The sequence below is a fragment of the Rhinolophus hipposideros genome (assembly GCF_964194185.1).
Source record: "Rhinolophus hipposideros genome assembly, chromosome: 12".
Taxonomy (NCBI): Eukaryota; Metazoa; Chordata; class Mammalia; order Chiroptera; family Rhinolophidae; genus Rhinolophus; species Rhinolophus hipposideros.
The window spans coordinates 8907368-8968315 of record NC_138058.1 but is presented as its reverse complement, the minus strand read 5'-3'; the positions used below and the strand labels follow the sequence as shown (position 1 = coordinate 8968315).

The 60948-nt window shown below is 40.1% G+C and overlaps 2 protein-coding genes across 3 annotated transcripts; both read left to right on the top strand.

Annotated features, from left to right (window-relative positions):
- The first annotated feature begins 200 nt into the window (after positions 1-200).
- IL1RL2 (interleukin 1 receptor like 2) lies at positions 201-45155 on the top strand. Of its 2 annotated transcripts, XM_081067858.1 has the most exons (11): positions 204-354; positions 1095-1163; positions 1982-2216; positions 4338-4533; positions 16377-16536; positions 17448-17522; positions 23788-23917; positions 24679-24815; positions 26168-26311; positions 34561-34722; positions 43493-45155. In XM_081067858.1, exons 2-11 carry the CDS (start codon positions 1106-1108, stop codon positions 43837-43839), a joined length of 1644 nt encoding a protein of 547 aa, XP_080923984.1. In that variant the 5' UTR covers positions 204-354; positions 1095-1105; the 3' UTR covers positions 43840-45155. The 2 variants fall into 2 exon arrangements, with proteins under 2 accessions (XP_080923985.1, XP_080923984.1); XM_081067859.1 differs by lacking the exon at positions 1095-1163 and having other exon boundaries at positions 201-354.
- Positions 45156-56154: 10999 nt separating this feature from the next.
- LOC308505749 (signal recognition particle subunit SRP68-like) lies at positions 56155-59297 on the top strand (the record flags this gene model as incomplete). The annotated part of the gene is given in 5 exon segments (XM_081068428.1): positions 56155-56402; positions 57500-57573; positions 57576-57814; positions 57818-59130; positions 59132-59297. Coding segments are annotated over 5 exon segments (2040 nt in total).
- Between the last annotated feature and the right edge of the window lie 1651 nt (positions 59298-60948).

Below are 60948 nucleotides of genomic sequence, written 5' to 3'. Positions count from 1 at the left end.
GACTGTTCCTATGGGGTTTAGAAAGGAATGAGTAATTCAGTTATAGGGACAATTCAGAATGGATTTAAGCAAGCATTATGGGGTGAGGAAAGATCTATTAGCTGCCAGAAAATTTGGCAGCAAGCCTTCCGACCCACTTCCCATGATGCCAGGTTCCTTCCTACACACCCCCTTAGACAAAGCAGGACTGCCCCGCCCACAGTGGCAAAGGTCGGCCCGATGTGGAACCGCCGGACGGGATTCAGTCCCTGGGTGTCAGGCCCCACTCTTCACAGCTGCAGGCTCCCGTCCTGTCCCACAGGTAGAAAGGAGGCTGGGAGTCCGCGGCCGAGCCAAGCGCACTGGGCGCCCACGGTAGGTGTGCAGGGAGAGGTGCAAGGATGTGCGCGACCCGGAGGCCGGAGGTCGGAAGTCCTGGGCGCTCGGCCCACCCGCTGGGCGGGCTTGGGGGGCAGACGCCGTCTCTGGGAGAAGGTGTGCAGCGCGCATCTACCTGCCCATCCAGCGGCGCCCCGCCTGGCTCCCTCGTGGCCCGCGGGCCTCTGTCAGGTAGACCTGAGCGGGCTTCTCCGCAGTGAGCTGGTGTTTGGGGGGTCTGTGTACACCGCCGGCCACGCGGATCCCGAGAACGAGGACGCACAGTGGGCGCCGCACGGTGGGGACGCAGAGCCCGGGCTGGGGCGCGCTGGGGGGCGTGCCTCCCAGGGGCGCGGGGCTGACACTACCTCGCTGCCAGACGGCAGAAGGGGGTGCCGCGTTTCCGGAGGAGGAACCCACGCCGCTCCTGCAGCCCCCCCGCCCCCCCCGCGTGCCTCCCCCGCGTGCCTCCCCCGCGTGCCTCCCCCACGTGCCTCCCAGCCCTCCCACAGGCTCCCCTACACCCTGGACCCCGGAGGTCGGGCGCTTAGAGTAGGAAGGGAGCAGGGGAGGGAGCGTTCTTCTGGGGCAGGTCCGGGGAAATGTGGGGCCCAGAGTGGAGGGCTTCCCGCAAAGACGGGGAGGTCGGTGGCCTGGCCTGAGATCTCTTGACGTGCAGAGGTCGCGGGAGCCCACGCTGCTCCTTCCCCTCCCACCCTGGGCTCTCTTCCTTGTAGCCGGATGCGGGATGGTGTCCTTGCTGTTGTGCGGCGTGTCCATCGCGCTTCCACTTTTTATCAGAGCAGGTACGTTCGGTTTGTCCTCGGGTCTCAGAGCTGCCCTCACCCTCGCACCTCCCCGCCACTGCGCACCTCGCGGGATCGCGTGGGACCCAAGCCTTCCTCATTACACCTTCCCACGCACGGGACCAGGCAGAATTCCGCTGAACGGGAGTTTCACTTCCAAGAGTCTGATGCTCAGCCCCAAATGTCACCTTTAAGCTTTGAGGTGACTTGGGGGAGGGGCGGTTATGAGACAAATTTGCAGATCAGGACTTGAGTTAAAAATGCTCCGATGGATGAAATGCTGTCTATTTTATACGACAAAGGGTCATTTTACGACCCAGGGTAAAAACAAAGACATCATCAACAGAACAAATTTCTTCCAAGAAAAACTAAGCAATTTGGTAAGACACAAACTTTAAAGAGCACGTATTTGTTAACAGTCCTTTTGGAGACGAGATGCTTACACCTTTTATTCAAGACAGAGTGACATAACTGGATGGCAGAACAAAAAGAAAACAGGGCAAGAAGGGCTCGGAAGAGGGACGTTTTCTCTGACGGAAGAGGATGATAGAATGAAGGCTTTAGAGTGGAAGGGGAATAGGAATTATACCAGATGGAGAAGATGACTTGTGAGTAGGAAACTGAGTCAATACTGTCCTTATGGACACGTTCAAATGACTTTGAATTATGCTTTCAAATCAACAGACTATTTTTAGGAAACACCTACACTGGGAAAACTAAAATAAAATTGGCTAGAAAATGGAGACATTTATTAAGACTTTTTTTATTATTATTTTTTGACATCTTTCATGATTATTTTTTTCCCTTTCTGTCCCTAGATGAATGTCAGAACGTTAGTGTGCAAAACGAGGCTCCTTTAGAAAGCCAGCCTTTTGCTTTTAATTGCACGTACCCTCCGCTCACATCGGGGAAAGCGTATGTAACATGGTATAAACATCCGAGCAAAATTCCAGTCTCCAAATATATACGGTCTCGAATTCACCAGGACCAAAACTGGATCTTGTTTCTCCCCCTGACACGGGAGGACTCCGGAATCTATCAATGTGTTATAAAGTAAGTTCCTCATTTAAAATAGAACTAACACTCTCTTTCTCTCGCTCATGTATACATTATAACTATATGTGTATAATCCTTTTAAGAAAATTCTTAACAAACTCTTAATAAACAGAAAACTCAATGAAAAGAATACAATATAGTTTTATAATTGTTACAACGTGGTTTCCAATAAAAATATTTAAAAACAGAACAGATTTGTAAATCAGTTGTTGGAACATTAAATGAATCTTTTCCCACTGAAATGATGCCACAAGCCAAACAAGCTTCCAAAACCTGTTTATTATACAATCTCCAACTCTAATTTGTAACTAATACTAAAAACAGGAGAGCTGTTTTTATATTATAGCTGCCTTTTTTTTCTTGGAATGTCAAAAGTTTTTGTGACGGGGGGTGGGGGGGGGGTGGGTACATCTAGATAGGAATAAGCCTCCTTTGAAGCACCTTTTTGTAAGGCATCTGTTATAGAAATTTAACAGTGAGTAAGCATCAAGTATGGTCCAGACCCCGTGCTAAGCCCTGTGCTAGAAAGTAATATCAATGAGTGAATGACACAGGTATGGTGGGAGACAACTGAGCCTGATGGGGACAGTAGTGAACTGGAAAACATGTGCCCCACCAGAGATGGCAGTCTATTCAGCTCAAGTCCATTTTCCAATTTTTGGAGGGAACCTGGAAATGAGAGAGAGAGAGTGAGAGAGAGCGAGAGAGCGAGAGAGAGAGATTTGTGGACCAGATTTTGATTCAAGGCCTCAATGTTGTTACCCTCCTGTACTCACATGCATGATCTTAACAAAGTATTTGACCTCTCTGAGCCTTGGTTTTCTTATCTGTAAAATGGAAGTCATGCCGGCTTGATAGGGTTGGAGTGAAAATTAGCTGAGAACACATGTGAAGTAGGTACTCTTGAAATGAAGATGCATTCTCCCTCTCTTGTTTTTTCCCCTTGGTATTTGCTGGCCCCTATCTGGGTCAGAGGATGACCTGTGTCCCACTCTGATTCATGCCAGATCCTCATTTCCATGTCAGATCTACCCAAGGGACAAAATTACTTAGTGGTACACAAGGAGAAGTGGCCCTTAGCCCATTTACCTGGCCCCTTTCCACCATTTCACTCACTATGTAGATGAGGCTGTTGGCATCTTAGGGAGGTCTGCTCTCCTGTTTTTAGTATTAGTTACAAATTAGAGTTGGAGATTGTATGTGACACAAATTTATCTGGACATCTAGGCTGCAATTAAAATATTTAAATCTGAGACTTGTGAAAAGGGGGGAAATCCTTCATAGAAAGTGACATAGATATCATCTGTCAAGGAAGAAAATAAACGTGAATTTTCACAAATTTTTAACATACAGATATAATACATATTTAGTAAAATATATTTTTACTTTGAAATAATTTCAAACTCACATAAAATTTGCAAGAATAGTATAAAGAACTCTCATCTACCCTTTATCTAGATTCCCCATTATTTAATGTATTGCCACACTTACCTTATTATTCTCTCTCCATATATATGTATATTACACACAATATTTTTTTCTCAATCTTTTTTTCCAAATCATTTGAGATGTATGCATTATGTCCCTTTACCCTTTAGTATTTCAGTGTATATTTCCTATCAATAAGAGTATTCTCTTTCTAGTAGAGGATCCAATCCAAGATCATGCATTGCCTTTGGTGGTCGTGTATGTTTAATTTCTTTTCATCCAGAAGAGCTTCTCAGTCTGGTTTTTGTGACATTGACATTTTGAAGGCGTATAGGCAATTATTTTGTATCCATTAATTTGTGTTTGTCAAATATTTCTTCATGAACCTCCTTGGCTGCAATACTCCGCAAGTGGTTTGTGTCCTCTTCAGACGGCACTCAGAGGCACGTGGTGTCAGCTTGCCCCTCATTGGCGACATTCAATTTGATCACTTGGTTAAGGTGTCACCCAGTGTGCCCCTATATAAATACTTTTTTCTTTTGCTGTTAAAGATTTGTGAGATTTATCATCTTGTTTGAGGCAAAGGGATTGCTTAGTACCTTCAAGATGATGTGAACATATTTGAAAAGAAGCAAAATCATTTGATTTGTGATTGAGTTTATGAGGTTTCAATCTGTTATTTTCTTCCAGTAACACAAACACGTGTCACCAAATACAAGTAAATCTAACTGTGTTTGAAAAACACAGTTGTGATACTTCCAGAAATAGTCAAATGAATTTATCAGATGAGTACAGACAAATATTACACATTGGAAAAGATGACAGTCTCATGTGTCATCTGAACTTTCCCAAGAGCTGTGATTTGGATTCCGTAAAGTGGTATAAGGTAAAAAAAATTAATTTTCCTATTAATATTTTTTCTCCTTTTCTTTAAAACCCACTTGTCTTTTCAGTTGAAGTCATATTTTTTAAGGCAGATTGATAAAGAGGTTTGTATACCTAAGAGGGATCTGTTAGCCAATTGCTATTGATAATCTTACCATGCTAATTATTTACTTTTAAATTTATGGTAATTATAGCTTTGCAACATTTTATTATTTGTATCTACCCTTCCTTCCCCCCACCCCCCGTCATCCTTATTTTTCAAACTATCTATCGTTATTTTTTTCTAACAGATTTAATTAATTACTTTGTTTAAACGGGTACTATATGCACATGAGTCAATAATCACAAAGTATAAAAAGTCGCTCCCTGGAAAGTCTCCCTCCCACTCCTGATCCATATTTGCTCTGAGCCCATCACACTTTCCTTTATACGTGGCTGCCATAATTAGTTCCCTGCTTTTTTTGCATTATTCTTTACAATGCTTCATGAGCAAATGACACTGTTCGTTTTAGCCGCCCCCCCCCCATTTTTGTGAACAGGGCATCCTATACTCAGCTTTCTGCACCCTGTGTGTTTTCACCTTCAAACATTTTCTTTTCTTTTTTTTAAAAAAATATTGCATTTATTGGGGTGACATTGGTTAATAAAATTATATAGGTTTCAAGTGTACAATTCTATAATCATCTGAATATTGCATTCTGTGTTGACCACCCAAAGTCAAATCTCCTTTTTCACCATATGTATGACCTCCTTGAGGTCACCACCATACTATTGTCTGTATCTATAACTTTTTGTTTGTCTTGTCTGTTTGTTGCCAAAGCAATCACTTCTTTTTGTTTTACTACCTGAAATTCCATTATTAAAATTCAATTTGGGTCAAATTCATAGTCTCAAAGGCTGGGGGGAAGGGGGTATGGGAAGTTACCAATCAACAGGCATAAAGTTTCAGTTAAACAAGATGAATAAACATAGAGATTCTCTGTACAACATTGTACTTATATTCAACAATACTCTATTGTACACTTTTTGTACAAAAACTTGTCAAGAAAGTAGATCTCACTCTCTCTCTGTCTCTCTCTGTCTCTGTCTCTCTCTCTCTGTCTCTCTGTCTCTCTGTCTCTCTGTCTCTCTCTCTCTCTCTCTCTCTCTCTCTCTCTCTCTTTTCAAGCAAGTAGATCTCATGTTAAGTGTAATTACCAGAATAAAACAAAATACATTCTATTTGGGATTACAGTTCACGTAAAAGATACAAAAATTATATGAGGGAATTAAAATAGTGTTTGGGAATTATTATGAATTAGTCTAACCTTATATCCAGCTGAGATCTATAGCAATGAAAGAGTGGAAGCTTAGGTTAGGGTGGGGTGAGGGTTTAGGATACAGGTAATTCTATGAGATGGAAAAGGGCCTAGCCTGGGGGTGAGAGGTGGGTGGGGAGGGTGTGCTACAAGAGAACATGAAGAGAGAAGTGCATCACAGAAAAATGGCCTTTAAAAAATTTGTGCCCAAGGAAGTCATATAGAGGGGAGGAAAACACACCCTTTTTTTTCTTTTCTCTTTTTTAAAATTATTATTTTACATCAATTTCAGGTATACAGCTAGTGGTTAGACATTTATATAATTTAAGAAGTGATCCCCCTGACTAGTCTAGTACCCACCTGGCACTATCTATAGTTATTACTATGTTATTGACTATGTTCCCTGCGCTTTACTTTACATCCCCATGACTAATTTGTAACTACCAATTTGTACTTCTTAATCCCTTCACCTTTTCCACCCAATAATTCTAGTACCCATCTGACACCATACATAGTTATTGTTTTACAATCTTATTGGCTATATTCCTTGTGTTATTCCTTGCATTTCCACAACTACTGTGTAACAACCAATTTGTACTTCTTAATTTCTTCCCCTTTTTCACCCAATCCCCCAAACCCCTTCCATCTAGCAACCATCAAAATGTTGTCTGTATTTATGAGTTTGTTTCTATTTTGTTCATTTTGTTCTTTGGATTCCACATATGAGTGAAATCACATTGCATCTGTCTTTCACTGTCTGACACCCCACTGAGCACAATAGCCCCCAGGTCCATCCATGTCACTGCAGATGGCAAGAACCCATTCCCTTCCATGACCAAGCAATATTCCATTGTATGTATCTACCACCTCCTCTTCATCTGTTCTTGATGGACACCCAGGCTGCCTCCACATCTGGGCCATTGTAAACCATGCTGCAATGAACATATGGATGCACACATCCCCTCGAAGTAGCATTTTGGGTTTCTTTGGATAAATACCGAGAAGTGGAATTACTGGGTCTCATTATAGACTTTGTTTTAAAGTCTATTTTGTCTGTGTAAGTATTGTTACCATTAATTTTTTTCCCCATTTCTGTTTTCATGAAATAACTTTTTCCATCTCTTTACTTTCTGTCTGTGTGTGTCTTTGAATCTGAAGTGAGTTTCTTGTAAGCAGCATATGTAAGGGTCTTGTTTCCTTATCCGTTCAGCCACCCTATCTTTTGATGGGAGCATTTAATCCATTTACATTGAAAGTAATTGTTGATAGGTATGTAATTATGGCCATTTTATTATTAATATTTTTGATATTTTTTTCCATCTTAAAGAAGTCTCTAAAATTTCTTGTAAAACTGATTTCCTGGTGATGAAGTCCTTTATGTTTTTCTTGTCTGGGAAGCTCTTTATCTGTCCTTAGATTCTAAATGATAGACTTGCTGGGAAGAGTAATCTGTGTTGTAGGTCCTTGCTTTTCATCACATTGAATATTTCCTGCCAATCCCTTCTGGCCTGCAAAGTTCCTGTTTAGAAATCAGCTGACAATGTTATGGGCGCTCCCTTACAAGTAACTAGCTGCCTTTCTCTTTCTGCTTTTAGGATTCTCAATTTGTTTTTAACCTTTGCCATTTTAATTATGATGTGTCTTGGTTTGGGCCTGTTTGGGTTCATCTTGTTTTGGGACTCTGAATTTTTTCTGCTTGTATGTCTATTTCCCTTGCCGGTTTAGGAAAGTTTTCAGTCATTATTTCTTCAAATAAGGTCTTAATCCCTTGCTTTCTCTCTTTTCCTTCTGGTAACCCCTGTGATGTGAATGTTGTTATGCCTGCTTGATGTTGTCCCAGAGTTCTCTTAAACTATCCTCACTTTTTTATATTCTTTTTCTTTTTGCTGTTCCTATTGGGTGTTTTCTGCTACCGTGTCTTCCAAATCACTGATTTGATGCTCTGCTTCATCTAGTCTGCTGGTGACTCATTCCAGTGCATTCTTCATTTCAGTTATTGTATTTATTTCTTACTGGTTCTTTCTTATGTTTTTTTTTTGTCTTTTTTTTATGCTTGCTATCTCTCTGTTGAAATTCTCATTAAGTTCTTTGAGCATATGTACAATCATTAATTTCAACTCTGTATCTGGTAGATTGCTAGCCTCCATTTTATTTAGTTATTTTTCTGGAGTTTTCTCCTGTTTTTTTTTTCATTTGAAACATGTTTGTTTCCTCATTTTGGCTGCTTCTGTGTTTATTTCTATGTATTAGGTAGATCTGCTATGTCTCCCATTCTTCACTTGGTGGCCTTATGTAGTAGGTGCTCCGTGGGGCCCAGTGGCACAGTCTCCTTGGTCACTTGCTCTGGGTGCTCCAGGAGTGTCCCTTGTGTGGATTGTGTGTGCCCTCCTGTTATAGTTGAGCCTTGATTGCTATTGGCATGTCAGTGGGTGGGATTGACCCTCAGGCTAATTGGCTGTGGGGTTTGGCCACATCCACATCTTATGAGCTGCTGTGCAGGGGGCTTACCCCACTGGATGGGATTTGCCCCAGGGGGCTCTGGTGTCTGTTGAAACTACCCTTTGTGTGTGCCACTTATGGGGCTAATTGGGCAGTGTTGTTCTGTGGTCTGAGGCCCACCTCCAAGTATGTTGATTCCGGGGCCTCTTTGGAGGGGTTCTGGTGCAGGCCCGCATCAGCCACTTCCTGTGACTGGTCGGGGACTACCTGGTCAGAGCTACAAAGTGATCCGCAGTTGGTCTGCACTTGGAGGTATGTGGAGAGGCCATGCTGTGAACCTAGGATGTCTGCCACCAGTACCAGGTCTGGGGTAGCTCTGTCTGCAAAACCCAGGGCACCCTGAGACCTGCTACCACCTGCCCAAAACATTTTCTTTTCTTGACTGTACTGGCAGATGATAATATGTAAGATGTAATCCTTGGCATGGAGGAACACAGGCCACCTGCTTAGGATTGGCGTTAACTTTCCCCAAATGTGCTTGTTAGCACTTGCCAGTACCACCATCTGAGTCAGGAGTTTGCTTTCTGGGAAGGTTTTCATCTACTGACTCAATTTCTTTAATGGTGATAGGATTATACAACTTTCTTGTTTCTTCTTGAATGAGTTTGGCAAGTTTTTGTTTTCAAGGAAATTGCCCATTTCATTAAATGTACCAAATATTGTGGCATGAAATTAGTTTATCATTTTTTCTCTTTTAATGTCTGCTTCTGCAGTAAGATTCAGGTTTTCAATTCCTATTACAATTACAATACCTCTCTCTCTCTCTCTCTCTCTCTCTCTCTCTCTCTCTCTCTCCCCCCATATCTGCACATACATACTCTGACTGTATTAGTCTCATAAGAGATTTGTCAGATCTACTACTCCTTTCAAAGAACCACTTTTTAGCTTTGTTGATCTTATCTACTATGTTTCACATTAATTTAATTTGTTTCCATTTTCCTCTCTGACAAGAAATGTGGCAATGAATGTCCTTATTCCTGTCTTTTAATGTACACTTGCCAGTGTTTGAGTGATGACTAGACTTAGAATTGCTGGAGTGTAGGGTGTGCATATGACTAAAGATTCAACTTTATGATGTTTCCAAATTACTCTAAAAATTTTATATTATTTTATACTGTCACCAGAAGTATTCTGGATTCCCTAAAATCCCGTGTAGCACTTTGTATTGAAGGACTTAAAATCTTGTCATTTTGACTCATCATTTGACTCATCATTTTGATGAAAATAAAATGTTGCCATACTGTTATTTTAGTTTCCTTTTCCTTAATGGTTAGTAAGACTGGCCAGTTTTTTCCTATGTTTATTGGCCATTTCTGAATCTACTTCTGAACTGCTTACTCGTGTCTTTGCGGTATTTATTTTTTTTATTTTTGTTACCATTTTCTTGCTTAGGTGATTTCACATATTTATATTTTTGGTACCAGTGTTTGAAATGCATTAACATTTTTGTCATTGAAGTATAGCCTATATATACAAAATGCATGAATCATAAGTGGAGAAGCTTGATGGATTATCAGAGAGTGAACACACCTTTTAATTACTCCTTCCACCAAGGCCACGAACTAAAACATTGCCAGAATCTCAGGATGTCCACTTCTGCCATCTTCCAAAATCAGTGTTTCCCTAGTTCCCAAGATAACCACTCTCCTGACTTATAATATCATAGATTAGTTTTGCCAGTGTGTGAACCTGATTGAAATTGAGTCGTGTTGCATGTAGTATTTTGGGCCTTGCTTCCTTCCCTCAATAGTAAACTTGTGAGAATCATCTATGCTGTTGCAGGTCACTCTCATTCATACATTTTTATTGCTGAATAGTGTCGTATTATCATTACCAAAGATTTGAACTGTTTCCAATTTTTGGCTATTAGGAATAAAGCTGCTATGGACATTCTTGTATGTGTATTTTGGTTCACATATACATGCATTTCAGTGGGATATTTATGGAAGAATGAACTGGTTAGGTCATAGAGAATATGGTTAAAGTGCATAGAAAATGCAAAAGTGTTTTCCAAAGTGGCTGTGCCAGTTTGCAGCCCCAGCAGCAGAGCATAAGAGTTATTTTTGCTTCAGATGTCTGACAACACAGGGTATTATCAATCTTTTTAGTTTGGATAGCTGGATAATCATATCCCATTTTGGCTTCAATGAACATTTCTCCTTTACATTTGCTTGTCATTGGATATGTATGTAGTATATGTGTATGTGTATGTATATATGTATATATATTTGATGTTCCTCTTAAAGTATCTTATCTGCTTTGCTATTTATTTGTCCTGTCCAGGGACTTCTAATTTTTTTCTGTAAAGACCCAAGTACTAACTAAATACTTTAGGCATGTGGGTCAAATGGTCTCTGTTGCAACTACTCAACACTGTTGGGTAGTGAAAACAGGTATAGACAATGCAGAAGTGAAATATTAGGTTGGTGCAAGAGTAATTGCAGTTTAAAAGGTTAAAAATAATTGGGGCGGCCGGATGCTCAGTTGGTTAGAGCTCAAGCTCTGAACGAAAGGGTTGCTGGTTCAATCCCCACATCTGCCAGTGAGCTGCGCCCTCCACAACTAGGTTGAAGGACAACTACTTGGAGCTGATGGGCCCTGGAGAAACACATTGTCCCCTAATACTCCCCAATAAAATTTATTAAAAATAAATAAATAAAAAATTGCAAAAAAATTCAATTACTTTTGCACCAAGCTAATAAATGTGTGTGGTTGTGTTCCAATAACATTTTTTAAATAAAAAAACAGGCAATGAGCCAGGTCCAGCCCAGTGTACATGGTAGTTTCTAGTCTTGTCTGTTTTTTATTGATTTGTAGTAGTTCTTTGCATATCTGGTATGAGTAATTGATAGTTATATGTATGTGTTGCACATACCGTGTTTTCCTGAAAATAAGACCAGGCCGGACCATGAGCTCTAATGCATCTTTTGGAGCAAAAATTAATATAAAACCAGGTCTTATATTATATTATGTTATATCAGACCAGATATTATATATTATATTATATTATAGACCCGGTATTATATTATATTATATTATATTATATTATATTATATTATATTATATTATATTATATTATACTATACTATACTATACTATACTATACTGTGTTACATTATATTATGTTATATTATATTCCCGGTATTATATTATATTATATTATATTATATTATATTATATTATGTTACATTACATTATACCCGGTCTTATATTATATTAAAATAAGACCGGGTCTTATATTAATTTTTGCTCCAAAAGATGCAGTAGAACTGATGGTCTGGCTAGGTCTTATTTTCCGGGAAACATGGTATGTTCTTCTAGGCTGTGGTTTATCTTTTCATTTTGTAATGTGGTGTGAGACTTCTTAGTTTTATTATAGTCTAATTTATTAATTTTTCCTTTGTGATTTGTACTTTCTGTGACCTGTTTCTTACAACCAGGTCAGAAGGTATTTTCCTAGGTAATCTATAATTTTCATTGTTTTTCTTTTTCCATTGATTTTTAAGTGTGTGATGACAGGTGAGGTCAAATTTTATTTTTTTCTGCATGGGTTTATATATAGTTCACCTATTCTTTCTTCATTGCTTTGCATGCCACCTCTGGTTTAAATAAAACGTTATTGGTCTATGGATCCGTTTCTGAACTCTATGCTGTTCCATTGTTTGATTTGTTCATCATTGTATTGATTTTTATGGTGTTAGGTAAGTCTTGTCAGTTTTGTATCAGTCCTGTAGCTTTTTCTTCTTAAGTGTTGCCTTGGCTATCCTAATTCCACTACTCTTACACATATTTTGTAATCAGCTTATAAATTTTCACAGTAATACTGCTGGAACCTCGACTGGAAATTGCATGGAATTTATATGTCAGTCTTGATATCCAGTAAAAGTACTTTTCTCACTTAGTTCTCCTTTGAGTGTTATTACCTTATTATTTGTGGCCTTCTAAAGTTTTATGTAAACTTTAGAATCAGTGTGTAAATTTCACAAAAAATACTACTTTGTATTTTAATTGTAATTGCAGTATATCTATCAATAAATTTAGCAAAGATTAATATCTTTACAATTTTGAATCTTCTAAATTATAAACATGGTATTTCCCTGCATTTTGGTTTTCTCTAATTTTTCTAATTTAAATATGGCAGTGTTTTTATGGAGTCAATTGTTTCTCATGAAATGTGAACAGAATCATCTCATGATCTTGAAAATAGCTCTTTTGCTCCTTTCAAGGTAAAAGGTATTTTTCTCTGAACACTTTTAGAATTCTCTCCTTGTCTTTGGGTTTTAATAGTTTACTCTGGTGAGTGGAATTGTTGGTTTCTTATTATATATTCTGCATGGGCTTTGTGTTGCTTTTTGATATTGTGGCTTGATGTCTTTTTTCCCCATCATTGTTATTTTCTCAGTCATTAATTCTTCCAATATAGCTTTTACCTTATTTTCTTTTTCATCTTCTTTTGGGACACCAAAAGAATATATATTTAATCTTTTAAAACAGCATAATTTTCATGTCTCTTATGCATTTTCCTTATTTTCAATTGTTTTGTGTGTATGTGCTCCAAAGGGATATTTCTTTCAGATTTGTTTTCCAGTTCACTACTTTTATCTTCAGCTTTGTCTCACATTCTATTAAACTCATTAGTTTATTCCTTAATTTTAGTTACTAGAGTTTTCAATCCTAGAATACTTATTTGTTCTTTTTCTTAATTTATAGACATGGTTGAATTTGTCCATCTTATCTTTTAATTTCTTGACCAAATTAAACATAATTATTATAGAGTCCATATCTGATAATTCTATTACTTGGTTTCCCTGTCTGTCTGCCATTTCTCTTAGGTGTAGATCGCATTGTCTTATCTCCCCATAGGATTGGTTATTTTGGCTTGAGTGCCAGACATTAAATCTGAAAACTTGTAGAGTTCGTTTGAGTCTCTTTATATTATAATATTCCTGAAGAGAGAATTTACCTTTGCTTCTGGCCGATTAAGTATACTTGATTATTTTCACTCCGTGGCCAAAAGACAATTTTAAATTGTTGTTTTAGAGGTTCAGCCAAACTCTGTGGCCATTTATGATCCCAAGTGAAGGCCTGAGAGTTCTTTGGGGCTGTTCCTCATTGGCGAGCCCTGACTCTAACTTCTGTCCCCTGAACCCATGTATCTCTCAAAAGCACTGTCTTATCAGTCTATCAGGCCATCACCTTCAGAATCATTTAGGATGGTTAGTTCTAAACACTTACTTTGCCATTAGAGAAAAACTCATCTTGATGAACCTTTCAAAGACATCTTTATAGACTTTACATCTACCACCTGTACCTTCTCTACTTGTGAAGATAATACTGGGCACTTAGGAAATGTTTAGTAAATATGTACTGAGTTGATGAATGGACTCTAAGTTCCTTCTGCTTCCCAATATTTTTCATTTTTCTTATCAACTTTAGGCCAATGAACAAAATTAGAATGGCACATATTCAATATCTGCTGTGTATCAGGACATATAAAATGCATCTTGCATATTCTACCTCATTATTCTCTTAGTAATGTTGAGACAGAGTAGTTATACACATTGAGACATAATAGTTATACACATGACAAAGTCCAGATTGTGGCTTGGAGAACTGAAAAGTGGTCCTTGAAACTGAAGAGGTTGTGGAGGAGAAGTTTCGGGTATTAAAACATCCATTCTTACAGACAGTGAAGCATCCACACTTGGAAAAGCAATGATGTCTCCCCTTTTTTTTTTTTCAATTCCAAATTACTCCTCAGTACCATGATTTCTGCCCCATTGCTGTGCTGAATCTATACTTGCTGAGGTTACTACTGGCTTACCAGCTGCCAAATCTAACATTCATATTCAACCCTGATCTTGATCTCCTTGGGGCATCCATCTCTCCTGAACATTCCCACTAGTTAAGAACTCACTCTTCTTTCTACCTGACACTCACTCACTCTTTATCTCTGTTCCCCAACCCCATTGCATTCTCATCCTCTATGCTTGGGTCTTAGATTTTAGGATTTCAATTTCAGCCATGGTTATCTTCTGTTCTTGCTTTGATTACATTCAGATGGATGGCTCATAGAACCATCCATATACAGATGGCTACCACCTCTCTTTCTGCCACTTTGATCTTTCTCTCAACCACCAGATACTTTGTCAACAGCGTAATATATATTCTACTTCAGCATTCTCATCTCTGTAGCTCACCAAAGTCACCATGTTTAGAACCACTTTAATTTTACTCCCAAATCTGATCATTCTCCTATCTAACTATACCATTACATATCCAAGGTGGGACCACAGAAGTCCTGTTCCCTCTCCATATTCCAAATTTGTCACTAAGTTCTGTGGATTGGAATTACCTAAAATTGTCTTTGTGTTCCCTTCTTGCTGTTACCACTGTACTGCCTTAGTTCATGCTTTGCTTAGCCTAGTTTATGGAAATAACTTCCTAGTTTTTGGATTGCCCCATCTTTAATCCTTTCCCACACAACAACTAGATAGATCATTCTCAAAAACAAATTTAATCATCTTATTCCCTTTCTTAAAAAGCTTCAGATGTTCTTCCCTCTTTCATGTTTTTTTATGATTGAGCTGCGGCTACTCAACAATAGAAACATAGAAAGAGAGGCCCAGAGATTGCATCTACCAAGCCCATCCAGGGCAGAGGTTTCCACAGTCCAAAGATTTAAGGTTTTTGTTTGTTGCTACTCTGGAGAAGGCAACATCACATTATCAGTGTCTGATGTCTTCATTCATCTGGCTCCTAGTAATTCCCATTCTATTTGGTAAGCAGTTGTCCAGTTATAATTTAGTTTGCCAGTTAGGGTGTTTACAAACAAATAACGCAAGACTTCTAGAAAGTTGTAGTTCATGTTGTAAGTAAGCAAATGCTTATTCTGGCATTATTGAGTTTCACCTTTCAGAATTGATTTGTTTACACGATGGCAGAGAATGAGGTCTTATGCTGAATTGTGGCTGGCTCATTAAGGGGACAGCTCAAAACTTGGGCAATCAAATCTTTATTTATAAATTTGGGGTTTGCATGTTTGTCTTCTCTGTTATAATGATTGTGAGTTTCCAGGTGTCAGGGACCGCATCTTATCCCTGCATGGCCAGGGCCTCTCACAGTGCTAGCAAAGAGCAAGTCTTAAATGTTTGAATAAATGAAATGGACTCAATTATCCAAGAAGTCATTCTATAGAGAGGAGCTTCCTGAAGAAAGAGGGAGAGGTTGAAGACAGAGTTCTGTCTGTGAGATGGAAGAAATGGCGATTAGCATGAAAATGTGAGCTTCTGACAGGACAGGTGAATGGTGAGGCTTGCCCTAAGGATGTTTCCTGAGGATGACAAGTGAGAAAGGCAGCCCTAAGATGACCCAGTCTTCAAGTCAGTTTGGTGAGGCGATGTCCTTGTTGATGCAGTGGAGGCATGGGAGACGTAAGAAGTGACATGACATCTGCTGTCCGTAAACCTGGTCAGCATATTTTGGTTATGGCTCAAGTCACCAAACAGAATGTTGAGGTGAGTTATTGTGGACCTCTGGAAAGCCCAACATTCGATAGGTACAGGTGCTATTGGGCCTGTAGCATAGTGGAAGTAGTCATTATTCACCTGGGCTTGCCATCTTGGCAAAGGGGCCTGGTGCCATTACACGCTGGTCCATTGGGAAAGATGGGCCCCTGTACGCGGAGGACCTTTCTGCCTGTTCACGTCCTCCTGTCAAACTCCTTATGGCCCAGTCTTACTCCTCCAGGAAGTTTTCCTTCCAGCTTACGTAGGCCTCTGTCCACTCAACTTTTATTAAACTTAACATTTACCCCAATCATTTTATCCTGTTAAATTTTTTTTGTCAGCTCTTCTGGATATATATATATATATATAAATATATATATATATAGTGTTCAGTTAGGTTATAAACTACCTGGTGTTTGGGACCTGATGATTTCTTGCATCCCCTCACAGTTGATAAGATGATACTAGGTAAGAATGTAACTGATACCCAACATATTTTTTGAATTGAAATGTTTTTTCCTTTTTTTGTGTGTATTTAGGACTGTAAAGAGATTAAAGGAGAGCGGTTTACTAACTGGGGAATAAAGCTTTCAGTGAACAATGTCTCAGCAGAAGACAGAGGGAACTATACGTGTCAAGCCAGACTGATACACGCAGGGAGAGAATACACGGTTTTAAATAGAATTACTGTGAATACCAGTAAGTATGCTCATACCCACTGCCTGGACTCCTCTTGGCTTTGCGTTATATGGCTCTCCGACTGAGAGAAGTGATTCTTGACCTTGATCTTCCTGAAGGTTAGCAGGCTCTCAAGCTGGTCATCACTAGAATCAGGGCAGACAGAGTGAGGCAAAAGGACATGAGCAGTTTTGTTTCCTCATCTGAAAAGACAGAATACTCAAAACTCTCAGTTTATTTATAAAAATTAAATGAGATCACATATGTAGAGTAGCTATTAGGGTGCCTGGCCAAGTGTAGGTATTCAGTAAGTGATGGATATTAGGAATATTACTCTATTTCCCTCCACCCTCACTGGTGTTACTCTTCTGTGGGCCATTCCAGCTTTGACTTCCCCTGGCTCAGGCACTGCAGAGTTGAATGTCTCTGGAATTGGTTCCAGGATGCCCAGTGCTCATGAGATTTTAGTTCTTGAACATATGACCTAGAGATTTGAAAGCAAACTCTTAGGGATAGAAGAAACCCTAAAAATAATTTAGCTCAAGCCATTAATTTTACAAAGGTCTGGGAGGTGAGTGACCTATGGAAGCTTTCAAAGTTGGTTAGTGACAGAAACAGGGCCAGAACTCAAGCCTTCGGGGCCCAGGCAAGCATTTTTCTTCTAAACTTATTCAGCAAGGATGTTGTCTTTCATTTTTACTTGTTTGTCTCTATGTTGTCTTTCACTCTATGTTGTTTTTCACTTTTACAATTCAACTATTTCTGGTTTAAAAAATATGTGTTTATGCAATGATATTTTGTCATACCATGAGTTTTGTTTTTGCTTGACTAATGTTTGCTCTGTGCCATTTTTAATGCTATTATCACATTAAAGTAATTGGGAATGTATCATGTGATTCTAACACAATTTCGTGTGGATACGATTTTTTTAGGAGAAAATGTTGGACACAGAGGAAGAATCCCTAAAATAATTTACCCAATAAACAATACAATTGAAGTACAACTTGGTAAGTAAAGTTACAGGAGCCACTGAAATCACTAAGGGGAGAAATCCATATGTCCACATACCCTAGTGAATGTTTTGAATTTCAAGGATGAAGACAAATTCTATACACATCCACTTTCCAGCTTTGGATGTACCTGAGCTCATCAGGGGAGGTATCAAAATTCAAATCCAGAGACCTGAAGCCCGAGGAAGTTGTGGTATCAATCACTATGAGTTGAAATGATTAATGTAAATCCAGTTATGCAAAGGCAATGAAAATGTGAAATAATTCCTGAAAGAGATGATATTACTATGATGTTGATCAAGCATTCTAAGTTACGTTTTCTCACACTGGAAAGTATATTAAAAGAGTAGGGAAAGTTATCATGTTATATTTCTTATTTTACATAGGCAGGGATCAGTAAACATTGCCTGAGTTTCTGATCTAAGTGGAGAAAAAGGAGCTCCAATTATTTTTTACAATTAAAGGTAATCACTGGTAAAATAAAAGCATGTTGGATACTTTCTGAAGAAAAAAAGGTAAATCAAACAAAGTTCTTGTTAAAAGACAAATGCTTGGGTTGAGTCTAATATTGAAATCTGATTACATGCTGTCTTAAAAGGTATAGATCTAAAAATTAATGATCTAGAAGATTAAATATAAAATTGAAAGCAAGATATATCTTGCAAAAATTAACACAAAGAAATCAGATTGGCAATATTAATCTTTCAATCTGATAATATATCTTTCAATGTAAAAAATTTGGTGACAAATTGAATCATTTGATAGTAATAAAAATTATAATACCTTCCAAAATAAAAAAAAATATGTATATGTGTATGTTAAATAGCAGTGCATCAGAATATATAAAGCTGAAACTCTCAGATATACAAAAAGAATGCAATAAGACAATATGATTGTTTCAATTATAGTGGGAGATTTTAGCATACTCTGGCTTTCACACATTTGCTAGTCAAATAAGGATCTAAAAGAGTCTAGTAATATAATAAGAATAACATATTGAATAAACCACACTCATAAACATCTATGAAAAACTCAGTCTCAAAAGAGGAAATTACGCAGACCATATGGTGCAATCACAATGGACTAAGTCTAGAAACTTAAGTCAAAAGAATGAGAAACCCCACAAAAATAAAATTCACTAATTGTAAATATTAAATAACAACAAATTAACCTTCTAATGATTTGTTTTGTTGGTTAGATTTGATCCAAAGCCATAGTTACAGATTATTTAGAAAATAATGGCAGTAAAAACATACCAGACTTCATAGAATGTGACCAATGCTGAACTCAAAACAAGTTTATCTTTAAATATCATTATTACTATTAATTAGTATAGAAATAGTTCAAATACATAAACTAATCATTTAACTCTATAAAAAGGTCAACTAAATAACCCCATGGAAGAAAATAACAAAGATAAAAGTGAAAAAATAAATGGTAAGTTCCAGAATTAGTTCTGGGATAGAAGTGTGCAGGGCAGAGAAGACTCAATAAAGGAGACAGGGAAACCTCCAGCAAATCTAATGCCCCAAATATAGAGAAACTCAAATATAAAAGATATAAATGAGAAAGCTTATAAAGCAACAAGTGGAAAGAGATAAGATCTGTTTAAAAGACTTCAGATCTTCTTTTAAGAAGAGGCCTTATAAACATTCAAGGAAATAATAATGCCCACAATAGAGGATATTTGTCTACCTATCACTCACCAGGTGACTACTCCAGTGGATTTCATAAACACCTAGAGAAGATAAGTATACCTGTTACTATCTCTCTTAATTAACTTTATTCCCCTTTCCATCTTTGACAATTCTAGCCAATGTGTTCAGAAAATAAAGAGACGGGAGATGTAGGCCTTAGAAGAGGAAGGTAAACATATAATTGGTTTAAATGATCTATGGATGTATACTTGGAAATTCTAAGAAAATTCTCTGAAATAGTATAATCACTAGCAATTGTTCAGTATTATATGTATTATTCCAATACAAAATAAACTTCCAAAGCTAATAGCATTTTTATATGCCTGAAATAATCACATGTTATGTAGTTGGGGAAAATGACATTCATAATTGTAATAAAATTACAAAATATTAAGGAATAAAATGATCAGGAAATGTGAAATGTCTGCCTAAATAAAGATACTGCAATATTTTAAGCCTGGACCTTAAAGAAGATGAGTTTTAGTGAATTTTCTTACCATGTTCCTAAACGGAAATGCTTGATATCAAAAATAGGTTATTTTTCCCAGAATAATACATACATTTAATATAATACCAATTATATTTCATTGAATGTCCTGAAAGTTGACAAAGCATTTCTGAAATTTATGTCAAAAATGCTGGAAAGAGTTAGCAAACAAATAATTGAATAGAAGAGATAAAGAGAGACCTTTTCTAGTATATATTAAAGTGTATTATAAAGCTACAATAAGTAAATACTGATAGTATACAAATACACAGATTAAAGTAACATAACAAAAACAATGAACAGATGCTAGGATATACAGGAATTTAGTAAAAGAGATTTGTAACACTTAAAAATGTGTAAGAAAAGAGAAATGTAGTATATAAGTTATGTTAGTATAACGTGATAAATTTGAAGAATATGTAGTTCATTCTTTACCTTATATCAGACACAAAAATACATTTGTGAGGAATTGAAGAAATACATACAAAAATAAAACACAAAAGTGACAAGAAATAAAGATTAATTTTTATCTCACTTCAGAATGACGTACATTCTAAACGTAAAATCAGTGGAAGAAATAACAAAAGATCAAAAAATTAGACTAGCATAGAAATGTAGGTGTCTTGTATAAATAAATAATGGTAAAGTTAAAATGTGAATGACAAACTAGGAGAGAATGTTTGGAACAGAGATAACAAAAAATAGGAAATATCATTTCTATATAAAAATACCAACAAATCAAGGAAAATGAATAATCCAAATGAGGCAAATACATAATTTATGGAAGAAAAAAACAACCAACAAAAAATGAAAATAAATTCATCTGCAGCAAAACAAATGTACATAAAGCACAGATATGAAATTGGTAAGGAATAATGTATATATAATACCAAATATTAGCAAGGGTAAAATAAAGGGTGTTCTGAATTATTACAGATAGTAAATATGAGAAATCTCTTTAAATCATATGTGTTGAAAACTCTCCAAAGGTCCCCCATCTCACTCAGAATAAAATGCAAAATCCTCATGTGCCCAACATGGCCGTCCATGGTCCCCTTCTCTATTTCCAGTGTGCGTGGAGTGCTCTCCCCCTATCATTGCCCTTTTCACTTGAGTGCTCTGCCTTGGACCTACTGGTCCACTTGCTATTCCTTGAACATGCATGGCACATCTACGCCCCAGTCTTTGTACGTGCTGTTCCCTCCACTTGAAATGCTCTTCTCAGATATCCCCATGGTTTGTTCCCTCACTTCCATCAGGTCTCCAATGAATGTCATCTTATCTGACTACCTCATTAAAATAGCGTATCTCACTGTCACCATCACGCTCTATCCCCTGAAAGTCCCCTATTTCTCATAAAAGTACTTATCACTATCTCATGTATTTTGAACTTCCTTGTGGTATCTCTAATTCTATATGAATCTGTTCCTTAAGAGTAGGTCTTTTTCCTGTTTTGTTTCCTCCTGAATCATCGGTGCTCAGAACCATGCCTACAACATAGAAGATGCTCAAGAAATTGTGGCTAAATAGATAAATAAATGAATGGATTGGCATAAACTTTGTAGAGGAAAATGCCAATATATATTCAGAAACTTCAAAGGTGTATAACTTTGGACTCATTAAATTCTAGATGGTAAACCACATGCACCAGAAATGGGTCCTCAGAGCATCAGATATAGAAATACCAGGTACATATATATTTTTTTAAATTGTGCTTACTCTGCTCAAAGAAGGAAAAGACATAATAAAGTTTTCAAAAGACAATTGGAAACTTTATAAAAGGGACATATCAAACTTGAAAAAGAACAAATAAAAACTTCAGATAAATACAATAACCAAAATCAAAAACTCAATGAAATGTTTAATAGCATATAAGATATATTTGGGAAAAAAATAAACTAAAATATAGGTCAGGTGAGAGCACCTAAGATTAAGCACAGAAAGACAAATAATGGGAAACATAGAAGTGAGTTAGTGAAAGAGGATACAGCGAGCTAGCATATATATAATTACAGTCCCAGAAGAAAGAGCAAAGAGAAAATGGAACAGAGGCAATATTCTTTAAGAAAGAATGCTGAGAACATTGCAACATGATGGGAGACATCAATTCAAAGATTCTGGAAACTAAAAAGCTCAGCAGGAAAAATTTTAAAACCTACATGAAGGTATACCATCGTGAAACTGTAGAAAGCCAAAACAAAGGAAAAACATATTAAAAGTTAAGGGGGAAATGCCTTCTTTGTGCAATAGTAAGAATACTTCTTGAATTTTTAACAGAAACAATGGAGGTTGTGTATTGAAAAGAAACTACTAATTGTATAATCAGTGAAGCTATGACAAACTAAAAATGACAAAATATGTCAACCACAGTGCTATCCAAAAGAACATTATTACCAAGAAAAATTCCAGGTCAATCTCATGACCTGGAATAAACACAGGTGAAGAATTCTAAGCAAATTATTAGGAAATTGATTTTAACAACATGCATAAGTGATGATACATTGTGATGACTTTGGGCTTGTATGAAACAATGCAAAGTTGTTTCACATCAGATAATTCATTGTTTTATTTTGCATTAACAAACTAAAGATGAAAAATAATCTACTTAACCTCAATAGGTAACTGAAAAGTCACTTAGAAGACAAGTATTAGGAATTCATTATTTAAAAAAAGATCGAACTCTTAAAACTAGGAATGGAAGGGAATATCCGTAATCTGATTTTTTAAAACCTACAGAAGCAACACACTGAAGACTGAGATATTGTGCATCTTTCCTTTGTTTCAAGGAAGAAGACAGTCAAAATCACAAGATTTTAGTTTTTGCAGAATTTGATACATTGACTATAATGGTATGCAAATTGGTATGCAAACATTGTATGCAAATTCAAAATTGAAAATAGTCAAGACTCTTAACAAAGAAGAACTGGATGGGAGGACTTGTGCCACCAGATTTCAAGATTTATTAAAAAGCTATAGTAATTTAAGCGGTTTAATACTAGTATGAGAACAGACAATGGAATAGAATTGAAGACCCAGAAGTAGATCCCCACAGGAAGATACTTGATCTTGACAATATTGACACTACAGAGAGGTAGGGAAACTTCAATAAATGGTACCGGACAATTGGATGTAATACAAAATTAAATGGAACTTGGCCCCTTTCTCATACTATTTATACAAATAATTTCAAGTGAACTGTAGACCAAAATATGAAAATCAAAACAATAAATTTCTAGAAAAACACCTTCATGATTTGGGGCAAGGGAAGATTTTAAAAAAAATAAGAGCATACAAAATGTTAGATTTGAAGGAAAAAATTTATAAGCAGGACTACATTAAAAATAAAAACTTCTGTTTATTAAAATACATTAAAAAAATAAAAAAACAAGCCACAGAGTGGAAAAAGATAGTTGCAATAAAGTGAACAGAGGTCTCATACCCCTGTGTACTATGAAAACTGCTCCAAAGTAAAGAGGAAAAGACAATCTAATTTCTTGAGGAAGATAGACAAAACACTTGGACAGACAGTTTACAACAGAGGGTACAAACATGGCCAATCAAAGCATAAAAAGGTGTTCGACCCAGTGCAATGAGGGGAAATGCAAATTAAATTCACAGTGTGATCCCAGGACACACACCAAGATGGCTAAAACCAAATAGACTGATGATACCATGTGTTAAGTATGTAAAGTGACAGGAACCTCCCCTGTTTTGCCTTGTAAGATTATTTTGAAGAGACGAAGACTGAAGGAGAAAAATGTGTATGAAACACTTTGTAAAAAGTAAAACTCTTTGCTATGGTTACCAAGAGTAGAAGTAGCATTTGTGTCCCTGATATTGTGGAAAACATTGGTCAGAAGCTGGCAGCACACACGTATCTCTTTACAATAGACGCCCTGCAAGGCCACTTCTCCCTTAGGATCTCTGTCCAGGGAGAGAATAAAGTAGGTTAACATTGACCTCAGGAGTGTATTCTTGGTAATCAAAAGAGAGTCAAGGCTCAAAAGCAAGGGGCATTTAATAGACAGGTCATTGTGGTAGAATTTTCATGTAATATTTGTGAATTCAATTTTTATAGGCTCCAGCCTTGTTGTAAACTGCAACATAACCGACACGACAGATAATACGAACCTACGATGTTGGAGAGTCAATGGCACTTTGGTGGATACTTACTACGAAGAATCCAAACGAATTCGAGAAGGAATCGAGTAGGTGTTCTGTTTTTCTGGCTTCTCCAAAAGCTAATGAGAATTTCTCCATTTAAGTGATTTTGGTGTTAGTGCTGCTCTTTCAGATGACTCTCACTGCCTCCTCGTCACTCCTTTTGACTTTGTCTTTCAAAGATCTTCATAGATCTTCACAGTGTGTGTGAGTAAGCTGCTGGTTCACAGAAGCATGGCATGCTCAGATGATCAGTTCCGCTATGTCCTGGTTAAAGACGAGGCCTGAAGTGAAGTATAGCCTTCAGACAACAAGATGGATTTCTGTCAGCTACTACTTAAAACTGGTCTCATTCCTACCTTTGTCATATGATAAACCACAGGCCTTCAAGGCTTAAATAGCAAAACAGACAGTAACACAGGAACTCTTAGGGGAAAACAGTGCATAATTATTAGCCGATTGAGGGTACAAACCCAATTTAAGGTGGTATAAATTGAGTGATATAAAATAAAACTTATGAAGTCAGTGGGCAAAGGAACTGGGAGGAAGAGAGGAAGGCCGTTTAGGGCTGAGGATGGTGTCTGTAAATAACAGAACCACATTTCCTTGTCACTGTCCAGAAGATAATGCAAATTTGTAACTACACAACGCACACACCTCACTGAGTCACTCAGTGAAGTATCTGTAGGGTAAAATCCTGGTCTAACGTGCTCTCTAGGAAAGAACCTTGTTCTTCAGGCTAGAGTTTATAAAATATGTTGGGTGAAATATGACTCATGTATTAATGATTAGCTCTTTTCTTTTATAGAATCCCCACTTCTTTTCCGGAATATAAGTTTTACACTGTGGACATAACCTTCTTAGAAGTGAAAATGGAAGATTATGGCCATCCTTTCACGTGTCATGCTGGTGTGTCCGCAGCATACTTTATGCTACAACCCCCAGGTAATGTCCCCATGGGTTATAGACTGCTGAGTGCTCAAAATGATGGTAAAGAAACGCATGTGAAAGACAAGTAGCATTAAATGTTTGGTGGGAGGCAGGAGAATGGTATGAAACAGAGAAACTCGATATGTAATCTAGGGAACAGCTGATGGAATGTCTGATAACATTCTTGCAGTGAGGCTATGACATTACTGTGGCATACTTTGAAAGTGCCGTATCAGAAGTTTTATGCATCAAAATTCCAGAAAACAGATGTGTTCCTTTGTGTAATAAAACCTGATCACTCAATTTTTGGCTTCAAAATGTTTGCAACATGGTGTGGCCTAGGGCAGGTTGTGATAAGCTGTTTAATGAGTATTTTAAAAGTGAAAGTGCTCTGGTAATTCAAAGAAAAAGTGGATTTTCCCTCCCCATCCTCCTTACAGTGGGGCCTGAGGGATGAGGAAGGGGGACTACGAAGGAAGTCATGCATGTGGTGGGTTCTAAGAATGGGGAGTTTCTCTCTTCCTCTCTCCTTCTTCCTTTTTCTAAACTCTCTCCTTCCTAGAGCCTCCTTCTTTGGCAGTACAGGTTTGGGTTGTGGTAAGGAAAAAAGCTGTGCCGTTCCTCTTCTCAGATACGTAGGAAGGAGCATGTTTTCTCCGAGTTCCAGAGAAACTGGTTCTGCTCCTTGGTCATCCCCTGCCCACAGCTTCTTCCATAATCACTCTGCTATGTGCTCACGAAGCTAGAGCAGGATGTAAGCACCCTTTCTGAGGCTGCGTCTCCCAGGCAGGTGCCCATCCTGGGCTTTGTTGACACAGAGAGGCTGAGGTGGGAATCTGGCTCTTGGCCAGTCTTGTAGAGCCAACAGAGGTGGCTTCCCGGGGAGGCAACTGATGGCTCTTTATTTATGACATGAGTCCTGCTGCTCAGTTTGGAGTAACTGCAAAGAGTTATAATAATATTATAATCAAGAATGTGTGGTGGTACCACATGGGCAACTTTCCTAATAATGTGCTCAGCCTTCCCATCTAGAGAATCTAGTGTTGATTCAGTGGAACCTGGCCATGGGTGTTCTAACAACGGTCCTCGTGCAGGAGGAACCAGGCTGTATCTACCTTTGGGTGCTGGGGTTCTGCAGAATTTCCCTCTCATGTACCCAAGAGCACTTTCTTCCCTAAAATTCATGCTTTAGACCAGATTATGCTACTCCCCTATCCATTATCTAACTGCAAAGAAATATTTAAGCAGTTTTCTCATGGACATCTGTACATTTCCATTTACCATTTGTATTGGAATCTGTATTAAGTGAAGTGTGTAATGGACACTCTGTATTATTATCATTTTATTTTTTTTGTTGTCATTTCTAGTGCCAGACTTTCGAGCTTACTTGATAGGAGGGCTTCTCGCCTTCACAGGTGTGGCAGTGTTTTTCACATGCATCTACAACATTTTTAAGGTTGACATTACCCTTTGGTATCGAAGTGCCTTCCATTCTACTGGGACCACGGAAGGTAAGTGTGGGGAACTGCTCAGATGTGGTATTCGCTCATCCATATAATCACTGTAAATATACTTATCGGATTTTACTAGCTTGCCTTTCATGTTGTTGGCAAATGTAGAGGAAGGAGTCTCCCTAGAATGTTCCATACTTGTGAGAAACGATTTGCCCAAGACCACCAGCATTGTTCAATCAAGTCAGGCTTGCAGGCTAGTAGTCACCGAGTGAATAAATACTTGCGAAATGTCAGGACCATATCATTTTCCGGGTCTCCCTGCAACCATTTTAGAATGGTTCTCACACCCACTGGTCTGTGCAAAAGAAGAAAATTGCTCCTGGGGCAAAGTGTTCTTCATCCATGATACACCTTCGGGGCTGCGTGGGCCGAATGTATGCTATGGAGGGCAACTGGCTGTCTGCCGGTACTGCAACACCTAGGACTTGCTGCCTGAAAAGATTTGAGCCTCCGACTCTCAAGTTTAAGGACAGACAGACCTGGGTTTGCATTTGAGTTCTCTACTTATTCCCTGTGTGATCTTGGAAAGGTATTTAATTTTCTTTTCTTTCTTAGTTACGGAATGAGAGGAAGGAAGGGAGGGAGGGAGGAAGGAAAGAAAAAAGGAAGGAAGGAAGGAAGGAAGAATGGAAGGAAAGAAGAGAGGGAAACCAATCCGAGTCTACATCACAGAGTGCAGTGGGAGCAACTGAGTTGAAATTCAGGAAAGCTCCCTGAGAAGGGATCTGGGGCATAGGATCTCCTTGTTGCCTGGAGATCAAAGCCAGCAGCCCGTGCCACTCTGCCCAGGGCTGTCAGCTTATTCTGTAGAGTCTGTGACCTGCCAGCATTACTCAGCACAGAAATGCCTCAGTGTGATCTGAAACTCTGAGGAGCAAGCATTTTCCGTTCTTGTGATTTTAACTCTGGGCTGTATACGAGGTGTGACAATTAAGTGCACAAACTTGCCACTGTGCACTTACTTTGGCAGCACTGTGCAAACAGCTCAGCAAGGCTTCATAACCTTGGCATATCAGTGTCTCACAGCTGTGTTCGTATGGATGTGTGGAAGTGTCTTCCCGAGTGGCCTTCATTACTGTTGCATGTTTTTGTGTGCAGTTGCAAGAATGGCTGAGCTTGAATTAGAGCAACGAACAAACATTACATTTCTTGTTAAACTTGGCAAAAGTGGAAGTGAAATCAGGGACATGTTAGTCCAAGTTTATGGGCATAATGCCATGAAGAAAATGGCAGTATACAAATGGATTAAATGTTTTTCTGAAGGTAAAGAATGTGTAACTGATGAAGAGAGGTCAGGGTGGCCAATAACGAGCAGAATTGACCAAAACTTTGCAAAAATTAATTGAATTGTGTGTCAAAATCATCGGCTGACTGTGAGAAGCATAGCAGACCAAGTAAACATCAATAGAGAACCATTAGAAAAATCTTAACTGAAAATCTTGGCATGAGAAAGGTATGCGCAAAAATGGTCCTGAAGGAGCTCACCAATGAACAAAAGCAAAGGAGAGTCGAAGTTTGCCAAGACCTTTTGGAGAGGCAAGACGATGTTTTGGACCATGTTATCACTGGTGATGAAACATGGGCATATCAATATGATGCTGAAACAAAGTGTCAAAGTGCACAGTGGAAGTCAGCCAATTCTCCACGACCAAAAAGTTAAAATGAAGTCCAAATCAGTCCAAATCAAAAGTCAAAATGATGTTGCTAAACTTTTTGATATCAGAGAGATTATTCATTATGGATTTGTACTAACTGGACAAACAGTTAACCAAGTTTACTATTTGAAAGTGCTAAAAAGACTGTGTGAAAAAGTTAGACGACCTGAACTTTTCGCCAACAATTCATGGCTCTTGCATCACGACAATGCACCAGCTCACACAGCACTGTCTGGGAGGGAGTTTTTAGCCAGTAAACAAATAACTGTATTGGAACACCCTCCCTACTCACCTGATCTAGCCCTAAATGACTTCTTTCTTTATCTGAAGATAAAGGAAATATTGAAAGGAAGACATTTTGATGACATTCAGGACATCAAGTGTAATATGACGACAGCTCTGATGGCCATTCCAGAAAAAGAGTTCCAAAATTGCTTTGAAGGGTGGTCTAGGCACTGGCGTCAGTACATAGCTTCCCAAGGGGAGTACTTTGAAGGTGACCATAGTGATATTCAGCAATGAGGTGTGTAGCACTTTTTCTAGGATGAATTTGTGAACTTAGTTGTCGGACCTCATTTATTGTCTCAGAATGGATGTGATTTATTAAGGCCTTGAAAAAAGTAATAAATCTTCTTTACAGTACTCTAACTAGATGAAAGAAATGAATACAAGACCAAGAGCAGTTCTGTGCAGCTCACATATATGAAGATGCATAAATGTACACCTTTCCAGTTCAGAGAATTACAATGCTAAAAGCACAAGAACAGGGGAAAAGAGTGTCAAGTGCGTTGCATGAGTCCCTGTTACACAGAAGGGTATTGTTTACACTAAGTGCCTGTTTTCCATATAAAAAACACAGTGAGAATTGTTGCTCCCATGTCTGATAAAACATATGTCCTAACTTGGATTTTATTCTACGTTAAATTTTAGAATTCAAACTTGGCAGCTCCTGAGCAACAAAGAAAGCAGCAAACAGTTTTGTTTTGTTTTGTTTTTTGTTTTACATTTTCTGATGACAAAATTCTATTGCAGAGTTCTGGTTTTGCGTGCCCAGTGCAGCCTGAAGAGGTTTGACTGCTGAGGCAGTCTGCTGGATGTGGGGTTTCTATTTGGGGCTGCAGTCCCTGCCGAGGCTCCTCTGTGCTAGCTTCCTGTCTGTGCCTGAGGCCTGGCCTGCGTCTGGTTGACATGAGACTTCAGTGTGGCTTCACTTGGCCTTTCTGACACATAGATGGAAGTGGTTCACCTGCTTTCTGCTTTGACTGACAGGGGCCTACATCGACTTGGGTGGTGTTCCTGGAACTCTGGCCCCCTCACATTTTGTCATCCCTGACTCACTGCAACTCCCAGGAGTGTGAGTGGTGAGTGCGTGGTGAAGCTGTCTGGGAGTGAGGTCAAGCTTATCAGGAAGAGAAAAAAGGAATAGTGAGTCACCCTGAGCTAGGGGAGCTGAGCAGATGCGAGGCTCAGGGAGCGCCACCCTCTGCTAAACTTGGGCTACAGCCCAAATTCAGAACCAGTGGGCTGAGGATTTGGAAATGGGATCTTACAGTCCACTCATGGTTCTTTTTTTTTTTTTCTCTAAATCCAGAAAAGTCTATGAGTACTTTGTGATTACATTCTCGATAGCTCAGTCTCTGAAAACTGTCCTGTAAAACCCTTTCGAGTGTTGGCTTTAACAGTGAGCTAGTGATGAGACTGGAGTATGAGTTGCAGTTACTGTTTTCAGATTTGCTTCCCTGAAGGATAGTTTCCAGACATTTGGGAACAAGTGGAGTAATGGATGGCAAACACAAATGAGGGCAAGGGAGAAATTGTGTTCTTACGACAAAGTAGTTATTTCATAGATTAGTCAGGCTTTCTACGTGATTAGTAGTTACGTGTGTCTCACACAGTTTTACTAAGTCAGCAACAGGCCTGTTTAAAGCACACACGTTCTGGATATTGTCTAATAAGTCACAGGAGGTGTTTTAAAAATTCTCCTGCCAGGGGTACGTGTGTGTACAAAAACATAGGGGTCAGCTTAAAGATCTACTTGGGCGATATGTATATGCCTCACCTTTTTCCAGATAAATTTGTGGAGGATGTTCATGTAGAACAGAATGATTGAAAACAAAAACAAAATAGGTACAGTGAACACAGGGAGACAAAGGAAGAATGGTAAAATAGAGCCAGGGGAGAGTTCATGACAAACGTTTTTAAAGGTGAGCTTCTTTAGAAGTAAATGCAAAAATAATTCTATTGTTCCTGAGAGCACATGGCCTTTTCTGGGACAGTTGTCCAAGAAACGTGTGTGTGTGTGTGTGTGTGTGTGTGTGTGTGTGTGTGTGTGTAGGGAGTCCTCATTTTGAAAGGATGTGGTGCAGGGAACCTTGTGGGCAACAACATTCCATGGTAAATGGAATTGATTTTATGTGGCTTTTTTTTTAGTGTCTTCTATGCATGTCATAAGGCTATAACACCAAACGTCACACAATTCAGTAAAAGCACTTGCACGAAGACCAAATTAATTGTCTGATTTTACCATGGGTCCAGTCTGATTGGGTTTAGAATTTAGCAATATTGTATCAAGCGGAAGTAGACAATTGAATAATTTTCAGGCAATCTTTCATGAACATTAATTTATGTAAATACATTTTTGTATTTTTGCCAACAGCCAACGAGGGTAAATACAAATAATTTAAAATCAAAAGAATGGTTGAATCTCTTTAGAAAATGAAAGGAATTTAGCCAGAACCTGGATAAACTGTCACCCTCCACTATATAGTAGTGAGCTGTGAGTATCTGCCAGCAGTCCCAGTTTTCTCAGAAAACTCTCTAGTAGGTCTACACTTCTGCAAGTTTCTTGATGAAATAGACAGTTGTTTTTGGTGGGGGAGGTGGTGGTGTCCAAATATTCATTATTTGTTGCTATTCATTGGCATTTCCTCAATTGCTGTTCAAGTTACTATAGTTGGGAAACAAATTACCTCAAAACTTCAGAGCAAAATAACAACCATTTATTTTGCCTGTGGAGGCTGTGGGCCAGTAATATGGACAGGCACAGTGGGGATGGCCTGTCTCAGCTCCACGAAGTCTGGGGCCTCAGCTGGAGGACTGGCAGTTGATTTTGGCTGCTGGCTGGTGGCCTCAGCAACTCTCCACAAGGGCCTTTCTAAGCAGTCTCTCCGTGTGATTACCCTGGCCTTCCTCACAGCATGGTGTCTGGCTCCCAAGGGCTAGTGTTTCAAGAACAAAGAGAGGCAGGTCAAAGCCATGGTTTAAGTAACTAAGACCCTGAATTTCTGGTATCAATTCTATCCCATTCTACCCATTCTATTTGTCAAGGCAACTATAGAGTCCTGGCCAATTTTAAGGGATTGGAAATAGATTCCACCTCTTTGTGGGGCCTGGCAAAGTTCTGAAACTCGTGGGACTGGAAATATTGCTGGGGCTATTTCTAGAAAACACAACCAGACGCAGTTGCACAAAACTAATCAGGGGGAAGCTTTGTGAAGTTTCCTGCTTACAGAAAGAGAGGCAGACTTGGATTTGAATCAAAACTGTGAACTTTTTGGGAGAGCTTGGTGAAATCATGCAACTTCCTTACCCCTAATCCGAGGATAGAAATGTGACCTTCACAGTTGACTGTGAGAGGCAGAGCCATGAAGGGCTGGTATGTAGTGACCTGAGAGGACCCTTCAAAACCAGCAGACTAAAGCAAAAAGCAAAATGGCTGCAGCTTGATCTTTTGCTATGTTGGTCAGTATTACAAATTAGTTATTTGAAAGTGATGAAAACCCACTGCATTTGAGGACAAGTCTAGAAGGTATATTTCTACTCAAAAGCTTAGTCAGAAAGAAAAACAAAAAAAGATGAGCAAAAAATTAGAAGCATTTTTATATTTTGAGTTTTTAAAAGGTGGGAGATTCTCTTGCTGTCCAAATTTCTTCTTCCTCTGAGTTTGCACGTTGCACAACAAGGAGTTCCTGTGTCTTAGGGAACCCAGAACACTACCAAGAGAGAACTCACTTGTAAAAATGATGTTTTGTTTTGTTTCCTTCCTTCCTTCCTTCCTTCCTTCCTTCCTTCCTTCCTTCCTTCCTTCCTTCCTTCCTTCCTTCCTTTCTTCCTTCCTTTCTTGTCAATGGTAAAAAAGAGAAACAGATCAAGAAAAGAAATACTAGTGGCAGGGCCTGAGACAGAGATGGCGAGGAACCTGGATGTTTGTTGTAGTTTAGAGAACAAGAAATATCGCATTCACTTGGCAGGCACCGCTATGCTGTGAATAGAGTACCAACCTAACCAACCCTTTTTCATACAAGGACAAATATAATTCTGTTTTTAAATGGGAAAAATTTAATTCTTTCCTAAAAAGTTTAAAAGCATAAGGACTTTATGAAATCCCTTCCCCGCCTCCCATTTTCTCTATCTGTATGTATAGAATCCTCTGGCTTTAGAAAGTCCAGTGTATGAGATTAAATTTTATATAAAAATACATTCACTTATGGAGTGGTGAACTAGCCTAGTGACATTTAAGGCATCCCACAAGGAGTGTTAGCTGGATTGAGTTTTTGCCAAATCTAGACACAAGTTAGTCATCTGTTTAGTTCCTGCCCTATGATTTTGATTTATTAAAAAGCCAAATCTGTTCATGATCTAGAACTTCCCTATCCCCCATATAGATGCCACATCTTTGAGCCTCTGTAAAATCAAGTTCCATTCAGACATCCAGCAGTGCTGATGGAGACCTCAGGTCCTATTTCCAGGTGCTGATGGTAGTGCAGGAGCCAATGAAAGTCCCCACCTTCACACAACTTCCTTTCATGACAGTGTGTGGGAGACTGAGAAAGTGTGCACGTGTGTGTGTATGTGCTTGTGTTACCATTTTCCACTGGACGGCCAGGAACGATGAGCAGAGACCTGAAGTTTGGCAGTGGTTGGTGTGAGAATCATAGGATGAGAAAAGGCTACGTACAAACTCTAAAGTTCTGTACACATTTTAACTACTCTTATTTAGACAAAAACTAGAAGAACACAAAACTTTGCCCTCTTTCATTAGGCTTAGAACCACTCTTATTCAAGTCTGTTCACCAAACAAATTTCCATAAAAAAGGAATAGAAGAGTCTAGCTTTCCTCTCCAGTTCCCATTAGGTTGGCTTTAAATTTTCAGAATAGCCTGGAGCTCAAAAATCACATTTCCAGTGAGATTTACACTCAAAGCTTCTACACCCCCCAAACTTGCTTGGTCATTCATATGATCCCTGAGTAGGGCATACATACCCCCACTTTCATGCTCTTCTCAAACTATTCCCCTTCATGGTTGGTTTACCCTCCACTTCCAGCCCCTCATTTTTTTCTAAACTCTCTTCACCCTTTAAAATCCAAGGGTTGTCCCATGTCCTCTGTGAATTTTTACTAAGAACTCTAGACTATGCAGAATTTTCCTTTCTTTCTGTCTCTTCTGTTCATTCAGCTATTTCTTATATAGTGCCTTATGCTGGTTTTATTTCTACATCTATGAATGGTCTTGCCAGTTAGGTCTTGTGTCTTGTTCATCTGCACCCTGGCAAGCACAGTGGCTGTGATTTGTAGTTGCTCAATAAACACTTGCTCGTTCTGACGGTGATGACATGCACTGTTGTGTTTGATGTCTCAGTATCACACAGCCAACTCCTAGGGTCCTCAGATGCTTCGCCGCTCTACAGAGCAATGTGCTGATGTAGTGATGGAATTCACTGGTGGGTTTACATTGTAAGAGACTCGGCCCATTTTGCCTGGTGCGGTAGGACAGTACTCCATTGCACAAGACCTGTTGAGGGTGACATTGATAGAGATTCTTGCTTTCAATTCTTGTTTTGTGCCCCACCACAGGAAGTAGTACGGCAGACACGGAAGAATGTCACTGATGGGCTTATTACTAGATTGGACATGGCTGAGGAAAGAATCTCTGAGCTTGAGGATATCTAAATAGAAACCTCCAAAACTGAAAAGCAAAGAGAACAAAGACTGGAAAAAAAAAAGAAAAAAAGAACAAAATAGCCAGTGGCTGTGGTACAACCACAACAAGTGTAATGGGAATACCAGAAGCAGAAGAAAGAGAGAAAGGAACAGAAATATGTGAAACAGTAATGACTGAGAATTTCTCCAGAGTAATGTCAGACACTAAACCACAAATCCAGGAAGATCAGAGAACACCAAGTGAGATAGATACCAAAAAGCACCCCACCTACACCTAGGGATATCATTTTCAAACTACAGAAAAATCCAAGATAAAGGGGGAAAATGTCCAAAAAGAAGCCAGAGGCAAAAAAACCCCTTAGCTATAGAGAAACAAAAATATGAATGACACTCAACATCTCAGAAACCATGCAAGAAAGAAGAGAGTGGAGTGAAATATTTTAAGTGTTGAAAGAATGAGAGGCAGAGTGTAGCAGTGCTTAGATCCTAGTCTGGTGCTAAGTCAACTGACTGGGCACTCTGACGTCACTGAACCCAAGCAAAAAGGACATCGTGACAGGAACTCAGATTTTCACTTTGTTAGTGTAAAAGAATTGGGTAGGGATAATTTCATTAACTTGTCATTTTTTTTTTTTGGTTGTTTCTTGCAGATGGGAAGCTGTATGACGCATATGTCTTATACCCCAAGCCACAGAGAAAAAGCCAGAGACATAATGTGGACACACTAGTGTTGAAGATTCTGCCCAAAGTGCTGGAGATGCAGTGTGGTTATAAGTTATTTATATTTGGCAGGGATGAATTTCCCGGACAAGGTAAGTTTTAAGCGAGGTATAAAAACAACAAATGAATAAACAGTAAAGGAGCCTCTCTTTCCTTCACTTTATAAATGGTGGGGGCTCTGCTTGCCTTTCCCACGGAACCACAGGGGCTTTTTCACCTTTCCCACCCACAGCCCCGAGCTGAGGGGGTTGGGACCAAGTTCTCTTCTCTCATGAGGCTGTTTCCTGCAACAGGATAACTGGGATCCTGGTTGAAATAGTGTGGCTCTCACTTTGAGTAAGGACATGGTTAACCTATTCACATGAACAGGTGGTGGGTGACATAGCCTTGGCCAAGAGACTGACAGGGGTCATTTGCCATCCCATCCTTGAGACAAATCGCTGAGGATTTTCTGTCAGCTGACTATGTAAATAAGCTCATGTTTAAAGCTGATTTTATAAACCTCAATCCCCCAACCCTTCCTGACCTAAATAAAATAGAAGTTATGTATTTGCTTCCCCCATTTAACAGGAACATAGGTTTGGGCAGGGCAGTTAACATCTCTGTTAACTGCATCATCTTATTTTTCAAATGGGGATAAGAATGCATCCCTGACTTGATTGAGAGAATTAAATAAGTTTAAACCTGAGCAGGGACCAATATGGAGCTCAGTACATATTAGACACTCAATGGAGGAACATTTCCTCCCTTGAAGGCTATACAGTAAATGGCTGGAATTGGAAATAAACATCTTTTTCATTTCTTTTTTTTTTTTAATTTATTGGGGTGACAATTGTTAATGAAATTACTTAGATTTCAGGTGTACAATTCTGTATTACATCATCTATAAATCCCATTGTGTGTTCACCACCCAGACTCAGTTCTCCTTCCATCACCATATATTTGATCCCCCTTACCCTCATCTCCCACCCCCCACCCCCCTTACCCTCTGGTAACCACTAAACTATTGTCTGTGTCTATGAGTTCTTGTTTCTCATTTGTTTCTCTTGTTCTTTTGTTGTTTTTGGTTTATATACCACATATCAGTGAAATCATAGGGTTCTCTGCTTTTTCTGTCTGACTTATTTCGCTTAGCATTGTAATCTCAAGATCCATCCATGTTGTCACAAATGTTCCTATATCATCTTTCCTTAACGCCGAATAGTATTCCATTGTGTGTATATACCACAACTTCTTTATCCATTCATCTATCGAAGGACATTTTGGTTGTTTCCATGTCTTGGCCACCGTAAACAAAGCTGCAATGAACATTGGAGCACACATGTCTTTATTTATAAATGATTTCAAATTCTTTGGGTAGATACCCAGGAGAGGGATTGCTGGGTCATATGGTAATTCTATTTGTAATTTTTTGAGGAACCTCCAGGCTGCCTTCCACAGCGGCTGCACCAGTCTGCATTCCCACCAACAGTGTATGAGGGTTCCTTTTTCTCCACAGCCTCTCCAACACTTGTTACTATTTGTCTTTTTGATGATAGCCATTCTGACTGGGGTGAGGTGATATCTCATTGTGGTTTTTATTTGCATTTCTCTGATGATTAGTGATGTTGAGCATTTTTTCCTATGTCTATTTGCCATTTGTATGTCCTCTTTGGAGAAATGTCTCTTCAGGTCCTCTGCCCATTTTTCAATTGGGTTGTTTGTTTTTCTGTTGTTGAGCTTCATGAGTTCCTTGTATATTTTGGATATTAGCCCCTTATCGGAGGCACTGTTTGCAAAAATCTTCTCCCATGCAGTCGGTTGCCTCTTTATTTTGTCGATGGTTCCTTTTGCCGTGCAGAAGCTTTTAAGTTTCATATAGTCCCATTTGTTTATTTTAGCTTTTACTTCCATTGCCTTTGGAGTCAAATTCATAAAATGCTCTTTGAACTCAAGGTCCATAAATTTAGTACTTATGTTTTCTTCTATGCAGTTTATTGTGTCAGGTCTTATGTTTAAGTCTTTGATCCATTCTGAGTTAATTTTGGTGCATGGTGACAGATAGCAGTCCAGTTTCATTCTTCTGCGTGAGGCTATCCACTTCTTCCAGCACCGTTTATTGAAGAAGCTGTCTTTCCTCCATTGTATGTTTTTACCTTCTTTGTCAAAAACTATCTGTCCATATTTATGTGATTTCATTTCTGGGTTCTCAATTCTATTCCATTGGTCTATGTGTCTGTTTTTCTGCCAATATCATGCTGTTTTGATTATTGTAGCCCTGTAGTACAAGCTAAAGTCAGGGAGTGTGATACCTCCAGCATTGTTCTTTTTTCTTAAGATTGCTTTGGCTATTTGGGGTGTTTTGTGGTTCCAAATAAATCTGGTAATTTTTTTGTTCTATTTCTTTATAAAATGCCATTGGGATTTTGATGGCGATTGCATTAAATCTGTATATTGCTTTGGGTAATATGGCCTTTTTAACTATGTTGATTCTTCCAATCCAGGAGCACGGAATGTCTTTCCATTTCTTTGTGTCTTCTTCAATTTCTTTCAAAAATGTCTTATAGTTTTCAGCATATAAATCCTTCACATCCTTGGTTAAGTTTATTCCTAGGTATTTTATTCTTTTTGCTGCAATTGCAAAGGGAATTGTTTTTTGTATTTCTTTTTCTGAGATTTCATTGTTAGTATATAGAAATGCAATGGACTTTTGTACGTTGATTTTGTAGCCAGCAACTTTACTGTATTCGTTGATTGTTTCTAACAGCTTTTTGGTGGAGTCTTTAGGGTTTTCTATATATAGCATCATGTCATCTGCAAAGGGTGATAATTTAACTTCTTCATTCCCAATTTGGATGCCTTTTATTTCTTTCTCTTGCCTGATTGCCCTGGCAGGGACTTCCAACACTATGTTGAAAAGCAGAGGTGATAGGGGACAGCCCTGTCGTGTTCCTGAACGTAGAGCAAATTAATTTTCACCATTAATTATGAAATTAGCTGAGGGCTTGTCATATATGGCCTTTATTATGTTAAGGTATTTTTCTTTTATACTTATTTTATTAAGTGTTTTAATCATAAATGGAGGTTGTATCTTGTCAAATGCTTTTTCTGCATCAATTGATATAATCCTATGATTTTTGTCCTTTATTTTGTTTATGTGATGTATCACATTGATGGATTTGCGGATGTTGAACCATCCTTGTGCCCCGGGGATGAACCCCACTTGGTCGTGATGAATAATCTTTTTAATGCATTATTGTATTCAATTTGCTAAAATTTTCTTTAGGATTTTAGCATCTGTATTCATCAGAGATACAGGTCTGTAGTTTTGTTTTTTTGTGTTGTCCTTACCAGGTTTTGGTATCAGGGTAATGTTGGCCTCATAAAATGAGTTAGGGAGTACTGTCTCTTCTTCAATTTTTTGGAAGAGTTTGAGCAGGATTGGTATTAGATCCTCTTTGAAGGTTTGGTAGAATTCACTAGTGAAGCCGTCTGGTCCCGGATTTTTGCCTTTGGGAAGGTATTGGATGACTGATTCAATTTCTTTACCGGTGATCGGTCTGTTTAGATTTTCCAGTTCTTCATGGTTCAGCCTTGGAAGGCTATATGTTTCTAATAACTTCTCCATTTCTTCTAGGTTAACGAATTTGGTGGCATATAGTCCTTCATAGTATTCTTCCATGATCCTTTGTATTTATGTGGTGTCCGTGATAACTTTCCCTTTTTCATTTCTGATTTTGTTAATTAGTGTCTTCTCTCTTTCTATCTCAGTGAGTCTAGCCAAGGGTTTGTTGATTTTGTTAATCTTTTCAACGAACAAGCTCTTTGTCACATTAATTTTTTCTATTGTCTTTTTGTTCTCTATTTCATTTAGTTCTGCTCTGATTTTTGTTATTTTCTTTCTTCTGCTGACCTTGGGTTTCACTTGTTCTTCTTTTTCTAGTTCTTTGAGGTGTAACATGACGTTATTTATTTGGGATTTTTCTTGTTTCTTGAGATAGGCCTGTAATGATATAAATTTCCCTCTTAATACTGCTTTCGCTGTATCCCAAAAATTTTGGTAGGATGTATTTTCATTGTCATTTGTTTCTATGTATCTTTTGATCTCTCCTCTAATTTCTTCTTTTACCCAGTCGTTCTTTAAAAGTATGTTGTTTAATCTCCATGTATTTGTGTCTTTTCCTGCTTTCTTTTCGCAGTTGATATCCAATTTCAAAGCCTTGTGATCAGAGAATATGCTTGGTATGATTTCAATCTTCTTAAATTTGCTGAGGCTGCTTTTATGTCCCAATATATGGTCTATCCTTGAGAATGTTTTATGTACACTTGAAAAGAATGTATAGTCTGATGTTTTAGGATGAAGTGCTCTATATATGTCAATTATGTCCATTTCATCTAATGTGTCATTTAGGGCTGCACTGTCGTTAATTATTTTCTGTTTGGATGATCTATCCATAGCTGTCAATGATGTATTTAAGTCCCCTAGTATAATTGTGTTTTGGTCAATTTCTCCCTTTAGTTCTGTTAGTAGTTGCTTGGTATATTTTGGTGCTCCCTGATTGGGGACATAGATATCGATGACTGTTATGTTTTCTTGTTGTATAGTCCCCTTTACCATTATGAAATGTCCATCTTTGTCTCTTGTTATCTTTTTCACCCTGAAGTCTGTTTCATCTTATATCATTATGAGTACACCTGATTTTCTCTGGGTACCATTTGCTTGGAGTGTCAATTTCCACCCTTTCACATTGAGTCTATGCTTGTCCTTGTAGCTGAGATGTGTCTCTTGTAGACAGCATATGGTTGGGTTTAGTTTTTTGACCCAATCTGCTACTCTGTGACTTTTTATTGGTGAGTTTAGTCTATTTACATTTAGGGTGATTATTGATATGTGAGGATTTCCTGTCATTCTATCTTTAGTTTTCTGGTAAGGCTGTGTCTCCATTGTTTCTTTGTCTTTTTGTTGTTGTCTATTATTTCTGTGTGGTGGTATTCTATGATGTTTCCCTCTGTTTCTTCTTTATTACATTTTATAAATGTAAATAAATTTATTGTTTATACTTTATTACAGTATATATTTCAGTTCTGGATTTTTTTTGAGTGGTTACCCTTAAGTTTATGTAAAAGACAGTTTGATATTTAGAGTATTCGATTTTCTTCATCACGCTTACTTTCTCCATTCCCATATTCTGGTTCAGGCCTTTACTCTCCCCCTTTTTATTTTTTGGTTGCCACAAATTGTCCCTGTTGATGGTGGTCGAATATTCTTCTTTAGTATTTCTTGTAGTGCAGGTCATGTATTAGAAAATTCCCTCAGCTTCTGTATGTCTGGAAAGGTCTTTATTCCTCCTCCATAGCTAAAGGATATCTTTGCTGGATATATTATTCTTGGCTCATAATTTCTCTCTTTCAATAGTTTGAATACTTGGTTCCACTACCTCCTGGCTTGTAGAGTTTTCACTGAGAAATCTGATGATAATCTAATGGGCTTTCCTTTCCAGGTTATCATCTTCTTTTCCCTGACTGCCTTGAGAATTTTTTCTTTGTCGTTGATTTTAGACAGCTTCAATACAATGTGCCTTGGAGAAGGCCTGTTGGGATTGAGGTAATTAGGTGTTCTATTTGCTTCTTGGATCCGAGGATCCAATTCTGTCCACAACTTTGGGAAGTTCTCATCAACAATTTGTTTGAATATATTGTCTGTTGCCTTCTCTCTTTCTTCTCCTTCTGGCATGCCCATTATTCTTATATTGCTCTTTCTGATAGAGTCAGAAAGTTGTTGTAGAGTTCTTTCATTTCTTTTAAGTCTCAAGTCTCTTACTTCTTCCATCTGTGTAATTTCCAGGTTTCTATCTTTGATGTCACTGATTCTCTCCTCCATCTTGTCAACTCTACTACCTAAGCTGGTTATTTCTTTCTTAATTTCTCCTATTGAGTTCTTAATCCCCAGAAATTCCATTTGGTTCTTTTTTAAAATTTCAATCTCTTTCGTAAAATGCTCATGTTGTTCTTTGATTGCGTTTCTGAGTTCATTAAATTGCCTTTCTGTGTTGTCTTGCATCTCGTTGAGTTTTTTTCAGAACTGCAATCTTGAATTCTATGTCATTTAAGTCACATATTTCCATATCTTTAAGTTCCTCTTCTAGAGACTTTTCACTTTCTTTCTGAGCTGTCTTTTTGCCTTAGTTATTCATGGCAATTACTGATTTATTATTTCTCTTCCTAGACATCTATAGGAGTGGCTTCTGCAACAGGTTGATAGGAAGAGGTCTTTCTTTTGTTTTCCAGTACTTGTTGGTAGAATGTTTTATTTTCTCTCTGACAAGCAGCCTTTTTCCCCCTCTCTCACACAGTAGTGCTATGTTTTCTCTGCACTATTCCAGCTTCTCACACAATGGGGGGATTCCCTGGGAGACGGGCCTCTCCTCTGTTAACAGTTCGCCTGGGTCATAGGGCGTCACGTCCCTGTGGAAGCGTGGAGAGCTTTTGAAGTTCCAAAGGTCTTTCTGCACCAGCTTCAGAGCCTGTATGTTTCAGCAGTTCTGTTTACTCCTGCAGTGATCCACCCAGATCGGTGGGGCCAGGGGTGGGGTGAGTTGTGAGAGGTGGCCCAGAGCAATGGTGGCGACCACCACCACAGCCGGTGCCACTTCCACAGGTCCCTCCCCTTTGCCGGAACTAGTTGTGCTGCAAATCTGTGTCTGTGGTCCACAGTTCTCAGAACAGCAAATATTCTGTTCTTTAGATCTGACGCTGCTACTTTATTGCTTCTAGCACCGGGCAGGTGGGGGTGGGGCGAGCTCTGGTAGGGTAGGAAGGGGGCGGCTAGTCTCAGTGCCTAAGCCTTCCATTCTCTGCTCGGCAATGAGGGTATAAACCACTGTTTTCAGCCTTCTTCCCTCAGTCTTTTCTCCGAGGTCTCTGCCGTGAGCATTGGGTTCAGCCGTGTTATATGCTGCCCCCTCAGCCCTGTGGGCCATAAGCGGAGCCCTAGCAGTCCGAGTTCTTCCCTCTCCCGCAGCAGCTGCAGTAGTTCCGGGATGCAGCGGGCTCCGAGCACTGAGCTAGGTCTGCGTCCTGCGCCCCCGCGGCTCTGTCCTTGCACTTCTCCCTTCCCTCCTCCCCCGCTCGGGCGAATCTCTCACCTTTAGGTGAATTCAGTAGTGGGCCTCTTTGTCTTGCCTGTCTGCGGTGCAGGGAGTCCTTTGTGGAGTTATTGTTGTTCGATTAGTTGTAAATTCCAGGGGAGCTTTACAGAGGCTCACCTCACGCCGCCATTTTGATAAACGTCTTTTTCTAATCACCAGGAAACCAAGATTACTTCTTTATAGCATTTGGTAGTGGTTTACTCTGGGTCGTTTTAAAAGTACTTTTGATTTGGAGGCTGGTCACATCCACAGTGAGATCACAGCTATCTCTCAGCCTACAACTTTTCAAGTTATGCAGTCATCTGCATGAGGAAATGAAAATTTGATCCAGTGCTTGCCACAAACACATGGGAGAGCTCTATTTCATAAGCATATCAATACTTATGTATTCACTTATTCAACAAATATTTATTAAGCACCTGCTCTGTGCCAGATAATATTCTAGGTCCTAGAAATAGTAAAATAAACCAAAGAGAAGAAGAACTTGTTCTTGGGGAGGTTGCAGACTTTAAAAAAATTAAAAAAAATTTTTTTTTTATTTTTCAGATATAGTTGACACACAACATTATATTAGTTTCAGGTGTACAACACAGTGATTGGACATTTATGTAACTTATGAGGTGATCACCCCACTAGATTCAGTACCCATCTGAACCATACACAGGCATTACAATACTATTGACTTTATTTCCCATGATATACTCTATATCTGCATGATGATTTAGTAACTACCAATTTGTACCTCTTAATCCCCTACCCTCTTTATCTATTCCCCCAAATTACCCCCATTCGACAACCATAAAAATGCTCTCTGTATCTATGATCTTTCTTCTGATTTTTTTTTGTTCATTTATCCTGTTCTCTAGATTTCACATGTAAGTGGATCACATGGTATTTGTCTTTGTCTGACTTATTTCACTTAGCATAATACTCTCTCGGTCCTTCCACGTTGTTGAAGATGACGAAATTTCATTCTTTTTTATCGTTGAGTAATATTTCGTTGTATATATGTACCACCTCCTCTTTATCCATTCATCCATTCAGGGACACCCAGGTTGCCTTCATGTGTTGGCTATTGTAAATAATGCAGTTGTAGTCTATTCTTATATCCTAAATATTAGGAGGGTATAAAACTTTGTCTCTATTTCTAAAAAAGACCAAGTTTTATCCATAGCTGGATAGTTTAAGGACTCTCACCTCTGCTCCCCAAGATATCACTAGGGTATGTTATTTGGTTTCAAATTAGTCCTATAAATCCTGGTCATTTAAATAGCTATAAAGCACAAGAGGAAAACCCAAATAAAGATTAATATAACCATTGAGCTAATTACATTTTTCTTATCCTTTTAAAGTCTTTTTTTAAAATGTGTTCATTATCTTATACCAGAGCTTCAGCTGAGTCTTGGGGATACAAAGCTAGGCATGATAAGATTCTTGTTCTGAGCAGTTTACCTCCTGTGGGTGGCGCAGGTGGGCTGAGGAAAGTGACATACCAACAACTATCAACACATGTGATTCATGAACATAGAGGACCAATTTTGGGGGTAAAGTCAGGAAGAATTCACAGAGGAAATGATAAATTGTTAAACAAACAAACAAAAAAAGTCTTGTTAGTCCATTCCTAAGTCATGTTTATTTTAAAGTCCCTTCTCAGTGCCCATTTCTAATATTCTAAAAAGCGTTAAGATCTGGGCTGTTTGAATCATGAGATCTTCTGCATCTTCTTTATTTGCAGCTGTGGCCAATGTTATCGATGAAAACAGTAAGCTGTGCAGGAGACTGATCATCATCATAGTTCCCGGATCGCTGGGCTTTGACCTATTAAAGAACATGTCAGAAGAACAAATTGCAGTCTACAATGCTCTCATCCAGGATGGGATGAAGGTCATTCTGATTGAGCTGGAGAAAATCAAGGACTACACAGCCATGCCAGAATCAATTCAGTACATCAAACAGAAGCATGGGTCCATCCACTGGAGCGGGGACTTCACAGAGCATTCACTGTGTGCAAAGACCAAGTTCTGGAAGAAAGTGAGATATCGCATGCCACCCAAAAGATTTCCACCATCTTCTCCTGCCTAGCTGCTGAAGCACGCACCCTGCGATCTTACGGCGGGCGAGTGAGAGGCCAATGTGGTCTTCATTACCCGTAATGGAGAGTTCGTCCTCATGGCAGCTCACAATTGGACAATATGCATTGCATTTGGGCTATCTGCTTGAAGCTTGCTGTTGTGTAGTCCTGAAAATGCCTGTATTTGCTCATTTTGACCAGAGCTACTTCTTTAGGAAAATACACCACCTCTCTGGAAGGCCCTCATTAACTTATTGTCTCTGAACACATGAACACTCACTAAATGTGGAGTAGATGGAGCATTTGAGTCCCTGGGAAATGGGACATTGGGAGCTGCAGGGGAGGATTGTAGATTTGTAGTTCAAATCTCAAAAAGTTTAGCACATGGTGTGGCACCTCTGGTGCTGGAGATGGAAACGTAGTCAGTCAGGGGACAGCAGATGGGCAGTCTGTGCATTTGGGAAACGCTGGCAAGGATAACAGTACTTTTTTATGCCTGACCAGTATCCACAGGGCCCTGGTCCTCAGGGAATATTTGCTGTGTTTATGAGCCCTTCTCACTCCTCTAGTCCAATTAAGTAGCTGTGACCACAGTCTTAGCAGGCTGATACTGGAAGTGACTTAAAGGTCATCTAGACCAGTGGGGACCAGCAGTGGTGACACTGGGATTGCCCATGAAACACCCCCTTGGTGGGTCCCATGCTTTAAAAGACTTTATCTGTCAAACAAAAATAAATCATAATTCACTTATTTTTCCAGCTGGCATAGGTCAGCCAGAATTCCAAGCAACATGTGAGAGACACAGCTATCACCTTGAGATGATGTCATTCTAGTCCAAGTTAAACAAAGTAATCTTTCAGCTGGCCAGTGCACCTACATCACAAGTCAATTTATGATTTAACGAGTCACAAAGGTTTTTCAGACCAAAAGCTAGCTGTAAACGCTTATCACAACTTTCAAAGACCCTAAATTGAGGATCTTAGATATAGTCCAATTCTCATTCTATGGTTGATGACACTGAGCCCTACAAAGTGGCCTGCTATGGTCAGAATGTTTGTGTCCCCAAAATTCATATGTTGGGAACCTAACACCCAATGTCATGGTATCAGGACGTAGGGTCTTTGGGAGGTGATCAGGTCATGTGGGAGAAGCCCTTACACGTGGGGTCAGTGAGACCCCAGAGAGCTCCCTCATCCCTTCGGCCACGTGAGGGCTCCATGAGTAGTCTGCCACCTGGAAGAGGGCCTCACCACATCATACTGGCACCCTAATCTGAGACTTTCAGCATTTAGTACTGTGAGAAATAAACTTCTGTTGTTTACAAACTACCCAGTCTCTGGTATTTTGTTCTAGCAGCCTAACAGACTAAGGAATGGCCCTTATAGTCTGCAGGGGCTGGACAGGGGTCAACCGGTGGGCAGGACAGGAGACAAAAGCAGAGCCTAGGGCAGTGGGAGGGGTGAGCTGGGAAAACAGTGCCCCCGGTTTGGAGGGACAGGCAGGGTTATTAGTGGGGAAAAGGATCAGGTGGGCCTGGACCCTTTTCCACAGGAAAAGTGGAGTGTCTGGTGGGATCTTAAGTGATAAGTAGCACCTTCTGGACTTTTAGAACTTGTGTTCCAAGGTGACCTAGCATTACACATTTGTTTATATCATACTCAGGTCCCGAATCAACATCAAGCCACTTTTTATTTTGTTTAACATTTGCTCTTTAAAGATTTTTAAATTGTGCTAAATATACATAATGCTAAATTCACCATCTCAACCATTTTTTAGGGTACAGCTCAGTGGCATCAAGTACACTCACGATGTACAACCATCACCACCATCCATCTACAGAATTTTTTCATCTTCCCAAACTGAAACTCTGTACTTATTAAATAGTAACTTCACATGTCCCTCTCCCTGCAGTTCTCGGCAAGGTTCTACCTTCAGTCTCTATGAATTTGACAATTCTAGGCACCTGATAGAAGTGGGATGATACAGGATTTGTCCTTTTGTGACTGGCTTATTTCACTTAGCACGGTGTGCTCAAGTGTCATTCATACTATTTGTTTTTGTTTCATGATTCTTACCTAGTCCCTCCCTCCTTTCCTTTTTTCTTCCTCACTTGAAGAGTGCGTCACTGTGTCCCCCACCACCCTCCCTTTTCTTCTTTGGAGATTATCTGCGATGCTGGAGAAGGCTGTTGTAGGACATCTGAACCTCACTTTGCCCTTTGCTTTGTCTCTTTTAAGGAAGGAGAAGAATGGAATTCACAGCAATACAGCACCAGATGATTTGGATGACAAGATGGAGGTTTTCTTGTCTTTATCAGGAGGCTGCTCAGTCCCCACTTCCCACCACTGCAGAAGAGAATGGGGTCCAGGGAGATGAGGCGAGTGCACTCACACACCCAGCTGAAACACACTGTGCTAAAATGTGTGCCTGAGCAAGTTGTGTTCTCCTCTGTCATTTCTTTCCTATATGCCATCGATTTCTTGCTGCAGAGTGGGATTCTGGACACCCAGTTGAGCTCAGTTATAAGGGAGGGCTGGACAGATGAGAGCTGGGAGGTCTCACTGTGGGCCGTGGTGAATCCTCCATACATGGAAGCCTGTGCCTGCCTGATGTATGCTCTTTCCCCTCTCTGTCCATGAAAAAGTAAGCTATAACTGTTGGAAATATCAGAAGTCCATGAAGTAAATTTCATTCTCAATTTTGAAATGTAAATCATAGTTTTAGCTGCACTCATATGAAAATGACAATTTTTTAATCAATCCAGAAAATAAAAACCTATTTCTACTACAACCAAATAACCAGTTGGTCACTGGTTAATTACACTACCTGCTGGCGGTGTCAACTGAAAAATTAGGCAAAGCCCAACCTGTGATTATAGCTATAGAAAAATGTGAAGATGATGTGCAATTACGTTTTTTTCTCCTTACTCAGTAGGTGTATTATTTCTGAATCTGAGTCACTGGCATTTACTCTTTTATTTGATTTACTTATGTTGTCCCTTAACTTACCTGAAGAGCCATGGAGACTGAAGGTTTACATTGTGATGGTCTTGTGGTCTTCGTAGACCCTGTTACCCCATTTCTTCTTATGTCCCTCCCTTCTCTTTCTCGTTATCAGCGGGATTTATTTGCCCTCTCCCCAACCACCACCACCTCTACCACCACTGTAGTTAGCATCTTTCTGGAAAATAAAAACACTTATGAGGCTCACGTGAGGCCTTGGCAGGGGCCAGATGATTGTTCAATACATCCGTCAAGTGTAACCAGGTCTCAGACCCACCTTTTTATTCTCTCTCCATCCAAGACTGAGTCACATGCAAGACAGACCAGGGCTGCCTAACCATAACTTAGATTCCCAGGTTTTAGCTAAAGTGCTGGCATCTGCTACCAATGGCTTTCATATTTTCTGAAACACAAACTATAGGATTAAATACATTTTATATTGCAGCTTAGTATACACACACACAGAGAATGAAAAAAATGTGTTCTGTGTTATTTCTTTCTATTCTATTTTATTCTAGTCTTGTCCAATTTTTCAAAATGGGCTCACAGCCCAACACATTGTTTGGTGATAAACTTATGTGTTTCCAAAGCAATTTGAAAAACACAGCTCCAGCTTCCCAGCCTGCTAGTCACCCAACCAATCATGATATTCTGCTTTCTTCAATCAGCAAGGCTTTCTCAAGGACTTATTATGACTCTTTATTTATTATCTAACTGCTGGGTCAATTAGCATTTGTTATTTTAAGTGACCGCAGGGCAGCAGAAATCTCCCAACAGCAGCTTTAAGTGAATATAATTTCCCGCCTGCGTTAAAGAATGACATCAACAGTAAAAGAAAGCTGCCCCGTTGGTGAAGAACCTAGCAGAAGAAAAAAGCATTTCCTCTCATGAGACTCGGGATAAACTGAGTTCCTCCCCTTAACTCGATAAAAAATAGAAAAGGTGCCTCCTCATGGCACCACTGCGCCCTCTGCTGGCGACCGAAGTCATAGGCTCCATCCTGCTCCTCACAGCCCTTCTACACCTGCGGTGTCCCCAGGCTGGAACCCACGTAGGCAGAGAAGAGGCACGCACACAGCTACACACGTCGCCTCTCAGGGAGTCTCCAATTTAAGGCCAAGAATGTCTTTCTTCTTCTTAGGCTGTGGGAAAGGTTGAGAGAGTGCCATTTTCTAAGTTTGTTACTTTTTTTTTTTTTACTTTTTAAATTTTTTTTCTTTTTTTTAAAATTTATTTATTGGGGTGACAATTGTTAGTGAAATTACATAGATTTCAGGTGTACAATTCTGTATTACATCATCTATAAATCTCATTGTGTGTTCACCACCCAGAGTCAGTTCTCCTTCCATCACCATATATTTGATCCCCCTTACCCTCATCTCCCACCCCAGTTTGTTACTGTTCTAAGCCTTGCCTCAGAGACTGATGCAAATTGTCCAAGAATTGTGAGAGGGGACCAAAAGGTCCTATTTCTAATGTGCGGCCTATTTCACAAGGCCGCACTCTGGGTGTAGTTGTTTTAAGAAAAGTGTCCCGTATGTCAGACTGCCTGGACTCCAATCACAACTCCATCACCTGCTGAGGACATTTATTGAACTGGTGATTCCTTGACCCCTCAGGCAAGTCACAAACTCTGTGCCTCAGTTTCTTTGTCTGTAAAAAGGGGATAATAAAAGTACTGTTGACCCCAAGAAGGAGTATACATTCCTAGAAGGACTCCTTGTAGTTAATTGGGCCCAAATTCAGCTGTTGCTGATAGAGGCCTTCTGCAATCTGCATTTCAGGGAAAAGTTTCAGACTGAACTTGCTGTCCACTGCACTGTGGTCCTACCATTTGAGCCACCGCTTATAAAGGAGTTACTGGTATTGTTTTCACACCAAAGGACTAAGACCTGCCCCGTCCAATTGGAACTGTGCAGCTGTACCCTCATTTGCATCAATACTGACCAATCAGCTCCATGATGATCAGTCGGTCACAAGAAGTCCACCAGTCAGACCAGTGCTATTTGGACCAATCAGGTTGTGCAAATTTGTATTCTTCATTTGTATAAAAACAGACAAGTCAGGGACTTTGGTTTCCTCCAGAGGTTATGTTTCTGTAGTTTGCAAACTACCTAAAATTTCTCCTTTTACTGTACCTCAAATTAGGGACTCCTGTTGTCATTGGATTGGTGGCAGTGACTTTTGTTGACAGTACTTACATTGTAGGATAACTAGTAAGTAAAACGCTTATTGGCACCTAATAGGACCTCAATGAACATTGACTGTTATTATTATGTTAATGATATTTTTACTATATTGTCATTTTTACTATAATTATTATTTTGCACTTATTATTTTTATTACTGCATTAATGATAATGATAGCTAACATTTAGGGAATACCTACAACATTTCACGTATTCTTCTACATGCTTTATGCACATCTATTCATTACCAGGTCTATGAATCAAGCATGCTAAGGATTTCCACTCTGCAGATGAGGAGAGGCATAGTTTAGAGGCTGGTCAGAGGCAGAGAACCTGGGATCTAATCTTTCTGTTCCATCATTCACTGTGTTCCATCTCTAGAATTCTATCCTTGATAGGGTGGTTGTAAGGATTGAATGTGACATGTGAAAAGTTTAAGCCGTAGACAAAAACTGTTTGTTGGTTTGACTCTGAAAATGGTAAGCCCAAGATTACCTTACATAACTGAGTTAATTTCTTTGGTACCATAAGAAAAATCTGATTCTATAAAAAATATAAGCTAATGAATTTAGAGATTGATTGCATTTTTGCTTTTTTAATGCAAGAAATGATATAGGGCTGATTTTGAGTGATTCTCAAAGTTTATATGAAATAAATAAAATCTATGTGAACATAAAACATTAGAAAGTATAGATGTATATTACATTGGACCAGAACAAAGGAAAGATTGAGGTATTTTACTACAAATCATAAGTAAAATAAAAAAGCATAGAATAAACTAAAAACATGTGCGCAAAAGTATGAAAGATAAGGATTGATATACTTAATGCCCACTGGAAAAAGGAAGTTTACAAAATAAGGGCTAATTCGTACAAACGCCTAGTCAATGAGAAAATTATACCATCACAAAATAATGCAATGCTACTAGCAAAGAACGCTTACAATGGGCCAGACTCTATGCTAACCTCTTTAAGTATAATATATCATTTAATACTCTCAGTGAACCCCATATATTCTTTATTTTAAAAATGAAGAAATTAAAGATGTAAGAGATTAGGTAACTCACTAAATGGTACCACAATTGTAAGAAATAGCCGTAGGGAAATTTAGCACTGACTGGGTGTTTCATGATATTGTAGCAATGCTGTTACATTATTTCTTCGTCATGATAATGGTAGTATTGTTATGTTTCCAAAAGAGGCTTTGTGTTTTAAAGGTGAAATACTGCAACATTTATGGATGAAATACTATGGGGTCTGAGATTTACCTCAAAATAATTCAGTGCTGGGAGAGGTGGAGAGCATGGGAGAATTGATGAAACAAGATGACCATGAATGATGTTCATGGGGTCCATCTTACTATTTTGTCTATTTTTGTGTTTAAAATGTTCTCCAAAATAAATTTGAGCAATAAAGTAGTTAAAAAGAAGATTGAAAAAGAAAACAAAAAGAACTGACCTCTGAGACACTTGAGCGAATTTGCCTACAGAAAAGGAAAGAATGAGTATTCTGAAGAGTAGGATGAAACTTGGGAAGGAGGCACTTTGTTTTCTTTTGTTGTGTTTGCAAAATATAAACAATTTTTCTTTTCCTAATTTTTTGCTCATTGGAAAATTCATAAAAATAGGAAACTATTAAGGGGAAAGAATATTTATTAACTTTTTGGTGTGTATGTGAATATTTATATAGTTTTGATCTGTAGAACAGCATTTTTTTATTGAAGTATAATTGACATATAACACTATATTAGTTTCGGGTGTACAATACAATTATTTGATATTTGTATATATTGTGGAATGACCACCACAGTAAGTCTAGTCAACATCCATCGCCATACATAGTTACAATTTTTTCCCTTGTGATGAGAACTTTTAAGATGTACTCTCTCAGCAACATTCAAATATGCACTACAGTATTCTCAACTCTAGTCATTATACATTGTTTTTAATGGCTGCTTAGTATTTCATTGGATATACTCATATGTATTCTAATTGGATATATTCACATGTATTCTAATTTATTTAACTAATCCTTGATTTATGGATGCTTAGGTTGTTTCCAACGTGTTACTTTTGCAAACGTGGTACATTTATCTGATGATCTGTCTTGGATAAATTACCGGGAATAGTATTTCCAGGTTAAGACATCTGACACATCCTCCAAATTCCCCTCCCAAAAGCTTGTCCTAGTTGTGACTCAAACCATGTTGGTTGAAGATGCCAGAAAGTGAAGTATTCTAAAGTGTCCCAAAGAAGGATTTCAGGCTCATGTTTGAGTTCCTATTTTGGTAATGACAATGGGAAATTTCTTGTTTTATGTGTTTTTGTACAATTTCCAGAGAAATGATCAACTCAGATGGGGTGAGATTTTGATCTTGAAGGACCCAGAAACACATTTGTGTGTTCTGGGATGTGGTTACGTGTCTCCCAGACCTGTCTCTCTGGCTCATGCACCTGTCAGATTGTTCACACTCTGCTTCTGGTGACTTCTCAGGGAATGTCCTCAAGCAGGGCTTCGTCACGCTGGCTGGAGCACCCCTGCAGATATGGGCTCTGTTGTTGTGCCACCCAGTAGGGTGCATCCTAAAAACTTGACGGGCCACAATCCAGGGGTGAGGAAAAGCCGAGAGCTCCAAATGGAAGCAGAGAAATATCTTGTTCCCCACTAACCACTGTGGTAGAGTAATCACTTAAACGGCAAATCTGACTGTTGTCTCCCCCACCCACCAAAGTGGTCTTTTGTATTTAGTGTCCAGAGGGAAAGAGGAAGAAGGGGAAAGAGGAAACAACAAGAAAGGGGAGAAACTTAATCAGGCAGGCTGCAGTGGAGAGCTGCTCCTCTATGAGGAGGTGGAGATCCCCTAAAACAAAGAGAAAGTTTGGGATTTTAGGATGTTCCCAACCTGCTTTGAGTCACCCTCTCTGATTTCATTTCACATAATGAGGTTGACAGGGCATAGACATTCTTGAGAAATTTCTTGAGCTAGTTTTGAAAAGAGATGCTTGGGACTTTGAAAAGGCTATCAGTCTTCTTAGTAGGCACTCAGTATCTGTTTGTGGGATAAATCAGCAAAACCAAATACTTTGTGGAGAGTGGGTGGACAATAGCTGGAAATTTACTCCTGGCCTCCATGCTTGAAAATTGATCCCCTACTCAGTGTGCCAACTTTTCTCTTTCAAGCAATAGCAGTTAGCTTAGAAAAGCACCACAAATAACTGACTGAATGATGGACAGGTTCTGCCTTATTCAGGGTGAAAATAAAGTGCCGGCCTCTCGACACTTGCCAGTCTTGTCCCAGAAAGCACAGCCCTTGCCTTGCTGGGAGCTGCAGCCTCCCACAGGCCCTCTGCAAAAGTCCCTGAATAAACAACGGGAACGTTGTTTGAGCGCGGCAGCGTCAGTGAGATTTACTCATCCTCTCCCTTTTGTCCAGCTTTGATTCGTGAGTCTGCACAATGGCTTCCCAGCAAAGGGAAGATAATCCCCCCCGACTTTATTTTATTTGTATCTATAATTTGAGATTGAGGTTTGAAGGACAAATATGAAACGAGTGGGCAATTTCTGTTCCCTTTTTGCAGTGCCACTTTCCCTTTAGGACTTTGTCCAGAGCAGTCCCTGGAGACCCAGTGGGCAGCCCAGTACTGGGTGGGTACCCTCCTGTCCCACCTCTCAGGGGTGTGTCCCAAGCAAGAGAATCTGAAAGGTGTGCTTTGCCTGGATTCCTGGAAGCTCCCCCCATCCACACACACCTGCTCCAGCCTTCACTTTCCAAGCCAAAGATGAGACTCCTGTACTGTAGACACTTCCGGAGGCCATGCAAGAGCACTGTGCACCATGTGGTCATTTAGCAATGCTATGACAAATGCCCAACACTGATCTTTCCTGTTATTTTTTTGTTTCTTTTTCTTTTTAAAGATTTTATTGGGGAATGGGAACAGGACTTTATTGGGTAACAGTGTGTACTTCCAGGATTTTTTCCAAGTCAAGTTGTTGTTCTTTCAATCCTTGTTGTGGAGGGCGCAGCTCAGCTCCAGGTCCAGTTGCCGTTGTCAGTTGCAAGGGGCACAGCCCACCATCCCTAGAGGTAGTAAAGGAGTCGAACCGGCAACCTTGTGGTTGAGAGGCTGCACTCCAAGCAACTGAGCCATCTGGGAGCTCAGGGGCAGCCCAGTGGCTCAGGCAGTTGGACCTCAGTGCTCCTAACACAGAAGGCTGCTGGTTTGATTCCCACATTGGCCAGTGGGCTGTCAACCACAAGGTTGCCGGTTCAGCTTTTTGACCTTTCCTGGTTTGTTGTCATCTTCTAACACTCATCCATGCAGCAAATGGGCCTCTTGTGGAGATACAAAGATGAGCAAAAGAGCATGAGCACTGCCCTGACAAAGTCTCTTTTGCACAAGCGAATGGGCAGATGAGGTGGCAAAAAGAAAGGAAAGTGAAGACCAGCAGAGAGGGAAGGGGAGAGGTAAGGGGGAAAAATTACGGAAGAGAAAATGAATGGATCAGAGATCATCCATTGATATATCTCTTTGGGTATCTGGAACTATGTTGTCTCTACATGTATGTTAATGTGATAGTAACAGGGGTTGTGGTTGGCCTGAATGTGACCTTGCTAAGGGAGGAGGATGCAGTGACTTGGCTGTCTTGGACCAAGGTCACCCTGGTTTGCCACTGCCATCAGGCCTGAGTGGGACAGAGCCACCACCAGAAGCCATCTGGGACCCTGGAACAGACTTGTGCTCTCTGCCAAGCTGGTTGGTTTAAATTAAACCCAAGGCTAAGCCCTCCACCAGGCATGTCCATTTGGGAAGTCATTTGGAGTATGTAGAATAAATTAGTTACAGTGTTTTTCCCTTAGTATTCGGGGAAAACCCTGGGTGAAATTAACCTAAAATGAACAGAGAGAGCAGGTGTGGGAGCTCCTAGGTCGCCGGTGTGGAGGAGGGGTGGTGGTGGGGGTGCTGGTGCGGGAAGGGGAAGTTTCCACTTTGGTGATAACAGAGCAATTGTTGAAGAATGGCTTCTCCTTAGGACTGCTCTCGCGTCCTCAGTCAGCCCCAGAGTAATGCACCCCGCCAGCTCCCCTACCCACCCCTCATCACAGCTGGCTGTTAACAGTGCTCCAGAGGGGCTGTCTGCCAGGCAGTCCTGTGAACCCTACCAGCTATCTTGGGAAGTGTCCACTTGTCTAAACTTAGTGACAAGAACGGACTTTAAGACCCCCTGAAGAAGAGCAACAGAGATGTCCAGCATCCACAAACGCGGTGAGGTGGTAGGACCCCTAAGCTAGGCCCGCGATTGCTCCAAGTGCCCTGCAGGGGGCAGCCTAGCCTTTTTTTCTTTGATTTCAAAGGGCTTCTAAGAGAAATTGATTCCACACAAAGCAATACAAAATGTATGCCGAATAATACATGGTAGAGAAGAGACTGGCACACAGATTCTACATTCCTCCTTATTGTCTCAGAAACAAACAAAGAAACAAACAAAACTGATCCCTTCAAGACACAACACACAGCCTTAGGCTTCTTATATGGTTGGCTCAGCAAACGTTTTCTAGAGATGTACCATCAAGGAAGGAAAAGTATAAAATGAAATCTAACTTTATCATCTCAACCACTCCATAAGACTATTGCAGCAACTAGACGACAGGTGTAGCCAGGCAACTAAGCTCAATAAGTGTGGTACAAACATGATTTTTGTCCACCCAATGCTGAGTCTCCTTTCCCACCAGGTGGAAGCTTCCTTAATGATGATTTGGCTAAATGGTATAGCTTTGTAGTCACTTTTGGTGCTTTGAAGAGCTACTTGAGGTTTATAGGACATAGCTCTAGTTCATATTAAACCTTCAATTAGTTTTTGAAATTAAATTTATTGGGGTAACATTAGCAATAACTTTATATAAGTTGCAGGTGTAGAATTCTATACTACATAGTCTGTATATTGCATTGTGTGCTCACCACCCAAAGTCTAATCACCTTCTGTCACCATGTATTTGACCCCCTTTACCTTCTCCATCCGCCCCCCCACACCCTTTCCCCTCTGTTGTCTGTGTCTATGAGTTTGTTTTGTTAGTTCGTTTGTTGCTTTCTGTTTTATATGCCACATATGAGTGAATTCATGTGGTTTTTGTCCTGTTCCCTTTGACTTATTTCACTTAGCATGATAGTCTCAATACCCAGCCATTTTGTCGCAAATGGCACTATGTCATCTTATTTTATGTCTGAGTAGTATTCCATTGTATATATATACCACATCTTTACCCAATCATCTGTCGATGGACACCTGGGTTGCTTCCATGACTTGCCTATTGTGAATAATGCTGTTACTATATACATTTCTAGAATTAAATGAAAAAAATAATAAGAGTAGGCAATATCATCAAGAGTAGTTTCTTAAAATGAAAATGTCACCAACAGCTTCATTCACACCTGCAGGGGTACATTTAGTTGGTTGTGTTGCATGGGACGTCTAGCTGAGATGGAGTGGACATACGAAATGGAGGCTCTGTTACAGGAAAGGAACAAAGAACTGACATTCAGTGAGGAGAGGCTATAAGTGGGTGCTGCACTGAGGGTAACATATGTTCTTTGTAACCAGGAGGAAGCGGACAAAGTGGAATTCATATGGGTGTTTTGTACAAACACATAAACGTGTCACAGGGAACTACACCGGGTTTCTTCAAATAGAACTTCTGATGACTACAGGATTAAAGTTTTGTTGAGAGTCTATTACGTGCCAGGCACTTACCATGCAAATCCTCACACCACCTTTCTGAGGCATTTTGCATATGTATAGGTCAAGTAACAGAGAGTTTAAACACCTTTGTCAATATACAATATTATCTGAACCCAGGGTTAGTTGACTCCAAAATTCAATATGTCACAATGCTGCTACGTGATGGTTTTCTTCCTACTTTAGCTTATTCCTAAACGGCGTTCAGGTTTGTGTTGGACTACAATTTTCCTACTGTTGTTTTGATTCCTTTAGGAAACTCATTCTTGTATGCACATGGATTCTATGGTCCATGACCCCGGCTAGGTCAATCCTAACACAGTGTGGTCTGCACACAGTTCAAAAGTAGCCTTGTGACCCAGGATGGATCTTTCAAGATTATTTTCAGCTGCAGTAAGTGAGAAAATGGTCTGCCCCCTGCCTCACTGTCAAGTAGATTTGCCAGGACCAAGTATTCTTTCCAAAAGCATAAACATTGTCCGAATCAAGAAAGCATCATGCCCCAAAATAAGAGCTGCAGAGATAAGCACACTCAGAGAAGAAGAAGAAGAAGAAGAAGAAGAAGAAGAAGAAGAAGAAGAAGAAGAAGGAGGAGGAGGAGGAGGAGGAGGAGGAGGAGGAGGAGGAGGAGGAGGAGGAGAAGGAGAAGAAGAAGAAGAAGAAAGAGAGAGAGAGAGAGAGAGAGAGAGAGAGAGAGAGAGAGAGAGAGAGAAAGAGAGAGAGAACGCTGGAAGGATCAATAGAGACCCTGGATCCTGCCATGCCTGAATTCCTTTGACATTCTCAAGTTCAGGAGTTAAATCTTCCTCATTTCTGCTTAAGTTGGGTTTCTGATATTTTGCATTTGAAAGAATTTTGACAAATATAAGCCTCCTCAATATTTTCATCTTTCCCTTCAGTCTTACTTTCTGATTGATATCAACCTTAAACAGTAATGTTGTAAGTTTCTCCCCTTGGAAAAGAAATTAAAGAGCCATATTAGGTTAGGGCCTTCTAAGATGAGTGTGTGATGAGTTAAATGATAAAATTGCTCACTGTCTCAGAAGCAACTTTTTATGTATCTGTTTGGTGTTACCTAGCCACATAAATGCTTTCAATAATCAGTAAAATGAAATTAAAGTTGAAATGATGATGAAGTGGTTTTCTACCCCTCTCTCACTCCTCCCTCCCCACACAAGTCTTAGGAATGAATGAGTCAGTGAGGGCTGATTCCCACTTCTCATGTAGAATCTGGGAGCCGATGGGCTGGTTATCAATGGGTCTTTTCTGGGGGTCTGACTGTAGCGATGGAGAACATACTCAGGAGGGAATGACACATTTGGGTTGTAGAAACATAAAAAAAAAAAATCTGCTAATATGAACCTTTTTTTTTCTGGCCAGGAAGACCTGATTTGCATACCATCTTACAACATTAAAAAAGAAAAAAAACATCTGCTAATATGAACCTTTTGTTCTGGCCAGGAAGACCTGATTTGCATACCACCTTACCGCCATTACCGAAAGAATTCACACGTAAAAAGGCAAGTGTGTTTCCTCCTAGCTGTTCCTCAACAAGAGAGTCGAGTTTTTTTTCCCTTCCTTGGCTGGACTCACTAATAACATATTTTCCTTTAAAAAAGGAAAAAAAAAATAGAGCCAAACTAAAAATATTGTAGAGGAGGAAAAAAAATCCTGAGATGCCCATTCCGGGAGTTCAAAAGGAAAGTGTTGGCAGGGGCTGGAAGGCTGCTGAGGACCAGGTTCCCGGCAGCAGTGCCGGAGGAGAGGAAAATAAGGAAAACGGGAGGCCCTCAGCCGGATCGAAGGCAAACAAAGAATTCGGGGGTAGCTGAGTTTGGAGATTCTTCAGATTGTTAAGGAATCCCAGCAGCAGCACGGGTTACAGCCTGGAGATTTTCAGAGGCCCAGGGGCTACTGTTCCCATAGACAAAGACGCCTCCGGGAAACGCTCAACTTGAGGATGGGGAACAGACACAAGTTCACAGGGAAAAAAGCAAGTGAAGGTCTTTGGACCGATAACAGATGTGCGCTTCTGGTTCTGATGGATGCTGAAAGAGCCTGGCGCTAGGCCATGCAGCCCAGACAGGAGGCCCACACTGGACCCCGAGAACGGCTCCACTTGTCTCGCTCACGCAAGGCCGTGGGGCACGCAGAGGAATCGGGGCGCTTGTGCGAGAGCAGTCGCGCGTGGAGGCCAAGACCAAGTCGGCTTGCGCAGGCTTGCGCAGTTCACCTCTCAGCAATGCTGCGTGTTGAACCTCGAGAGTGGAAAGCTGCCACGGAGGCTTTTCACAAATGCAAAACCACCCACGAGGAGCTCGCCAGCGCATCCTCGGAAGAGCTGGCCGTGCTGTACAACCGGCGTGTGGAGGAAATCTCACCCAACATCCGCTACTGGGCCTATAACACTGGGGACCAGCCAGCTATCAATGAACTCATGCAGGTGCGATTGAGGTCTGGGGGCACCGAGGGTCTCCTGGTGGAAAAACTGGAGGCGTTGATCACTCAGACGCGAGCCAAGCAGGCAGCTACCACGAGCGAGGTGCAGTGGGGAGGGACAGCGGTTCCAGTGAAGACAGACAAAGTGAGGCTCTTTGTATTGGGATTAGCTGATAATGAGGCCACCATTGCCCAGGCTGGACGTGAAGAAACCAAGGAGCGTCTGATTGAATCCATGCTCAGCGAGTGTCGGGACGCCATACAGGCTGTTCGACAAGAGCTCAAGCCAGACGAGAAACAGAGAGATTACACCCTTGAAGGGGAGTCGGGGAAGGTGTCTAATCTCCAGTACCTGCACAGCTACCTGATTTTCATCAAGCTGTCACCGGCAATCAAGAGGAACAAGAACATGGCTCAAGGTCTGCAGAGGGCACTGCTGCAGCAGCAGCCAGATGATGACAGCAAGCGCTCCCCGGGGCCCCAGGGCCTGATCCGGCTCTATGACATCATTCTGCAGAATCTGGTGGAATTGCTCCAGCTTCCTGGCTTAGAGGAGGACAGAGCCGTCCAGAAAGAGATAGGCCTCAAGACCCTGGTGTACAAGGCTTACAGGTGTTTTTTCATTGCTCAGTCCTACGTGTGGGTGAAGAAGTGCAGTGAAGCCCTTGTCCTATATGACAGAGTCCTGAAATATGCCAATAAAGTCACCTCAGCTGCCGGGGCCTTCAAGAACAGCCTGAAGGACCTGCCTGACGTGCAAGAGCTCATCACACAAGTGAGGTCAGAAAAGTGCTCTCTGCAGGCGGCGGCGAACCTGGATGTAAGTGACTCCCACCAAACAGAGCCTTCTTCCTACGTCAAGGACAATAAGCCTCTCGTTGAACGGTTTGAGACATTGTGTCTGGACCCTCCCCTTGTCACCAAGCAAGCCAACCTCGTGCACGCCCATCCCTTGCAAGCCTTTGATCTTTGACCTGGCCCTCAACCACGTGGCCTTCCCGCCCCTTGAGGACAAGTTGGAGCAGAAGACCAAGAGTGGCCTCACCGGATACATCAAGGGCATCTTGGGTTCAGGAGCTAACCAGGCTCTTCCTCGGGGGCAGGGGTGACTCTGCCTCAGTCTGCATTGTGAGAAAACCCCAGCAAGTTCCATGCTATTAAACCCAGGTCTGCACTGGCCCAGGGCGTGAGTGTCACCCCTCAGCCCTGCGTTCCTATGTCTGTGTGTCTGTGCACTTAGGTTCCTAACCAGTGTGCCACAGGGGCACCCTGTTGTCTTCTGGTTGATGTGTGCGGGGTCCCTCTGTCCATAACTCCTGGGGGAGGGCCACTGCCACCTGGTCCTGGGTGAGCTGTGATTCATTACCTTTGGTCAGTAACGTGTTCGGGGAGGAGGTCCACACCAGGCACGGATGGGGGCTTAGAAAGTGTCGCAGGTCGTCAGGACCACAATTTGTAATGACCTCTCCAGCTGTGAGCATCTAGAATCCCTTGAAAAGTTTGTTCATGACTAGAAAACATTGACAACGTCATCCCAGAATTACAGCCAGCCTTATCCCCCTTCACCTCCAAGTAAAAATTAAATTTCAAAACAAGCAAAGAGCTCTATTTTTAGAAGAAATATGTTACACTCAGGAATGATGAAAACAGATCTTATATTAAAAGGCAAAGACGCTGGGGAAAAAAAGGAAACTGTTGAAGAACAGAAAGGTCAGAAATAGATTCAGATCACTGATGCTAAAGATAGGCAAAACAGGCAAGGGCCACAGGGTATTTTCAACTATAAAACCAAAAAAAGTCAGTGAAGGCCACTATGGAAACCAATTCTGTTTGGAACTCTCTGCATTTTCTGGGCTTGTGTGTCTGTTTCCTTCACCAGGTTAGGGAAGTTTTCAGTCATTATTTCTTTAAATAGGTTTTCAATTCCTTGCTCTCTCTCTTTTTCTTCTGGTATCCCTATAATCCGAATGTTGGTATGCTTGATGTTGTCCCAGAGGCCCCTTAGACTCCCCTAAACTTTTGGCTTCTTTTTTCTTTTTGCTGTTCTGATTGGATGTTTTCTGCTTCCTTATCTTCTCCATGGCTGGTTCAATCCTCTGCTTCATCTAATCTACTGTTAAATTCCTGTAATGTATTGTTCATTTCCATTATTGCGTTCTTTATTTCTGATTGGTTCTTTTTCATGTTTTCTATCTCATTTTTAATGTTTCCTACCTCTTTGTTGAAGTTCTCCCTGAGATCATTGATCATCCTTATAATCAGTGTTTGAACTCTGCATATGGTAGATTTTTTTGTCTCCATTTTGTTTAGTTCTTTTCTGGAGCTTTGTTCTGTTCTCTTGTTTGGGAATTGTTTCTTTGTCTCCCCATTTTGGCTGCCTCCCTGTGTTTGTTTCTATGTATCAGGTAGGGCTGCTATGCCTCCTGGTCTTAGTAGAGTGGCCTTATGTAGTAGGTGTGCTGTTGGGCTCAGTGGCACAGCCTTCCTGGTAACTGGAGCCATGCACTCCATGTGTGTCCCTTGTATGGGTTGTGTGTACCCTTTTCTTGTAGTTAAGCATTGGTTGCTATTTGCACATCAACGAGAGGGATTGACTCTTGGGCTCATTGGTTCTGAGGACTGGCTGTAACTACAGTGAAGGAGCTGTTAGGCAGCGGTTGACCCTCTGAAGCAGAATTCACTTTAGCAGGTTCTGGTGCCTTCCCAGTCTTCCCCTTGGGTGTGTCATCCTTGGAGGCAGCTGGGTAATGCTCCAGCTCA

Coding starts and splice junctions, on each gene's coding strand:
- IL1RL2 (XM_081067858.1), top strand. CDS start 1,106: ATGGTGTCCTTGCTGTTGTGCGGCGTGTCCATCGCGCTTCCACTTTTT. Junction 4,534..16,376: donor ATTCCGTAAAGTGGTATAAG/GTAAAAAAAATT, acceptor GTGTGTATTTAG/GACTGTAAAGAGATTAAAGG. Junction 17,523..23,787: donor TACAATTGAAGTACAACTTG/GTAAGTAAAGTT, acceptor CAATTTTTATAG/GCTCCAGCCTTGTTGTAAAC.